The 72089-nt window shown below is 38.3% G+C and overlaps 1 long non-coding RNA gene across 1 annotated transcript; it reads left to right on the top strand.

Annotated features, from left to right (window-relative positions):
• The first annotated feature begins 34460 nt into the window (after positions 1-34460).
• LOC113293635 lies at positions 34461-36010 on the top strand. Its single transcript, XR_003332415.1, has 3 exons — positions 34461-34552; positions 35283-35479; positions 35614-36010. It is a non-coding gene; the product is annotated as an uncharacterized LOC113293635 (long non-coding RNA).
• The last annotated feature ends 36079 nt before the right edge of the window (positions 36011-72089 follow it).

Raw genomic sequence — 72089 nt, 5'->3', positions numbered from 1 at the left:
TCTAGGCTGTTCTTCGGGAATATAAGACCGGATTATCAATTGGTTCATGTTCACCTTGATTACTATCAAAAGACGAAACAAAACCTTTTAGGGTTTATCTGTGGGAGACAGATTAATCCTTCGATAGACTTGTCTGTGTGAGACAGATTTGTTTTTCATTAAGTCTTCGACTTTGGGTCGTAGCAAATCTTAGTTGTGGGTGAGATCAGCAAAGGGAATCAAGTGCGCAGTATCCTGCTGGGATCAGAGGCATAGGGAGTAGAACTGTGCCGTAGATCAGTGGGAGACTGATTGGTGTTCAACTACAGTCCAGTCCAAAGTTAGCTTGGTGTAGGCTAGTGTCTGTAGCGGCTTAATTCAGTGCGTGTTCAATCTGGACTAGGTCCCAGGGTTTTTCTGCTTTTGCGGTTTCTTCGTTAACAAAATTTCTTGTGTCTGTGTTATTTCTGCGCATTATATTGTTTTATCTTTATAAATTGAAATAATACAGGTTGTGTGTTAGATCATCAATTAGAGTAATTCAACCTTTGGTTGTTGATTGTCATTGATTGATCCTCGGATATTGGTCTTTGGTACCATCCGAGTTATTCCTTGTATTTGATTAGAACTCGCACTTCCTGCTTGAGTAAATCAAATCAAGAGAGAGATATAAACTCGTTGATATACTTTTAATCGATTGAGTCTTGTTGATTCTCTTAAAAGTATATTGGAGTTTGTCCATACAGATTGCTAAGTGAAATATTGGGTGGTGTTGTTAGACCCCCGCTTTTTCACTTGCTTAATTCCGTATTCTTCGAGTAACTCTTGTACTTGCTTGTTGACGAAGGGAGTGTCATTATCAGTAATGATGTGCTTAGGCACGCCAAAACGACAAGTGATGTATTCCTTAATAAATGCTGCAATTGTCGCTCTAGTAGTTCCTCTCAGAGGAATGGCTTCAACCCATTCAGTAAAGTACTCTGTTGCGGTTATGATATATTCATGCTGCTTCGATGATGGCGGGTTAATCTTCCCAATGATGTCAAGTCCCCAGCTGTAAAATGGCCACAGACTACTCACCGAGTGCACGGGAGTATAAGGTGCGTGGATGGGGCTTCCATGAATTTGGCACTCGTGACACCTTTGAACAAACGTCGCTGCATCATCTTCCATAGTAAGCCAGTAATATTTCTCGTGTATCTAGAGTAATAGTTTCTTCTTCCCTTGGTGTTCACCTTCATGCATCTCTTTCAACATAATTGGGATTTCCACCTTCGCCATACATCGTAGCAGATCACCTCCAAAGCTTTTACGGTACAAATTTCCTTCATGAAACACAAATCTTTTGGCTCTTTGCTTCATCTTGGTTGTGACCTTCTTATTGGAAGGGAGTACACCGTCGCGGAGGTAATTAATATATGGCTCTCGCCAGTCCCCAGCATGGCCAGTGTTAAAGGCCTCCAATTTATGTGGCGGTGCTTGACAGTTGGGGGAAGACCCTTGGAGTAATCGAGATTGAGTCTCCATATCTGGCCAATAGTAGCCGAGGCGTTGAAGGTGACAATAAAGAGCCACCACCAACGTTTTTCCACAAATTTCTCCATGAACATGGTTAAGTTGTAGCCTTGCTTCTTCGTCTCCCAGACATCTTGATAGGGAGCCATCCGGGTTTCGATGATATAACACTCCGTGAAGCATGAAGAAATTTTGTATGGTTTTCAGACTAACCTTTTTTTGGGAGAGCGATCTGTTAAGCTCTTGGATAATCGGGGTCCTCCAATCGTGGGCTTCAGTATCCTTATACTGCAAAAGCCACGTCAACGCTACAGTCTGTCTGTTCACCACTAAAGTTTCTTCTAAACCTTCGAATTGCAGCTTCGAGGCTAATGTGGCTAGGCAATCGGCGTGTTTGTTGTTGCTTCGACCGACATGAGTTATGGTTGCATCAGCGAAATAATTCAATAACTTTTGTGCCTCAGACCTATATGGCGCCAGTGTTACCTCTTTTAATGCGTAAACTCCATTAATTTGGTTAACCAATAATTTAGAGTCGCCTCTCACTTCCAGGTGTGTAGCGCCTGCTTGTTTGGCCAGTGACAACCCTATGAGAAAAGCCTCATATTCCGCTGAATTATTGGTGCACTGAAAGTCCAGCTTGAAGGAATGCGAAAAGACTTCTCCAGTTGGAGACACCAGAACTACACCCGCTCCTCCCTTATTATTGTTAGGGTGGCGGAGCCATCGAAATAGAGTAGCCACGCTTCTTCTTTGACAAAAGATATTTCCGGAAATTCCCCAGGGAGGTCTTCATGTAGTGCGGTGGTTCCTTCTCCTGGAAAAGCTGCTAGCAAATCCGCGACTGCTTGTCCTTTGATAACCCTTGGGGAAGCACATGTTATATCTAGCTCTGACATTTGGAGGAGCCATTTGGCCGGCCTCCATATCAAGGCCGGTTTTGAAAGCAAAATTTTCACAGGATCATCCTTAGATATCAGCACCACTTTGTTCGACAACAAATAATGCCTAAACTTCTGAATGGAGTAAATTAGGGCTAAGCACGCTTTCTCTTATTTGGGATATCTGAGTTCAGCATCTCTCAAAGATCGACTGAAGTAGTATATAGGATGTTCAATTCCTTCATCATCTTCTTGGGCAAGGAGAGCTCCAAAGGCAGCATCACTGAAAGCAGTGTAGAGGCACAATGGTCTTCCTTGTACAGGAGATCTCATGATGGCTAGGGATGACAATATTTGTTGGATCTTCCGAAACGCCTCTTGTTATGGTGCAGTCCAGACAAAACTTGCTCCCTTCTTCAATAAAGGGGTGAATGAAGCAATAAGCTGGGCTAAACCAGGTATAAAATGCCGAACGTAGTTTACCTAGCCCATGAAGCTCTAGAGTTCTTTCAGAGTTCGTGGAGGCGGCATCGTGAGAATGTCTTGGGTCTTGGACGGATCAACTTTGATTCCCTCAGCAGTTACCTGGAATCCTAGAAATTTTCCTGAGGAGACGCCAAAGGAACACTTTAAAGGGTTCATTTTCAGTTTGTACTCGCAACATCTTTCAAACACTTGTCGCAGAACCTATGTGTGGGATGCTCGGGTTTTTGATTTGACTACTATGTCATCCACGTAATCTTCAACTTGCTTGTGCATCATATCGTGGAAAATTGCAGTCATGGCGCGTTGGTAGGTTGCTCCGGCATTTTCCAAACCGAAAGGCATCACAGTATAATAAAATTTCCGAGAGGAGTTCGAAAAGCTGTCTTACTTGCGTCGTGCTCGTACATCTTTATCTGATTGTAGCCGCGGTACCCGTCCATGAAGGAGAACATGCCATATCCACTGGTGGCGTCGACTAGCATATCAATGTTGGGAAAAGAAAAATCGTCCTTGGGGCAGCATTTGTTCAGATCTCTAAAATCGACACAGCACCTAATTTGACCGCTCTTCTTTTTTACAGGAACCACATTGGCCAACCAAGTAGGATGGTGAATAGGTTTGATGAAACCGGAAGCTAGCAACTTCTGAATCTCAGTATTAATTTGTTCTTCCACGTCGTGTCAGAACTGCCTTGGGGATTGCTTGACTGGTTTGGACCCATGCATTATATGTAGATGATGAGTGACCAGTTTTTCATCCAAGCCAAGCATTTCCTCGTATGTCCATGCAAATACATCTTGATATTCCTTAAGAAGGTCCATAAGTTTTGTGCGCTCATCTGTACATAGAGTCGAGCTCATGGAGACGGGCCGTGGAGATTCTTCAGTTACGATGTTGACAACTTCTAGTTCATCTGTGGTGGAGTTGGTTCCGTCTTGTAATTGTCGTGGTGCGTCCGATACTTCTTCTTGTGGCTTACTGTTTTGGTTGCACTCTATTGGACGGAGAGACTGGGTGGAAATCTCCCCTGCTAATTGCTAACAGCGGCGCCGATATACGGTTTTCCCTTTTTCGTCACGACTTGCAATAAAAGCGTGCTCTCTCTTGGTTGATGAGGGAGAATTAGGGTGTCCTGTCGCCGGAGGTGTTCAACGGGATTGGGTTCTTTTGTTTAGCGACGCAATTCTGTCCTCCTCTTCGATGGAGGTCCATGTGGGGAGCGGAGTGCAGTGAACCTTGCCTGATGAGTCTCGTGAATTCTCCTTCGGCTCAAACAACTCTACACCACAAATTGGTGCATAAGGAGACAATGACGCGGGATGCGGATAACTTCTTTGTTCAGCATGGTCTTCAGGCATTGGTGATACGTTGAAGGGACGATTCGGTTATCATGGAGCCACGGTCTCCCCAGTATCATGTGGTAGTCTGGATCCTTCTCTATCACTTCGAATTTCACCTTCGACTGGACTGGTCCCACTGACAGATTCAGACTGATGTATCCATACGTGCTAGTTCGGTTTCCTTCGAAATCTGTCATCATGGTAGGTTGTCGTACGATTTTACTTGGCCGCACCTTGGCTGTCCTGAGTGTTCTAAGGGTGATAATGTTTGAGGATGCTCCCTATCAATGAGAGCTCTTTTGAATTCTGAATCCTTGATGCGAGCAGTGACATGTAGGGCTCTGTTATGACCTTCTTCTGTCATCATGTCGTCTTCAGTAAATGTAACATTGTTGACTGACATCTCTGATATTCTTGAAGTCTCCGGTTGTGAAGGAGCTAAACGTGCGTCTACGGCTATTTGATTGATTGCAGCAAACGTCTCTGCTCCTTCATCCTTTGAAAGGTGTATAAGTTCACATAAACTTTCTACCAAAGAGGCTGCTTCCTAGTCCACCGGCCTCTGGTTGGTGGTGAAACTGTTGATCTGAGGACTATCATCTGGGGCATCAGTCCACAGCGCTGGAATATCTGGAACACGTGAGCCGCTCTAATCTGACTTTAATCTAACGAGAAAACTGAGTATGTTATTTATCGTTTCCTTCATCAGGTCCATGTTCCTTGTGTGGATATCCTGGACTCGTTCCAACTCGACCAATCTTAGGATTTCTTCATTGGTTGCACCAGTAGGTATAGCATTGGGAGGAGGGATGTCTCCATTCGCCAGACTATGAATGGAACTTGAATTTGTGGAATCAGTTCTAAGACCGACCATCTTTTGAAATTTGGAATTGCAACCGAGAGATTAATCTCCCACTGTGGTCGCCAATTGTTTATGGGTAAAAACTGTTTCTGCTGGCTTTGGTAAATTTGGGTGTGTGGATGAAAAACAAATCTAAACCTAAAACAAATGCATTGTACGGGAGTACTTTAGATTCGAGAGATCAATCTGTACAATCCTGGCCTAAACCAAGAAATGGTCGTTCCAGTCTTGCTTCGGTCACAAAGTGAAGGAGAAGGGTTGGTCTCAGGGAGGGAAGCGAAGAAGGTGTTGAGACCAGAATAGTTAATTCTAAAGGTGTGGCTATTTTATGACTTGTATCAGAATTTGGAACTGGCTTGTGGAATGAAAGCTATCAGTTCTTTGGTGTTTTCATTGATATTGTGTTGTTCTAACCAAAACTTGTTGTTTGGTCGAAAATAGGTAAAACCTATTTATACAAGTCATATTGAACGTACCCTGATCTCGTAGAAAGTGGGAGTGATTGAGTAATGGAGAAGTGGGATTATGTGTAAATTCCAAAGACCACGTTCCCACCATGGAGGAAACTGGTCAGTTTACACCCACTACTTCTTATCGCCACTAACTGCCCTCCTTTCTGAAACTTTCTTATTATGGGCGTGTTGCACGCCGCACGCTGTAAACCGCCAGACCAATACCCTGATGAATATCCCCCAGTTTGTGACATGTTTGATGTCTAGAGTTTTTCATGGAAAACATGTAGAAGGTTGCTACGTGTGGAAAGTCGAAGTCAGGAGACTTGCCACAGGAGAATAGCACGTGATGCTATTTGGCTTGTCTTAGTTGGTCGCCCAAAACCTGCCACAGGCCTGTCAATTATGTGGCGAATTCGGACGGATGAGATCGTAACTCATGAGAAAGGATGGCCATTGATTATGGCCACATTCTGTTAGCGCCTGATGACAGCACATTGGCGTCATTGGCACATGCCAGTGTCATATAGCGGCATGCCAGTGGGATAGTGGCGCCTGGCGTAGCCGTGGCATAGTGGCGCCTGGCGTAGCCATAGCAGCTATTTTGGCATATTGGTGTTAGACCCAAATATGGCTCTGGCAACATTGGCCATGTTGCCATATCAAACTTAAGGCCTTAGAAGAATTACTTGACTTAGTTGGCATGACAACTTTAGCTAAATTAGGGTTTGGCATATCGAAACCCTAATTAGCGTACGACACGGCCGCGGCACGGTGACGCTTTACGCAATCGGTGCCATGGCTACATCAAAGGAACTATGGAAGGCCATAATATGGGAATAACCACAAGGCGCAAGGATGGCCGCGGGTGATTATAGAATGGCGTCATTTTTAGGGTTTGGCGGGTCCCACGTGGCTCGTGGCATGTTGCAGGGCCAAAGTAGCGTAATTGGGCCACGACTGGAAATTAGAGTTTCGACTAATTCCACTAAGGCAGAGCCGTTTAGAATACCCTAATTGGAATATGTTATGGCGTTTGGCCACGAACAAGGAGTCGGTTAGCACGTTGGCGCGCTATTTATGGCATGTTGACACGATTGTCATGCTACTGCGGAAAATTGGAACGTTTCGCATGTTTGGCATGCCAATTAGTGTATTGGCGCGGCATGGCATGTTTGGCATGCCAATTAGCATGTTGACGCGACCTTTGGGAAGCCAATTTGGCATCGTGACCATCTGGTGCAACTTTGCCTCTTTTAATACTGTGGCAGGTTTAAAGCGACCTGATTGGTCGATTAAAAGAGGGGTTCGACCAAGCATGGGCGTGGCCACACTTATGGTGTGCGTGTGGCAGATTTAAAGCGACCTCATTGGTCAAAAAAGAGGGTCCGGCCAAGCATGGGCGTGGCCACACTTCTGGTGTGCGTGTGGCGTATTTAAAGCGATTTGATTGGTCGATAGGAAATAGGGTCGCCAAGTATGGGCCCAACCACAACTCATGTGCGTGTGGCGAGTTTAAGGCGACCTGATTAGTCGACAGGAAATAGGTGTCGGTTGAGCAACATGGGGTGTGGCCACTTCCAAGTGGCGCCGGCTAGCCTATGGCATGGCCACACCTTCCTTTGTTGTTGCTCCTATTCCGCGACTCCTTTTATTCCTTGTTTTCTGATTTTAGGTAGGATTTTGCACCTACTAATCCATGGCGTATTAATTACCTAATCCGCCTAGGAAAAATTTCGACAGGCAAGGTCTAATATACTGCGCAGGGTGCAAAACCCTAATTTTTGCAAATTAGTCAGAGTAATATTTGAATGTTGTGAATTATCACAATATTGATTGAATTATATGTGTTGACACAGAGTCCTTTAAGTTCATTGCTGGAGAGAAGTATGATTTCCGATTAAATACTTTATGCAAGGACCTTAACCTTGATACTTGGAAATTCGTGCTACTCTGCTGCGAGTGAACACAAATTGTCATGCCATATCAACATTAAGGGTTCAGCCGGGGAACATAGCACATAAAGCATTCAAAGAAATTTATATTAACTGAGTAATACAGGCAAGGTGCCAAAATTTACAGAATATCTGGGATTGTTGCTACATGCACCATTCTGGATAAATTTCATGTGAATATATGTTGCTCAATAAATGCGTCAGTGAAGAGGTTGAACACTCCTCACTTTTACATGGCTCCGTTTCTTTGCAGAGTGACGGCATATTAAATGCAAGGTTTTACAATTTTAACACTGAACTAAAAACCACCATCAACATTAAGTCCCCTGCTTAGCACGTAACAGTGGCATTGTTGTTGGGTAAGCATGAGATGGTGACAGATAAGCGATAAAAGGCCAAGCTAAAGTAAGTAAATATTAGCAGTACGCGTACGGGTGCGCATACCAATTCACACTTCCAAACTCCAGCAGAAATTCATGGACGTGAGACTTCCGCCAGTATGCGTACAGGTATGCATACTTGCCCAGACATCCAACAACAGCCAGTACGCGTACGGGTACGCATACTTCGGGTTCTCGGTTTTGGACTTGTACACAAATGTGAGAACACACTATGTTTATATCCAAACAAGGTTACTTGATTCTAAAATCTTTATTTCAATCATTGAAACTTTCTTAGAGGATGACAATAGTCGTTTTCACACACTATTAGCATCAAAGCAATTTTCAAGATATTGAAATAATTATAACGAAACATTCCAAGTCTACACCAAATGATTGTATCACACAAACCATGTAATATGTTACTCGAAAATTTTAACATGATCATATTCTAACATTCGTCGAGAATATAAGATGAACTTGGTCGAAGCGAAAGCTTGCCAACAGATATTTTGAGAAATATGTAAGCGATATAAACTCAGCTCGAAATCTCAAATGTGTATAATAAAAAACTATATCGTAATACGACTTATGTCTCAATATAGGAGATAGAGTAGAAATAGACTATCCAAGTGATAGATGAGTTTCAGTCTCCACATACGTTTTGTTGATGAAGTTCCACAAGCTCCCCTTAGTAGTTCTTCGTCTTCAAATGATGAACGTCATGAAGTCTAATGCTCAACTACACAATCTATGACCTAGTCCGAGACATCTATAAATAGGCTAGAAATCAAGACTTAAAGTTTTGATCACTAACATTGACAAACATGCTTGAGATAGCAACGCATGCGAGTTCGACCGAGCAGTGCTCTAACAATCTCCCCCTTTGTCAATTTTAGTGAAAAAACTATCAATACATATGGATTACAAAATAAATAAAACTTTGTAGCTTCTCATCCAAATGCTTGATCTCCTTGGCATCTTCAACACGACTCGAAATCTTCGTCACTTCCAAGTACTCCATGATTCTAAACGTGTTCAACTCGGCATCATAGTTGTTGAAGATCCGTAGCGATAATAATGATAAAACAAGTGCTCTCGATCATTGTTATACAGTGTCATAGTATTATTACACAACATCAAAGTTCAATTGTATCACAACTTTGACAACAATACTATGGTGATATGTATCACTCCCCCTTAGTCAATACTTCATCTCGACATGAAAACCACTCCCCCTTACATAATGATCCGTAAACCATATGTATTTGTAGTATGAAACGACACATTAATTCTCCCCGCTTTTGTCAATATAAATTGGCAAATGTACGAAAACTAGTGGGATCCTCATGAAATTTTCATAGAGATACTTCATGACCAATAAAGAATAACATACCAACTTATTTAGATACAATCATAAAGCCGAAGCTAAAATCATCAAGGAGGTTATAAAGATACAAGATAACCCCTATAATATTCCACAACCGCACTCCCCACAAAGATTTGGCAATAAAGCACTAGTTCAAAAAGAACTCCCCCCCATAAAATGTCATTCCCGAAATAACAACAAAGGCGACCTTGCTTTTACAAGAAAAGAAGGATTTCTTTGGACATAACCAAATCACATGAAAAACATAGATTTGAATCCAAAAATCTCAATTGAATCAACCACAAAAATGATCAATTCAATTGGCCATCCTCGACATAAGAGAACTTACGGAGCAACACAATATATACACAAAACTGTGGATCGGAGATAGACCAATACTGCGGAATAAACAAAAATGTTATGGACTTAATCCTTGTAAACAAAAATGCATCCTTTCTTCCATCAATATTTGCATAATGACATAAAAGGCTTAACTTTTGTTTGTCAAAAGTTCATTATATCTTTTATCAATACTTTCATATCCCATAATAATTTGCAATATATAAAATCATAAAGATTAAAATTGCAAAAATCATCTTCCAAATAACTTAGAATTTAAATAAATAAATCTAAAAACATTGAAGATGAAAACGTTGGAAATAGCTATGTGTACTCACAATAATGGCTATTCGAAACCCTAGTAATCCTTCTAAAAACACAAGAAATAAATTCTCAAAAGAAGTTTCCTAGACATTGGGACCTCTGAAGAATTCTTTATCGTCCCCGAACTCCTTGTCGTCAACAGCCATAAGTACATAGGGTTCGTGAAGAAAGGAGTCAATTCCAACAAACCTTCTAGGTTGATGATGTCGAACCAGGGCCTTCTGAATTTCAAGAGTTCTCATAACAACCTTTATTTGTTGAATCTCCTTCCTTGTTTCTTTCAACTCTTCAAGAACACCAGAAAACTTTTGAGAATTTGAAGGAACAGCTCTTGGCTTCCTCACATTCCTTCTTTTTATTTTCAAAGTTGGAGGTAACGGAGATTTCTCTTTTTTCTTCATGATTGATTGCTTAACAATCATATTAACATCTTTTCCATCAGAAGACATGATGCTTGGAGTATCCATACGTGTATGGGTTTGTGAAAGGAAATCACAAATTAAGCTCAACAATCAGTCTTAAAACAAAAAGAGTTTCAGAGAAGGAAAAAGGAATGTAGGGTTACGGAACCTTTAACCCCACAGGTTCATGCACGCACAATTCACAACCCTAAAGAGAGTAGTGAAAAAGCGGGGGTACAACAACCACACCCAATATTTCTCTTAGCAATCTGTATGGACAAACTCCAATATACTTTCAAGAGAATCAATAAGACTCAATCTTAATAAAGTATATCAAAGAGTTATATCTCTCTTTCTCGATTCAATTCTTACTCAAGCAAATAAAAATCTGCGAGTCTAATTAAATACAAGAGAAATCACTTGAACGGTACCAAATACCAATGTTCAAGGATCAATCAACAACCAAAGGTCAGATTTCCAATTGATTGATTCAAACGCACAACCTGTGATATTTCAATTATATAACAAAATATAATGCGGAATAGAAATAACACAGACACCAGAATTTTGTTAACGAGGAAACCGCAAATGCAGAAAAACCCCGGGACCTAGTCCAGATTGAACACCACACTGTATTAAGCCGCTACAAACACTAGCATGCTACAAACTAACTTCGGTCTGGACTGTAGTTGAACCGTAATCAAACTCACGCTGATTCAAGGTACAGTTGCGCTCCTTACGTCTCTGATCCCAGCAGGATATTACGCACTCGATTCCCTTAGTTGATCTCACCCACAACTAAGAGTTGCTACGACCCAAAGTCGAAGACTTTAATAAACAAATCTGTATCACACAGAAAAGTCTACAGAATAGATAAATCTGTCTCCCACAGATAAACCTACAAGTTTTTGTTCTGTCTTTTGATAAATCAAGGTGAACAGGAACTAATTGATAACCCGGTCTTATATTCCCGAAGAACAGCCTAGTATTATCAATCACCTCACAATAATCTTAATCGACGCAGTGAAAGAAGATATTGTGGAATCACAAACGATGAGACGAAGATGTTTGTGATTACTTTTCTATCTTGCCTATCGGAGATAAAGATATCAAGCCAATCATTACGATTGTACTAAACACGATCGAATCAGCAAGATCAGATCACACAACTACGAGAAAGTAGTATCAGTCTGGCTTCACAATCCCATTGAAGTCTTTAAGTTGTTAACCTGGTTTAAGAAGAAAACCTAAGGTTAAAGGAGAATCGACTCTAGCTAACTAGTATCACACAGGAGGTGTGGGGTTAGATTTCCCAGTTGCTAGAGTTCTCCTTATATAGTCTTTCAAGTCAGGGTTTGCAATCAATGTTAGCTTGGTAACAAAGCATTCAATATTCACCGTTAGATGAAAACCTGATTAGATTCAAGCTAATATCTTTCAACCGTTAGATCGAAAACTTAGCTTGTTACACACAAATGGAATGTACTATTTTGGGTTTATGTAACCGTACCCAAACATGAACATTTGTTGGTTCAACAGTAGTTAACCAATGGTTAGCCATATGAGCACTTTCATATCAACCATGTTCTTCTTCACCATAACTAGTTCAAATGACTCAAATGAACTAGTTAGAGAGTTGTTCAATTGCAAGGAAATCTTATGTAACTACATAAGACACAATCGAAGCAAAAACGACTTGATTCACTAGAATCGGTTCATGAACAATATAGCCACGGTTTGCATATAGCATTCCTTAGTTAATATGAATAAGTTCACAAACAATCGTTTTTAGATATAACCAACTCAAGTTCGCAAACTTAGTTCGCGGACTTAAGTTTCCGGAAGGAGTTCACAAACTCCAGCAGATATTCTCGGGTCGAGAACTTCCACCAGTTCGCGGAGTGGGTTCGCGGACTGAGTTCGCGGACTTAGCTCACGCCAGTATTCTGGTTCTCTTGATCAACAAAGTTCGCAAACTTCGGTTCAAGAAAAAATGACTTATACATATATTGTTACCACGCAATGCTTATATCCATCATTGGTTATATAATTTAAACTCTCAATCATTGAAACATTTTCAGAGGACGTTATATAGTTGTTATTCAAAACCATTTTTCGTCAGAGCAATTTTCAAAGTGATTAAAACATAACATGACTTTCGTCACTAGGTAAAGATGAACTTGGCCAAAGAAAAAGCTTACCAACACATATTTCGAGAAATATATAGGCAAGATAAACTCGGCTCGAAATAGCAAATGTGTATAATCAAAGTATATATAGCAAAACGACTTTTGTCTCAAAATAGGAGATAGAGTAAATAGACTTTTGAGTGACAGATAAGTTCAAGTCTCCACATACCTTTTAGTCGATGAAGATCCACCAGTTCCTTGAGTAGTCCTTCGTCTTGTATGATGATCTCCATGGAGTTCTTGAGCTCAACTACACTTTCTATCCTAGTCCAAGACTTAGCTATAGTAGACTAAAAATCAAGACTTATAGTTTTGATCACTAACATTGACAAACATGCTTGAGATAGCAATGCATGCGAGTTCGACCGAGTAATGCTCTAACAATCTCCCCCTTGTCAATTTTAGTGACAAAACTATCAATACATATGGAATACAAAAATAAATGAAATAACTTTTGTAGCTCCTATTCCACATGCCTAATCTTCAACATTACTCGAAATCTTCGTCACTTCCAAGTACTCCAATGATCCCAAAGATTGTAAGTTCGGCATCATCGTTGTTGAAAATCCGTAACTATAACAACGAGAAAACAAGAATTCTCAATCATTGTTATACAGTGTCATAGTATCATTATATAGTATCAAAGTTCAATTGCATCACAACTTCGACAACAATACTATGGTGATATGTATCACTCCCCCTTAGTCAATACTCCATCTCACATGGAAACCACTCCCCATTACATAATGATCCGAAAACCATATGTATTTGTAGTGTGAACTACATATTAATTCTCCCCCTTTTTGTCAATAAAATTGGCAAAGGTACGAAAACGGGATCCTAATGAAATCTCCGAAAGAGACATTTCTTGACCAGAAGAAAGCACATATCATCTTATTTAGATGCAATCATATAGCCGAAGATAAATGCATTCATCAAGGAGTTTATAAAGATACAAGATAACCCCTATAATATTCCACAGTTGCACTCCCCATAAAGATTTGGCAATTAAGCACAAGTTCAATTAAGAACTCTCCCCCATAATATGTCATTCCCGAAAGAACAACAAGAGCAACCTTAATTTCAAAAGAAAAGAAGGATTTCTTTGGACATAACAAATCACATACAAGTATGAATTTGAATCCAAAATACTCAATTAAATTAACCACAAGAGAACCCATGATTAATTTAATCGGAAATGCTCAACATAAGTGAACTTATGGAGACTCAAAAGTACACAATTAGATTAATCACAAAAGAACCCATAATTAATCTAATCGGAATACACAACCAAATTAACCACAAAAAGTAATCAATTTAATTGGTCATGCTCGACATAAGAAAACTTACGGAGCAACAAATAAATAACCAAACGAGAATGATTAATTTAGTTGAACATGCTCGACATAAAGTACCTCACGGAGCAATAACTAAGCTAAAAATAACTCAGTCGATTGTGCTCAACATAAGACACTTTATGGAACAACACAGTATGTACATAAAAATTGTGGATCGGAGATCGACCTTATACCGTGGAATAAACAAGGATTCATTTTATTTTCCATCACCATTTTCACAATGACATACAATAGACATAATCCTTGAAAACAAAAGATTTTAACCCATCTTCCATCAATAATTGACATAGTAGGCTTAACTTTTGTAATTGTCAAAAGTTCATTCCTTCTTTTATCAACACATGCATATCGACATATAAAGGACTTAACTTTTGACAAGGTATGGGACAATCACAGTCCACGTAAGCAAACACACATATCCCATAACAGATTGCAATATATGAAACCATAAAGATTAATACTGCAAAAATCATCTTCCAAACAATTTTAGAATTTAAACCTATAAATCTAAAAACATGAAGATGAAATCGTTGGACATAACTATGTGTAATCACAATAATGGCTGTTCCAAACTCTAGTTATTCTTCTTAAACAAACAAGAAAAAAAAGATTTACTAGACAAAATAGAGCTTTCTTAGAGCATCTACAGAGAATTCCTTCTCATTATTGAAGAAACTATTGATTACGGGATCATTCAATTCCTCCAGGTCTTCAGAAATGTCAGTTAACTCACTAAATTCTCTTTTTAGTTCACACAAGGTGTTCTTGTTTAGAGACAACGTTTGTTCATAGTGAGTTATCTTTTCCAAAGAGGAAATGATTTGAGATTTTAAATCATTTCTCTTGTTGATGAAATCTTTCACCATGCCTCTAAAATCATTATCATAATGACAAATAGATAAGAGACAGTTAGGAAGAACCTTCTCCATTGATTGTCGTCTTCGCTTTCTTTACTCTTGAAGAAGAGATTCCTATACAAAGATACACATTAACTGCTTCAACTGCATCTTTTTTTTGTGATCCCTCTAGTCACAGGAGCCATAAGACAGTACCTTTTGAACAAAATTGAGAAAGATAAGTCACAAGAGAAAAAACGGAATTATGAACTCAAAACCCTAAAAGACATTAAATAAATCTTTCAGGATTAGTTATCCGTCTTCCATCTTTATAGGAGAATATTTTCTTAACAAACATAAGAAAAAGATTTACAAAAACAACAACTTGAGCCATCTTTAGTGCAAACCTCATTTTTCCCAAGCTAAAAATGAGGATGCAGACTTCACCTGCATTAGTTGGTGACGGAGTGAGCCATATGCTCACATCTCTTATTTTTTCGTGGCTTATCACTGGTTGTTGTGTAAACAGATTTCTTACCTCGTCTAGACCTGGATTTTTTAAAAGGAGCTTGGTTATACTGCGAGTCTAATTGAACACAAGTGAAATCACTTGAACGGTACCAAAAACCAATGTTCAAGGATCAATCAATTTCAATCAACAACCAAAGGTCGGATTTCCAATTGATTGATTCAAACGCACAACCTGTGATATTTCAATTATATAACAAAATATAATGCAGAATAGGAATAACACAGACACCAGAATTTTGTTAACAAGGAAACCGCAAATGCAGAAAACCACCGGGACCTAGTCCAGATTGAACACCACACTGTATTAAGCCGCTACAGACACTAGCCTACTACAAACTAACTTCGGTCTGGACTGTAGTTGAACCCCAATCAATCTCACACTGATTCAAGGTACAATTACGCTCCTTACATCTCTGATCCCAGCAGGATACTACGCACTTGATTCCCTTAGCTGATCTGACCCACAACTAAGAGTTGCTACGACCCAAAGTCGAAGACTTTAATAAACAAATCTGTATCACACAGAAAAGTATACATAATAGATAAATCCGTCTCCCACAGATAAACCTACAAGTTTTTGTTCCGTCTTTTGATAAATCAAGGTGAACAGGAACTAATTGAGAACTCGGACTTATATTCCTGAAGAACATCCTAGTATTATCAATCACCTCACAATAATCTTAATCGACGCAGCGAAAGAAGATATTGTGGAATCACAAACGATGAGACGAAGATGTTTGTGATTACTTTTCTATCTTGCCTATCGGAGATAAAGATCTCAAGACAATCGTACTCAATACGATAGAATCAGCAAGATCAGATCACACAACTACGAGAAAGTAGTATCGGTTTGGCTTCAAAATCCCAATGAAGTCTTTAAGTCGTTAACCTGGTTTAAGAAAAAAACCTAAGGTTAAAGGAGAATCGACTCTAGCTAACTAGTATCACACAGGAGGTGTGGGGATTAGGTTTCCCAGTTTCTAGAGTTCTACCTTATATAGTCTTTCAAATCAGGGTTTGCAATCAATGTTAGCTTGGTAGCAAAGCATTCAATATTCACCGTTAGATGAAAACCTGATTAGATTCAAGCTAATATCTTTCAGCCGTTAGATAGAAAACTTAGCTTGTTACACACAAATGAAATGTACTATTTTGGGTTTATGTAACCATACCCAAACATGAACATTTGTTGGTTCAACAGTTTTTAACCAATGGTTAGCCATATGAGCACTTTCATATCAACCATGTTCTTCTTCACCATAACTAGTTCAAATGACTCAAATGAACTAGTTAGAGAGTTGTTCAATTGCAAGGAAATCTTATGTAACTACACAAGACACAGTCGAAGCAACAACTATTTGATTCACTCGAATCGGTTCATGAACTATATAGCCACAGTTTGCATTTAGCACTCCTAAGTTAATATGAATAAGTTCACAAACAATCGTTTTTAGATATAACCAACTCAAGTTCGCAAACTTAGTTCGCGGACTTAAGTTCCCGGAAGGAGTTCACAAACTCCAACAGATATTCTCGGGTCGATAACTTCCGCCAGTTCGCGGACTGGGCTCGCGGACTTAGCTCACGCCACTATTCCGGTTCTCTTGATCAACAAAATTCGCAAACTTTGGTTCAAGGAAAAAGTACTTATACATATATGTGTTACCACATAATGCTTATATCCATCATTGGTTATATAATCTAAACTCTCATTTCAATCATTGAAACATTCTCAGAGGACGTTATATAGTTGTTATTCACAAACCATTTTTCGTCAGAGCAATTTTCAAAGTGATTGAAACATAACATGACTTTCGTCACTAGGTAAAGATGAACTTGGCCAAAGCAAAGGCTTACAAACACATATTTCGATAAATAGATAGGAGAGATAAACTCGGCTCGAAATAGCAAATGTGTATAATCAAAGTCTATATAGCAAAACGACTTTTGTCTCAAAATAGGAGATATAGTAAATAGAATTTTGAGTGACAGATAAGTTCAAGTCTCCACATACATTTTAGTCGATAAAGATCCACCAGTTCCTTGAGTAGTCCTTCGTCTTATATGATGATCGCCATGGAGTTCTTGAGCTCAACTACACTTTCTATCCTAGTCCAAGACTTAGCTATAGTAGACTAGAAATCAAGACTTATAGTTTTGATCACTAACATTGACAAACATGGTTGAGATAGCAACGCATGCGAGTTCGACCGAGCAATGCTCTAACAAGTAGAATTGTCGAGAATAACCCTCTTTATTGATTAAACAGGGAAGTCTCTTCCAATATCGATTAGATGTGAAAGAATTCCAAATTTGCAAAACACAGCAAAGCTAAGAAAATAACAATTTTATTTTTTTCTTTTCCTAAATCCTGAGGTGTGCACAATCTTGTCTCTTTTGATCAGGCACATAAGACAAGATGCACCAAAACAACACAATCAAGTTGTGCTTTGGTGAAACATAATTTGTCCACCTTAACCTTTTTGAAAGGAATTCATAGAACCATGTCTATCAAAATATTTTGACCATACTTTTTTTTTCTAGTGGTCTTGTCTTATCTTTGGAAACTAACTTCTTCGAAGAAGATAAAATCTTACATACCTCAACGGTTTTTTGAACAAGTTTGAGCTTGTTTGCTAGTCGATTCTCTCTTCCTTAAAGTTTATTGACATATCTCATCTTGTGTTTGTACTTGAAACACTTTTAAAGTTCATGACCTTTGAGTGAACAGTAAGAGCATGTCAACGGATAAGATGATTCGGACGACCGAGATGTGCAAGCTGCTAGACACACAGTGGAACCTAAAAAATCAGACAGAGAGTTCCCAACATAAAGGTCATTTTTTTCTTCCAGATTGGTTGAGTCTTCTTCTAGAAGGATATCAAGAATGATGTATATATTGCCACAATTATCAAAATCAATATCTTCACAAAGAAGAGCAACACTTGATTTTTTGTCTCCATTGGAATCATATTGATCAGACATTTCATCAAGAGTTGCAGCAAGACCTTTGTTCCCAGTGTATTTTCTACGGTTTGCACACTCATTTGCAAAATGACCAAAACCTCTACACTTAAAGCATTGTGGCATATCCTCGTCATCATCCTCGTCAACATCCCTGTTTTCAGGAGGAATTCGATTGTGAGTTTTAACTGATGATCTGGGTTTGTCTCTAGAGAACCGTTTACTTATCTTCAATAGAAGATCTCTAAACTGTCTTGTGATCAAAGAGACTGACTTGTCAAGATCTTCATCCGATGAATCAGCCTCAGAAAAATCATCCTCAGAGACGCAGACACTTTTACTTTTATCAAGTAATTTAGTGTTCTTTTGTGCTTTAAAGGCAACATCCTTTCCGGTTTTGGATGTATGCTCATGATCAAAGATCTTTAGCTTTCCAACCAACGTATTTCTGGAGAGAGCATCAAGGTTATTTCCCTCAACAATGGAATGCTTCTTAGAATCGTATCTGGATGGCAGCGATATGAGAATTTTCATCACAATGTCCTTTTTAGGAATAGTCTTACTCAATGCAAAGGATGTATGAACAATTTCAGACACTTTGTGATTAAACTCATCAAATGAATCTTCATCTTCCATACAAAGGTTTTCCCAATCGGAATTTAGGATTTGAAGCCTGGCTTCCTTCTCACCGGTATTCTCTTCGAATACGATTTCTAAGATATCCCAATCATCTTTAGACCGAGTGCACGTAGTCACATGGTGCTGAAAATCTGGGGTAATGGAATGTATGATGGCATTCAAACCGTTGGAATTTTTCTTTGCAACAAGTATCTCAGCAGCGTCATATGCACCAATATCCTTCGGAACGGTCGCATCTCCTACTGCCACAATGGGAGCATCATAGCCATTAACTACATAAACCCATTAATGAAAATCACGCGCTTGAAGAAAGGCACACATAACAATTTTCCACCACAAATAATTTGATCCATCGAAGACTGATGGTACGTTTATAGAGATAGCACTTCTGTCCATATCAGATCGCTAGAAACACAGATTTATAAGGTCTTTAATGTGTTTGCCTGCTCTGATACCAACTGAAAATGTGGGGGTCAAACAACCACACCCAACATATGGTTTGGCAATCTGAGAGGACTTGCTCCTATATAGTTTCTAGAGAATCAACTAGACAGTCAGACTCAATCTAGAGAAAAGTATATCAAAGAGTTTATATCTCTAAATCTTAATTCAATATGCAGTCAGCAAATAGAAATCTGCGAGCCCAATTGAATATAAGATAAGTAACTTGAACGGTACCAAAGACCAATATTCAAGGATCAATCAATTTCGATCAACAACCAAAGGTTGGATTTTCCAATTGATCGATTCAACGCACAACCTGTGATATTTCAATTATATAACAAAATATAATGCGGAAAAAAAATAACACAGACACCAGAATTTTGTTAACGAGGAAAACCGCAAATGCAGAAAAACCCCGGGACCTAGTCCAGCTTTGAACACCACACTGTATTAAGTCGCTAAGACACTAGCCTGCTACCAATGAACTTCGGACTGGACCGTAGTTGAATCCTAATCAATCTCATACTGATTCAAGGTACAGTTGCGTTCCTTACGTCTCTCATCCCAGCAGGATACCATGCACTTGATTCCCTTAGCTGATCTCACCCACAACCAAGAGTTGCTACGACCCAAAGTCGAAGACTTGATAAACAAATTTTTCTCACACGGAAAAGCCTATAGAATGAATAAATCTGTTTTCCTCGGAAATACCCAAGAGTTTTTGTTCCGTCTTTTGATAAATCAAGGTGAACATGAACCAATTGATAACCCGGACTTATATTCCCGAAGAACAGACTAGTATTATCAATCACCTCACAATAATCTAAATCATATGATGGCGAAACTAGATATTGTGGAATCACACATGATGAGACGAAGGTGTTTGTAAATATTTTTATCTTGCCTATCGGAGATTAAATATCGAGCAAATCTTAGAGAAGATAGTAGTCAAACGATAGAATCCGGCAAGATCATAACACACAACCACAGAGAAAATAGTTGGGCCTGGCTTCACAATCCCAATGAAGTCTTTGAAGTCGTTAACCTACAGGGTCTCGATAGAAACCTAAGGTTAAAGGATAATCGACTCTAGTTGATGCAACTAGTAACACACAAGAGGTGTGGGGATTAGGTTTCCCAGTTGCTAGAGTTCTCCTTTATATAGTTTTCAAATCCGAGTTTGGAATCCATGTTACCTTGTTAACAAAGCATTCAATATTCGCCGTTAGATGAAAAACCTGATTCAACCAAGCTAATATCTTTCAACCGTGGGTCGAACTTAGCTTGTTACGCACAAATGAAATGTACCCTCATTTAGGTTTATGTAACCGTACCCAAACGTGTACACCATGTTGTCTCAATAATAGTTAATCGAAGTTAGCCATATGATTACTCTCATATCAACCTTATTCATCTTAACCACAACTAGTTCAAATGACTCAAATGAAACTAGTTAAAGAGTTGTTCAATTGCTATATTCTCATAAAAGTATACAAGGACACAATTGAGGCAAACGGTTTGGTTACTCGAATCAACTCATGAAAATTATAGCCACAGTTTGCAAAGATTACATTACTTATTTTTATAAATGTTTAAGTTCATGTACAACCGATTTTAGAAAGTAACCAACTCAAGTATGCAAACGGGTACGCATACTTAAGTAGCCGGAACGAGTTTGGTTATGCCAGCACGCATACGGGTGCGCATACCAAATCACACTTCCATACTCCAGCAGAAATTCATGGGCGTGAGACTTCCGCCAGTATGCGTACGGGTACGCATAATTTCCCAAACATCCAACAACCGCCAGTACGCGTACGGGTACGCATACTTAAGGTTCCCGATTTTGGACTTATACACAAATGTGAGAACACACTATGTTTATATCCAAACAAGGTTACTTGATTTTAAACTCTTTATTTCAATCATTGAAACTTTCTTAGAGGATGACAATAGCCGTTTTCACACATTATTAGCATCAAAGCAATTTTCAAGATATGGAAATAATCATAACGAAACATTCCAAGTCTACACCAAATGATTGTATCACACAAACCATGTAAGATGTTACTCGGCAACTTTCACATGATCATATTCTAACACTCGTCAAGAATATAAGATGAACTTGGTCGAAGCGAAAGCTTGCCAACACATATTTCGAGATCTCAAATGTGTATAATAGAAAACTATATCGTAACACGACCTATGTCTCAATATAGGAGATAGCGTAGAAATAGACTTTGAAAAGACGAGGGTACCCAAATATACCTCAATCTAAAACTTTTCCACCCATAAGTCCTTTATCTGAAAGTGATTGTCTATGGACTGAGTCGAGACAATACAACGACTCGGTTCACACTTCGTGTGATCATCTATGGATACAAGATCGAGACAATACGATAACAAGATAACTTGCGTGATTGACTATGGATACAAGATCGAGACAATACAACAATGAAGTATGATTACTTGATATTAGGTTCGGACTTAACCAAACACTATAGGATTCCTATCAAGTAATTAGGAATTAAAGTTTGTGTATTTTACTTCTAATTATAATAAAAACAATTATAATTGCGGAAATAGAAAAGTAAAAGACACATCAATATTTTGTTAACGAGGAAAACGCAAATGCAGAAAAACCCCGGGACCTTGTCCAGAATTGAATACTATCAGAATTAAGCCGCGATACAAAATCTAAACCAACTTCGTACAGTTCAGACCAAGCAACTAAACCTATAGTTCACCTAGTTCCCTCAGTATCCATGCGCCTCCAACTTACAATAAGTCACACACTTGGAACAATTCCTTTGGTTCGTATTCCAAGCAGTAAAGGAACAACAAATCTGTTTGGTAACAACTCTTTTCAAACAAGTGATATGAGTTTGACAAAAGGCTCTTCTGTTTAACCAATAAAATCCTTTGTCGAGTTCTTAGATCAATCTATTCAACAACTACCAAAGTAATTCTTTAGACTATACAATCAATACTACTAATCAGAAAGAAATGTATTGATGTCGATCTACACAACTAATCAATCCAATCTATCAAAAGATAAACCGATTATAGTTGGATCTCCAGTCGATCAAGTTTTGTGCACACCAAAGATTATAAACTCAAATAAGAAATCTTATTTGTCTTCAAATCTTCTTAGATCTTCAATAAACACCTGAATACAAACAACTTGAATCTCTTGTGATCAATCACACACAGAACGGAGTCTGTTAACGATGGATTATCACAAGACGTCTTTAGATCTACAAACAGTCTAAAGATCCCCGTCGATACTTCGATCTAGTTTGATTGAATCTTATATAGGAATAGAAGATTCTCAAGTATAAACAAACTAGGTGGGATCAAATTTCAACAACCGTTAGTCAATCAAATCAATCGAAAACTAATAATAAACTGCAATTATCTAGTTTCCCACCAACGGTACTCGTAGAGCTTCACAATCCCAAAGAAGTCTTTAAAATGAGCGGTCGTAAGAGATTTCGCCTAATTAGGGTACTTTCCTCCCCGAATAGACGACTCCACCAGTAACAACACAACTAGGTAGTTTTGCTGGCTCTGAGGATTAGTTTGCTCGAAATGCAAACTTCAATATTTATAGACCAAGGAAGTTTGGACGCCGAGGAATTTTCGAAGCCGAATATTCTCAAAGATATGCAATAAATCCAAAATCGGTTTTCATAATTCCTGGAAATGCTCTGTCCAAATATTGACCGAAATCTCAGTAGAAAATATCCAATTAGTAAATGCACGTTACCAGTTTTTGTTTTCTAAAGATATGTATTTAATTGCTGGGAATTAAGAGCATATAAAACTAAAAACTTTATTTAAAAGATTCTCAATTTATTTCGATCTGAGATTCTCCTTTAGTTATTAAGGAATATCTTTGAACAATAATAGATAAGAATTACTGCACATGTTCAAAGTATGTCGACATCTTTTCTTTGTAAATCCTTCTTCATATTTACAATCTTGGAACCGATTTACCACACTTCCAAACGAGTTTAGAATTGGTTCATCTGATTTCCAAGAACTATGTGATTGATCAAAAACATTCAATCACCATTGATGGGTTTAACGGTTCTACCAAACACAAGTTCGGTTCTACCTCCAAGTGGCTACTAGGATCGGTCACACTAGTTTCCATAAAATGGCTAACTAAGTACCAGGATCGGTTACCACTATTTATGGTACTTACTTGTGATCGGTTGCACAAGTTATAGGATCGGTTACACCAATTACTAAAACTTTTTAACCTACTACAAGGATAGTTTGCACATCTTGTGATTAGTCCCACCAATTTCTAGGATCGGTTACCCAATGACTAGGAATGGTCACATCAATTACAAATATCAATCATACCATCTCAGGTGATTACTTAAGATTGGTTTCACTAATAAAAGTCATACCTTTTAGAGCATGGCTCGGTTGAACCCACCAAGCGTTGGTATGTCAAGCTTGGTTGTCATATTTTAGTGAATCAAAACTCATGTTAAGAGTCGCTTGATTATGTACAAGAGACAACTTCGTATAGGTTAGCTTGAAAGTATTAGGATATGAGACATTACAAGTATTGCGAAGTCTTGAAGATGTGAAGAAGCAAGGAGCTACGACGACAACAATCATCCTTCCACTTGAGGTTAGTGATATTTGACTTTAACTGTTTCATTCCCTAATGTATCTTTCAAGTCGTGCATATTGAAAACATAACTGCGAAGCATATTTAAACTCTAGATAGACATAGTATTAAGGAATACAATACGAGGTTTATTGCTTAACCATTAAACTTTGTAGATAAGACATCGTCATAATCATTTGAATGTTATTGTGATTATGTGTGGGTATGAGGTGAGGATTTCATCCTAGGAACAATGTTTACATGTGTTCTAAGGAAGTAAGTTCATAAACTTGTTTGTGAACCGAAAAGAAAATTGCCAGGTGTTATTGGTTTTGTTATTCATTGCATATCTTATGAATAACCAATATGTGTGATTGAGTATAACCGCTCACAATTTGTTTGTGTTCTTGGTGGAACTATTCACAAAGGCCTGACTTATGTATTGGTATGACTTTTATTAGTGAAACCGATCTTAAGTAATCACCTGAGATGGTATGATCGGGTTTGTGTTTTGTCTGACCAAATATGGGAAAGGAGAACCGATCCTAGTAAGAGGTTCAGTACATCACAAAGGGGAACCGATCCTTGTATGGGGTGCGGTAGGGTTTATAGCAGAAAGGGGAACCGATCCTATGGAGATGTGCAACACATATAAGTTAGATACCATATATATGTGGGGAACAGATCCTAGTACCTAGTCAACCGAATTTAGGAAAGCTAGTGTGACTATGCACAGTACTCACATGGAGGTATAACCGAAACTTGTTTTGGTAGAACCGTTAAACCCATGATTGTGATTGAATGATGGTTTGATCAATCACATAGTTCTTGAAAGTCAGATGAACCAATTCTATTTAGAAGTGTGGCAAATCGGTTTCAAGGTTGTAAGTGTGAAAGAGAACTTATAAAGTAAGGATGTCGACATACTTTGAACACGTGCTATGAATGTTTATTTCTTTAATTGTTCAAAGATATTCCTTAACGGCTAAGGGAAGAGAATCCCAGGATCAAAACACATTTTGTAGGGAAATTCCAGAATTAGTAATGTGCATTTACTAATTAGATTTTTCGAGAGATTTTGATCACTATTTTTGGACAGAGCATTTCCAGGAATTATGAAAATCGAATTTGTGCTTTAATGAATATCTTGAGAATATTTTCGGTTTTGGAAATTCCTTGGTGTCCAAACTTCCTTGTCTATAAATACTTGAAGTTTGCCTTTCTAGAAAACTAATCCTTCGTAACAACAGACTTCCTCTTTTGTTGTTGTTACTGGTGTAGCCGCCTATTCGGAGACGAGAGTAACCTAATTAGGCAAAATCTGGCCGCGCAGTTTAAAGTCTTCTTTGGGATTGAGAAGCTCTAGCGTGTACCGTTGGTGGGAAACTAGATAATTGCGGTTTATCTTTTGTTTTCGATTGATTTGATTGACTAACGGTGGTTGAAATCTGATTGCACCTAGTTTGTTTATTCTTGTGAATCTTCTCTTGTAATATAAGATTCACTAAAACTAGTTCAGAGTTTTGACAGGGATCTTTAGACTGTTGTGAGTTCTAAAGACGATCTTGTGATAATCCATTGTTAACAGACTCTGTTCTGTGTGTGATTGATCATAAGAGATTCAAGTGATTGTGTGCAGGTTTTTATTGAAGATTTAATAAGATTTGAAGACAAAGAAGATATTGAAGATCTGACTTGGTTTTTATAATCTTTGGTGTGCACAATACTTGTTTTGGTAAAAGAGGATCCAATTAATAATCGGTTTATCCTTGTGGTAGATTGAATTGATTAATTGAGTATATCGGCATCAACACAATTCTTTGGATTAAGAGTGTTGTTGGCTTAATCTTAAGCGATTACTTCGGTAATTGAACATAAGATAGATCTAAGGACCTGACGACGGAGTTTATGTTAAGATAAACGGAAGAGCCTTTGTCCGACTCATATCACTTGGTTGAATAGAGTTGATACCAAACAGATTTGTTGTTCCTTTATTGTTTGGAATACGAACCAAAGGAATTGTTCCAAGTACGTGACTTATTTATAAGTTGGAGGCGTGGGAATACAGACGGAACTAGGTGAACCATAGGTTTAGTTGCTTGGTCTCAACTATACGAAGTTGGTGTAATTTTGTGTAGCGGCTTAATCCTGAGAGTATTGAATTGTGGACAAGGTCCCGAGGTTTTCTGCGTTTGCGGTTTCCTCGTTAACAAAATCTTGATGTGTCATTTACTTTATATTTCCGCATTATAATTGTCTTATTATAATTAAAGTAAATTACACAAACGTTAATTCCTATTTACTTGATAAGCAATCCTATCGTGTTTGGTTAAGTCCGAACCTTTGTATCAGGTAAACATACATCGTTGTTGTATTGTCTCGATCTCGTATACATAGAGGATCACACGAAGTGTGAACCGATTAGTTGTATTGTCTCGACTCTGTCCATAGACAATCACTTTCAGAGAAAGGACTTATAGGTAGGAAAAGTTTTAGCTTGAGGTATATTTGGGTACCCTCGTCTTTTCAATACCGATACATAAGTCATGCATTGTGAATAGTTTTACCAAGATACATAAACAAGTTATGAGCGGTTATACTAAACACACATATTGGTAATCCAAAGATTTACAATGAATAACAATACCAATAAGCCTAGCGATTTCCCTTTCGATTCACAAAACAAGTTTATGAATGCACTTCCTTTAAACGAATGTAAAACATTGTTTCCTAGGAAGAAATCTTCACCCATACCCATATACATAATCACAATAGCATTCATACGATTATGTCGATGTCTTATATACGAAGTTCAAAAGATAGACGTTATACTTCGTATTATAATTCCTTAATACTATGTCTAACTAGAGTATAATCATTCACAGCTTTGCAGTTATGTTTTCAATATAGCACGACTTGAAAGATACGTTAGGAATGAAATAGTTCGATTCAAAATATTACTAACCATAAGAGGAAGGATGATGTCGTTGTTGTAGCTCTTTACTTCTTCACATTCTTCAAGTCTTCGAGTAATACTTGTATGTCTCATATCCTAATAACTTTCTAGCTAACCTATACAAAGTTGACTCTAGTAAATAATCAAGCGACTCTTTAAATGAGTATTGCTTCACTAAAATATGACAACCAAACTTGACATACCAACGCTTGGTGGGTTCAACCGAGCTATGCTCTAACAGACTTTCCAAGTGATAGATGAGTTTCAGTCTCCACATACCTTTTGTTGATGATGTTCCACAAGCTCCCCTTAGTAGTTCTTCGTCTTCAAATGATGAACGCCGTGAAGTCTAATGCTCAACTACACAATCTATGACTTAGTCCGAGACATCTATAAATAGGCTAGAGATCAAGACTTATAGTTTTGATTACTAACATTGACAAACATGCTTGAGATAACAATGCATGCGAGTTCGACCGAGCGGTGCTCTAACACCAATTAAGAAAAGTTGTAACTTAACATTCTTCTTTAAAACACAATATCCATGAGACTCCACCAAATGATTTCTCTAAAACAAAGATGAAAACATGATGCACAGAGAAACTAAAGTAGTGTTTCTCATTTCATCCAACTAAGTTAGTACGCTAGTTGGTGCTTTCTTTTGCGGCATAATGATATATTTGAAATACGAACATGATAAAGCAAAAGTTTGTATAGGTTGTTCGAAAGAGTATATTGAGAACCGAGTCATTACCTTGAAGCTGTTATCGTGCATGCATTGGTTATCGCCTCTAAAACCTACCAAACCACAACAATGTGGGATGAATAATATCAGTTTATGAAGAAGAATTTAGACTCTTATATATGCGAGTTTTTCTATATATTTTTTCTAGCAGTTTAAGCAACAATCACGTGTGGTAGAAGACTAGAGGAACACTGTAAAATCATGTCACTTAATTTTGCAATTGAATTTCGGAAATATGATAACCTTCGTTTGAACGACTAATGCATTCTCATATTTGTTCAACGGTATCAAAGTAATGGTCGATCCATGGCAACTGATTCTTTTATTGAGAATAAAAAAACATTATATACGTTAATTTTCGTTGACTTTCATTGCACATTAATTGCTATTGAATATCGTTGAACGTCATTACATCTTGATTAGCATTTTGCCTCACCATAAATATGTATTTTACTTAGCCATATATGCCACACATATACGTGGATAAACTAGGAAATTAGACACCTAAATCAAATAAAAACCCAACAAATATTGAATACAAGCCTATGTTGGATAACTACAAATAATTGACAAAATAACTAAATGAAAAGTTGAGCTTAGTTCATAGGCTCGGCTCGTACGTATTAACTAGCTAGACCAAAACCTGATGATATTTGTTTTTTGAAAGGCTTAAATCTCAAATATTATGCTAAACTTTAAAACTCATTTATAAGAAGAAGTTTACTACTTACAAGCCTAAGTATCTAGGCAAGGAAAAAAATAAGTATCCTCTCATCCTAAGACTGACGAGTTTCTAACTCAAGCCGTTGGTATTATCAACCCAACGATTTTACCATTATATCACATGGCATATGCCATGTAGAATATTACAACATATAAATTATGAAATATTACACTAAGGAAAGTTCTTGATGATGGCCATCAGTATGCCATGTAAGTAAAACCCAACGATTATATGGTAAATATTGCAATGTGAGAGAATATCTGGAAAAAAAACAAAAACTTGCAAATTCAAAGTTCAATTGTATCACAACTTTGACAACAATACTATGGTGATATGTATCACTACCCCTTAGTCAATACTTCATCTCAACATGAAAACCACTCCCCCTTACATAATGATCCGTAAACCATATGTATTTGTAGTATGAAACTACACATTAATTCTCCCCCTTTTTGTCAATATAAATTGGCAAAGGCACGAAAACTAGTGGGATCCTCATGAAATTTTCATAGAGATGCTTCATGACCAAAAGAGAATAACATAACAACTTATTTAGATGCAATTATATAGCCGGAGCTAAATGCATTCATCAAGGAGTTTATAAAGATACAAGATAACTCCTACAATATTCCACAGCCGCACTCCCCACAAAGATTTCGCAATTAAGCACAAGTTAAAAAAGAACTCTCCCCCATAAAATGTCATTACCTAAAGAACAAAAAGAGCGACCTTACTTTTACGAGAAAAGAAGGATTTCTTTGTACATTAACAAATCACATGAAACATGAATTTGTATCCAAGAATCTCAATTGAATTAACCACAAGGAAAATGATCAATTCAGTTGGCCATGCTCAACATAAGAGAACTTACGGAGCAACACAGTATATGCACAAAGATGTGGATCATGGAAAGACCAATACTACGGAATAAACAAAGATTCATTCTATTTTTCATCACTATTTGCACAATGACATACAATAGACTTAATCTTTGTAAACAAAAGTCCATCCTTTCTTCCATCAATATTTGCATAACAACATAAAAGGCTTAACTTTTGTAGTCAAAAGTTCATTCTATCTTTTATCAATACTTTCATACCGACATACTAGAGATAACTTTTAAACAAGTATGGCACAGTCAAGGTTCACATACGTAAACAACATATCCCACAACAATTTGCAATATCTAAAACCATAAAAATTAATACTGCAAAAATCATCTTCCAGATCAACTTTAGAATTTTAAATAAATAAATCTAAAAACATTGCAAGATGAAAACGTTGGGAATAGCTATGTGTACTCACAATAATGGCTATTCCAAACCCTAGTTATCCTTCTTAAAACATAAGAATAAATTCTTATAAGAAGTTTCCTAGACAAAATCAAGACAAACTCGTAATGCTCATACAAGATGATTTGTCCTTACAGGGTAAAATCAATCTTTTTCGCACGCATTTACACCAAGAATAGCTACCAAAGCCGTATAAAATATTTTCTTAACAAAGAAGAACATATAAAAATCATTAACGACCATGCACCATAGTTCACATAAGATGATTGTGAACATACAAGAATCCCATAGCAATGCGTACTACTAACCATTCTTGAACTTCCTTATTTGTGATTCACCAACAAAATTATTTTAAAAGCTACAAATGAGCTTAGAAGAGTAGTGCTCCAAGAATCCAAGTGCCCAAGTCCAATAGAAGTGGAACAAGTGCGACGAAACGAAGCAAAACACTCCAAAACAATAGACAGGACAAAACCCAATCTTAACTCATCTAAATTCAAGAATTCTCATCTTCATTTTGAATAGAATTCAAAGAGGAAGATAATGCAAAAATAATGAGGTCATTCCGAGTTCGGACGAAGAAATTGCGGCCAACACAAGTTTACCGAATATCGACGTCTACGGGCAAGTATGCATATGGGTTTGCAAACGAATTTTCATGACCGGGAGCAGTATGCAAACGGGTATGCGTACTAAAATCCCTGGATTTTGATTTTAAATGATGGAATGCATACCTAGTATATGTACCATGAAGTCCAAACATCCCGAACTACTATTTTCAAGCCTAAACCTTTAAGAACCTTAAACACATATCAAGTTAGGTAGAAATGAACGATAAGTAAGGTACATGGATCAAAATAAGTAATCTAAGCAAATAAAAACACAAATCTTGCTCAAGTTTATAAACATACCTTTTTAGAAGAATCCAATCAAATTCTACAGCCTTACCGAACATAATCTATGCGCCCCAATTCTTGTGCTTCCCTCACTGTATACAAAGCAGGGCATTTCTTGGTGAGGATGAACTTCCAACACAATCAAGTTGTGTTGAGGTGAACAATGTCTTGCTCACCATGGCACCAAGAAAGATTTTCTTTCCAACTACTCTTACATCTTATAGTATTGAGAGAAACCCAAGGAACTGTTTTTATAAGTTTTTCAATGAACTTCCAGAGAGCACAAGAAAATTTGTGTTTCTGATTTCTTATTTTACACCTTATAAGAAACGGTTTCTGCAGATAAATTTCAATATCGCATAGGGAAACTCTTTTGATAAAAAGAGACATCTTAATTTCTTCATAAGAAGGGACAATGCTATTATCTTGGTAAGATGTATCAGGAATTGACCAATGAATTGATTCATGCTTAGAGGTGGTACAGTCGGAAGACTTAAACTCTTCTTGTAAACCGTTTAGTTTGCTACAACTAGTTGGATTACACAGAGGAGGAGCAATGCTCTCACTGGTTAGTAAATCAATGTCAACCTCAACATAAATATTATACATTATGACTAGGTTTAGCTTATCAAGATATTCTTGTTCTTTCTGGAGGTATAACTCAACATCAAGAGATAAGCTTTCTAGTTTCTTTTCAAACCCTGAAAACACTTCAAGGGATTTTAAACCTGGTGGAGGTTTAGATAGAATTTCTACTACTGATTTCATCAAATCAGTCATGAAAGAGAATTCAGAAATCCCTGGATCTGTAGGTGCATTTATAGAGATAACACTTATGTCTATAGAGTCAGATTGCTACAAACACAGACTTAGGGGGTCTCAAACGTGTTTGCCTGCTTTGATACCAATTGAAAATGCGGGGGTACAACAACCACACCTAACAATTCGTTTGGAAATCTGAGAGGACTTACACCAATATACTTTAAAGAGAATCAACTAGACAGCCAGACTCAATCTTTAGAAAAGTATATCAAAAATTTTATATCTCTATCTCTCAGTTCAATATGCAATCAGCAAATAAAAATTTGCGAGCCTGATTGAATATCAGAGAAGTAACTTGAACGGTACCAAAGACCAATGTTCAAAGACCAATCAATTTAAATCAACAACCAAAGGTTGGATTTCCCAATTGATCAATTCAACGGACAACCTGTGATATTTCAATTATATAACAAAATATAATGCGGAAAACCGCATTTTATTAACGAGGAAAACCGCAAATGTAGAAAAACCCCGGGACCTAGTCCAGCTTTGAACATCACACTGTATTAAGCCGCTACAGACACTAGCCTACTACCAATGCACTTAGGACTAGACTGTAGTTTAAACCTAATCAATCTCACACAAGTTCAAGGTACAGTTACGTTCCTTACATCTCTGATCCCAGCAGGATACCGTGCACTTGATTCCCTTAGTTGATCTCACCCACAACCAAGAGTTGCTACGACCCAAAGTCAAAGACTTGATAAACAAATCTGTCTCACACAGAAAAGTCTATTGGAATAGATAAATCTGTCTCCCACAGAAATACCTATGATTTTTTCGGTCTTTTGATAAATCAAGGTGAACATGAACCAATTGATAAACCGGTCTTATATTCCCGAAGAACAGCCTAGTATTATCAATCACCTCACAACAATCTAAATCGTATGGAAGCGAAACTAGATATTGTGAAATCACAAACGATGAGGCGAAGGTGTTTGTGATTACTTTTTATCTTGCCTATCAGAGATTAAATCTCGAGCAAATATTAGAGAAGATAGTACTCAGACGATAGAATCGGGCAAGATCAGAACACACAACTACAGAGAAAATAGTTGGGTCTGGCTTCACAATCCCAATGAAGTCTTCAAGTCGTTAACCTACAGGGTCTCGTGAGAAACATAAAGGTTAAAGGAGAATCGACTCTAGCTATGCAACTAGTAACACACAAAAGTGCGGGGATTGGGTTTCCCAGTTGCTAGAGTTCTCCTTTATATAGTTTTCAAATCAGGTTTTGCAATCTAAGTTACCTTGGTAACAAAGCATTCAATATTCACCGTTAGATGAAAAACCTAATTCAACCAAGCTAATATCTTTCAACCGTTAGATCGAACTTAGCTTGTTACACACAAATGAAATATACCCTCATTTAGGTTTATGTAACCGTACCTAAACGTACACCATGTTGGCTCAACAATAATTAACCGAAGTTAGCCATATGAGCACTCTCATATCAACCTTATTCATCTTAACCATAACTAGTTCAAATGACTCAAATGAAACTAGTTAAAGAGTTGTTCAATTGCTACATTCTCATAGAAGTATACAAGAACACAATTGAAGCAAAATCAGTTTGATTCACTTGAATCAATTCATGAACATTATATCCACGGTTTGCAAAGATTGCATTCCTTATTATATAAATGTTTAAGTTCACGTACACAACCGATTTTAGAACTCTAACCTTCAAGTATGCAAACGGATATGCATACTTGAAATACCAGACCAAGGTTGGGTTTCGCCAGTACGCAAACGGGTACGCGCACTTCCAATCCCAGTAGAAATATTCGGACATGAACCTTATGTCGGTACGCGAACAAGTACGCATACTTAGGTTTCCGGATTTCTCAAGCCAACAGGTACGCGTACAGGCACGCATACTATGGTTCCCGGACATGGATCACATATGTGCAAGAGTACACAATATGTCATATCCAATAATGGTTAAGTGTTCTAAACTCTTATTTCAATCATTGTAACTTTCTTAGAGGATGACAATAGCCGTTTTCACACACTATTAGCATCAAAACAATTTTCAAGTTATTGGAATAATCATAACGAAACATTCCAAGTCTACACCAAATGATTGTATCACACAAACCATGTAAGATGTTACTCGAAAATTTTCACATGATCATCTTTTGACTTGCCTCAAGAATATAAGATGAACTTGGTCGAAGCGAAAGCTTACCAACACATATTTCGAGAAATATGTAAGCGAGTTAAACTCAGCTCGAAATCTCAAATGTGTATAATAGAAAACTATATCGTAACACGATTTATGTCTCAATATAGGAGATATAGTAGAAATAGACTTTCCAAGTGATAGATGAGTTTCAGTCTCTACATACCTTTTGTTGATGAAGTTCCACAAGCTCTCCTTAGTAGTTCGTCGTCTTCAAATAATGAACGCCGTGAAGTCTAAGGCTCAACTACACAATCTATGTCCTAGTCCGAGACTTCTATAAGTACACTAGAAATCAAGACTTATAGTTTTGATCACTAACATTGACAAACATGTTTGAGATAGCAACGCATGCGAGTTCGACCGAGCAGTGCTCTAACAACTTCCAAAATTCCCAAACTTTTAAAGGCTGGGAGGAGGAGATTTTAAAAGCTCCAAAAGCATAAGTTGTGGTCCCTCCTGAATTTGATATTTTATTTTCCTTTTTTATCCTTATTTTATTTTATAAAATGACAAGAATTGCCCTTAAATTAACTATGACACAGTTTCCTTTTTGGAGGGGACAAAGAGCGGTCGTGATGGATTCTGGAAACACAACTTGGGGTCAGGATGTTGTAGTCTAGCAGGAGAAGATCCGCACCATCGGTTTCCAAAGGTGTACATTGATCAACCGTCCATTGTACTTTTGCATTAGACACTAAAGGGTCGGAAAACCGCTGCAATTCAGATCGACAGGTACGTGTCACAAACTCCTTATATTTCTCCCTATTTTGCCTACGTGTAGTTCTTAGAAACTTCGTATAACTTCCTCAATTGAGAGATAACTGCAAATCAGTTCCAACAGTTTCCCCCTAATTAGTTTTGTTCTTCCGACTACGAAGAAGAGACGTGTGAGTTTCATTCCCTATTCCTTAAAAATCCTATCTGTTGATTTTAATTTTGTTCTCTCATTGTTTGTTTTGCAGATTTTGTTCTCTCAATTGCGAGAAACTTGGTGACGTTTAAGCGGAAGGCAAATCCACTAAATAGTGGTATTGGCGGTCGATTTTAAAAATTCAGTAAGTATGCTCCATCACTTTCCTTTTAGCCAATTTCATTTCTTTCTTTTGTTTTGATTGCTCAATTTCATCTCTGTTTTAACAACATCACTTTGTTTTGTTTTCATCAGTAAGTTTTTTTTTCGGAATTTGTTTCATTCTTCGTACAACTTTGGGTCTTCTTTTTTTTGTGTACATTAATTAATTTATGTTGCGTATAGTAGTGTTCGGTTTGGTCACCCTCCTGGATCAATTTATTCGTTTTGCTAGATCGATGGATGCGAGGAGATGTTGGCATGTTGCTGGAGTTGGTGTTCCTTTTTCATATTTTGTGTTGAGTTTCATTCCCCAAGAAATCCTTTTTTCTTTATTTGATTTTAATTTTTCTCATGTGTGTTGACATGATTATTTACTTAAAAGGTACGAAGATTTTTAAAAACTTGGTTACTTCGTATGCAAACGTTTTTTTTTTTTAATTGTTTGTTCATTCGATAGCATTTTCAGTGGATAGTATTCTTTCTTGGTTTGTTAAGGTATATTCTCTTGATTTGGATTTTGTATGCCGAAATGACTGCTTGATTTTTAGATAATGAATTTATTTTTGTGTTTGACTTGCAAGTACTGACTGTTGGTAATAATCTTCACCAAAAATTATACAGTTAGCAACTTAGTATACTGATGAGCGATTATTTGTTGACTAACTTGATTTCATTGACATCGAGAAATGATAATATCCATTATCTTTGTTCAGGAAACATTCTCAATACCACTATGCTTGCTCTATCGTTGACTATTGGTGTATCCAGGTCCTGAAGTTGGAGTTTAGTCATGGGGCCTTCGAACACAGATTTTGGTATTTCCATTGACATTTATAGAGTGCACACCGTATTAATTTTGGTTTTACTAGGTTTGTTTCTGAGGTGCGCAGGATTTCAAGATCCAAAAAAGGTAAGAAATGAGTATGCAATTATATCTTGCCATTTACGCCCATATATACATGACAAGCCACTTGCAGTTTTTCACACATCATAATCAAGCTAATTTATTTTTTTCTGTTTGCCGCGGCTGTCGTGGATTCACAGTGGCATTGACGGGATGGATGGATAACGTTGGAAAGGGCTTATCCGTGTTCAAATTTTGAACGTTGCACAAAAATTACTAGCTTTAGATCTTGAGCATTCCGTATTTGAGTTTCACTGGGGAGTGATGAATGGTAACTATGTTTGAGAAATTACTTTATAAAAGAGATATGTATAGAGGATCAGCAATGCTCAGATGAAAGATGGTGTGCAGCTAGACCTGAAATAATGGCAATGAAGAACAAATAAGATGGCCCGAGGAAAAGAGGATTCCAACCTATCACCTAGAGATTTTTCATACTTTTCAACACTTTTTGTTGCTAATTTTCCATTGTTGTCTCCTTTCGTTTCTTTTTGCAATATTATTGTGGTTATTAACGCAATATTATTTCTCATCCATTTGTCGCTTTGTTGTTACCATGTTCCATCTTTGTTGACACTATCTTTGTTGTTACTATTAGAGCAGGTGATGTTTGCACCTAATTAAAATGTGGGCAGGGCTGTGAACTATAAATTGACCAATGTAGTTTTGTCCTTACAAAATGATATAACCAGTTTCATTTGTGTTTATGGATTTTACTCGACTCACACTACTTGACAACTCATGTCATTTATTTATTTTTTTAGCTTTCTTCGTTTTTCCTTTTGATCACAAGGGTCATTCGTTATAAGTCTTTCTAGGATTTCTAAGTGCTGAGCCGCTTATTAAGTGTGGTACCATGATAAGGGGGAAATGACGACGCTTAATAAGTTTTGCTCGGTAGTTTGACAAGGATTCGTATTCCTTTTACTTCGTCCGCAACACGCTCAAAGAAAACCCATTTTTAACATATGTACCAAACTGGATGTTGTGCCGCAGTTATTAGTTAATTGCAAAGCTGGGATTCCCTGAAGCGCCAAGGTGTTTTTTAACTATGGTGTATATGTTCGACAAACTTTGGAGAACTATGATGAGGAGCAACTTTATCAAAAACATCCCATGGCCAAAAAGGAATTTCACGCACGACCAAATGAATCAGATGGATGCACTCATTATCTAGAAAATAATCCACGAGACGAAAGGATTTCGACGTCCGATCTAGAAGGGTTTGGATCTCATGGTGACAGTGTGGCAAATCATTAAGTCCCACGCGCCGAAGGCGCACGAGAGGTTGAGCCCAGGCCGGAGGCTTGGGTGATACCCTAGTAAATTTTTATATCATCAAAAAAAATTATTTCATGTAATTTATTCTTTAAAAATTACTATTTTTCATTTCCAAACAATTTTATATACTATTTCATTGATTTTTTTTCAACTTATATCCATAATAAAAATGACAGCAGACATTAAATGCTTATTTAATTTTAATTTAATTTATTTTTTTTGAAAATAACATGTATAGTAAAAATTGGTTAAGTAAAATAATATTTTTTTAACAATAATAATAATTTGTAAATTTGATATTATATATATATATATATATATATATATATATATATATAATAGTAAAAATTTAATTATTATTATATGCAATAAAACTAAATAAAACTATATTCAGAGACATGTATGTTTTTATCATTTGCTACAACAACAATAGTTGGACCTGATTTTTTACGAAACACAATGTGATCGTTTTTTTAATCAGCTTAAACTTTAATTTATATTTTATGAAACGTACAACTGTTTTTTTTTTACACAGCACAGCAAGGCACGGTAGTAAAGCTCTTTTATAAAACTCACAACAGTACCAAACTAAGCCTTAGACCATCAGTCACAGTTCAGTCCACCTCAGAGTAACTGTTTATTGTAAGTCTTTGTGAATTTTTTTCTATTACCTGCAGATTGTTCAAATATGATTTCGAATGATTATTAAGACCAACCGAACACACTAATTCCAAAATGACTAAAAAATCATGAAAGTATCGAGCACTCTGCACAGTTTCCTTAAACTAGACAATTTCTAAATAGTTGGAATTCTGTATATATACTTAAGCATACGGATCACATGTCGGCATCAAAAATATTTTATATAAACAAACAGAATAACAAGGTTTCCTGCTACATTAACCCAAAGAAAAATAACAACTCAAGACACCTATCGTAGATCGGCACACTTGTGCATGCTCTCTGCAACCAGCACAAGCAAGCACTTAAATCGACATGTTTTTAAGATGGATTTAATGAGAAACTATTTACCATTTATGTGCTTTTATGTTTATAAGTATGTTATCTTTCAAAAATCCAGGAGGAAAAGTTTCATCAAAGAGACGATATAGAGGAAAGGAATTAGAGGTTAATCATGTGGAAAAGAACTAAGAAAACACTTTACGACGTTAAGAAAGTCGACAATTTATATTTTCCAAATAGTGTTTTGAAGAAGAAAATACAAAAAAAATAAAATAGAGAGAAAAGTGATTTCATCCTAGGAAACCAAGTAACAGAACATATATATCGAGAGAGCATTGTAATAGGAGTCTTTTCCCAAATGATGGATCTTAAGAGCAAGTAAAAGAATTTGGGAGATATTATTACAATAATGAACGAAAAATATAAAAAATACAAGAACGTTGGATGTTAACGTTCAAAGAACATCTACGACAAAAATACAGTGTAAACACTATAATGACACAACTCTTCACCAATATTGTCTCTACTTAGCTACTAGGATCATCCGACAGTGTGGCGTTTTCAACGGGTACCGCTGCAGTCATCCAGTATCAACTTCCCAGGGGCTCACCCATCAGCAGTTTCCCGGGAGGTCACCATCAGCAGTTTCCTGGGAGGTCACCCATCCTTGGATTACTCCCATCCGAACACGCTGAACTGAGAGTATTCTACCAACTCTGGGCTAATTATACTGATGAGGTATCGGTATTAGGAAATGACAAATCATTGCCTATATTCCAATCGGCGAACCCTACTTGCCGAATCGGGGTATTACAATAACACCATCTTAAATTGGAGTTGTCCTCAACTCCGTAATATATATATATATATATATATATACAAGCCCAGATCTACGACGTACCTTGCCACGCATAAGACCAATACCTGACGCAACCCGTTTAGCGTACATTCACATGCTCGGTAGGTGACCCTTCATCGGCTCTAATAACATTTCTAATGACCCGACTCTTTACCAATATTGTCCCTACTTAGCCATTGCGGTCATCTAGCAATGTGGCGTTTTCAACGGGTACCACTACAGTCGTCCAACATCTTAACGGGAGGCCACTAATCCCTGAATTGCAAGGTAATATCATACTATGTTTTACGTTAAACTTTATGCTTGTTTTCATGTCGTTTTTTGATCAACATATATTGGTGCTTTCTTATTTTGGTGGAACGTGGTATACAACGCAGCTATAGTAGTATGATTATGTACCTATCTAGGAATTTTAATTCTTTTTTTAATATGGGATTAATGATTTACTCCTTTATAAGGGTTAATTAAATCTTTCATCTGCAATTTTGTTAATGAGTTTCTGCATATTTTTATGTATAATCATATAACTCAATAAGTTTTTTTGTTGTCATATTGTTTTGTTAATATCAATCCTTTTAACACATGTTTATTTATTGAAGGAATATTATTTATTCTTCAAACTCAATTGAATACGAATTGGTGTCATAAACACTTTTAAGTATGTAGTAATCTGCTCTTTTCCTTTAAAAGATTAACCTAATTCTTTCTGTTTCAAATACTATACGAATGTTATTTTTCTTGGAGCATGTACACCAATCTTTGGGTGATACGCAGAAACAATATTACATTATTTTTTCCGATTGCATGTTTACATTATTTTTTTCCTATTGCATGTACTTCAACAAACAATATGTACTCTAGAAAAGAATATAGATTTAAGACTAAAAGGAGAGGTTGAGCCGGGGCCGTAAGACCCGGTGATACCTAGTCAACTTTTTTTTTTTTAAATGGTTAAGATTTGTTTCCTCCGGAAACGAAAAAGCAAAAAAAAAAAATGTTATAGGGCATGTGGCCCATGGATGTGCGGTCCATTAGATGAATAGGTCTTCCCTTTCCTGTATATAAGACAACATTATATGTATGTAATAGTTTGATGCCTCTTTATCAATACCAAGTTCTTCTCCTTCTCTATCTCTTGTTTTAACCTAATTGTACTCCAAAACGTTACCATGCACGAAGCTATACCGCAGAGCTAAAACGGATCCATACAAAAACAAATTTACATGGATAATAAACACAAGTTATTTGAAAAAAGAGAAAAAAATATTGGTGCTCAGATTTACATCAACACACTCATGGAATCATCGTTAAGCTAAGTGTTTCTCTTCCTTTGATTTGATTTAATGGAGAAAAGGGAATCTGTTGATTTGATGTTAAATATATATATATATATATATATATATATGATTTGATGTCTAAAAAAAAAAAAAATGATTTCTTTCCCCCTTTCTATTCCCCGTTGAAACTGTGGTGAAAACTGATTTGAAGTAGCATAGTCAATTGATTTCGTTTCCCATTTGAAACTTGAAACAGTGGTCAAAATTGATTTGAATATGTGGATTGATTAATTATATTTTATAGTTGTTTATGGGTGAAAACTATTCCTGCCGAATTTGGTAATTTGGGGTGTGTGGATGAGGAATGAATCTAAACCCTAAACAAATGCACTACACGGGAGTGCTTTGTGATTCGAGAAATCAATATGTATAATTCTGGCTTAAACCAAGAAATGGCCATTCTAGACTTGTTTCGGTCACAAAGTGAAGGAGATGGAGTTGATCTTAGGGAGGGAAGCGAAGAAGGTGTTGAGATTGTGAAGGTGTTGGCTATGTATGACTTGTATCAGAAAGCTGAACTGGCTTACAGAATGAAAGCTATCAGTTCTGGTGTTGGAATACGATTGTATCAACACTTGGTTTCTGTTGTCTTGTCTTTTTTTGAAAATAAGGAGGAGAACCTATTTATACAAGTCATTGATCATAACCCACGTCTCTCATGGGAAGTGGAGAAAGTGGAGTGATGGAGTAGTGGAGTTGAGTGTGTTAGTGTTACACGATCATTCTTTCCCACTTCTCCAATCATCACTAACCGTCCATGACTTCCTGACATATTCTTGTGATGGCGCTTTGTGCGCTGCACGCTGTAAACCGCCAGACCAATACCCCAGTATGTATCCCCCAGTTTGTGACATGATTGATGTCTCGAGTATGTGGAACGTGGGACCTACAGAAAGTAGCATGTAATGCTAGATTAAATAACTAAGTTATTTAGGAAGTCGATATTTATGAAATATCATGTGAATCCTATGCATGTAATGCATCGAATGTATTTAGCATGAGTGAAGCATCTATGTTTTAAGGCTTAATGGAGTAAGTCACGATTAAGCGTCTTAAAATAGATGCATATCTAGCCATCTTCAAGTGATCGTTTGGGGTCGTACAGGTAAGTCCTGACTTGGCCGATCACTTGGTGTGGTAGAGTGACAGATGGTAACCACCACGACACCTCATTGACCAGTTAACTCCTAACCAGGGTTGTATAACCAAGCAGGTGAAGTTGAACGGACGAGATGATCTTTGAGACACTCATCTGCGACTGTTAGTGGAATTAGGGTTTATGAAGAGGTACTCAAGCATCACTCTTCATCTTGGTCGAATCCAAGCTTGGGACACGATTTTGGCAAGGCCGATTGGGCATGCGTGTAGACGGCATGCCGGTGTACATGTCCATACCTCATTGTCTCGTGAAAGTGTAATCTAAATCGCTCAATTTTTCCGGCAAAGAGGAGCGCCTAGGATTGATTTGCGGCAGAGATTTTGTGCCGCAAAGGCTGCGCGTCATGCCAACTTTGGACACGCGTTTCGAGGCGACCAAGCCTGGTCGGTCTTGGCCGATTAGTCTGGTATGCAGACGACGGGATGATGTACACGCATGTATTTCATTGTCCCATAGAAACGTGATCTAAGCCACTCAATTTGTCCGGCAAAGTTGAGTGGTCGAGATTAGTTTGCAATTGGGAGGTGTGACCACGCCTAGTTTGGGCGTGCGAATCGAGGCGACCAGGCATGATATGCCTTGGCCGATCGGGTGTGGAGATAGATGGGCCCACGGTGATCATGTTGATGCGCACCGGACCTGCCTAGTCTATTCCTGGACCCTTCGTTTGTGCAGGAGAAAATGAACGCTCGTGATGTTCAAACCCTAATTAGGGTTTCACCGGCCGTGCGTCATGCCTTGTTTGGGTGGACGAACTGGAATGATCAACTATAATTGGTTTGTATTGACATGCTTTGGGCCCTTTGAATCTACATCTACACCCTCCATATATGCCTGCGAAGATGGATGGTTGAGACTGCTTCGCGACACATGTAATGTGCCGCAGACCCTAAATTAGGGTTTCACGTCCACGCTGCTTTGGATGGACGATTTGGCAAGCCATGCTACCCTTATGGAGAGGCCGACGATGCGGGGCCCGCATTGGGTCGGTGGTGAATACTCCAACACCTGCTTGAGGGTTATGGATTCGATCTGAGCCATCCAATCATGCTGGTGAAGTTGTATGGTCGTGATCGTTTCTGAGAATGATATGGACAGTCCAGATGCTCAATCGGGCTAGTATAACACTCCGAGAGTTATAGCCTGTACGGGTATTTCGTACATGGTTCATTATTAATGCTTGGAGATTCGTGTTGCTCTGCTGAGAGCAACACTCAGTCGTCATGCCACACCAATGATAAGAGTGGAGCAGTACATGAAATACAAGGCTGGTCATACATTAATATTGTTATAAATTCACAAGGTATATGGGATTGTTACTACATGCTCCATTTGAGGTGAATTAATAAAGTGGAGAAGTATTCATCACTTATCAGTGGATTCATCCTTTGCAGGATGTCAGCGCATAAATTTGGTTTTACAATTTTAGCCCTGAACTAAAATCCACCATCAACATTAAGTCCCTTGCCTAGCGCATAATGGTTGCATTATTGTGGGGTAGGCATGAGATGGTGACAGTTAAAGATAAAACTTATGAGACAAAGTTAGATGTTACCAGGAGAGACGGGTCGTCTTGTCCTTAGAGCATGTCACGTTCAAGAGGCGTCCAGGCGAGCGTTCCCCTAGCATGATGTCGGTCTTGCCTGCTTCGATCGACCTTGCTATGTCTGCTTCGGTCGAGGGGCTATTGCGCCTGCTTGATCGAACATGGGCTTGATGTGCCTAATCGACGGACTAATGCGCCTGCTTCGTTCATGGGAGTACGCCAGGTGTGACGACGACCTTGGTGGGACCAGTTTCCTCCTTCAGATATTTGAGCCAAGAAGGGAATAGAAATTGTATACTCCTCTTCCCATAGACAACCGTGCATGTAACCCTGAACGGATGTGGACCCCACCATGTATATGTTTCGACCAAACGTTACCCTGTTGCACATATTTGATAGGCATGTGGGCCCGCCTACTTCGCTCAACCGTGGTACTGATCATGCGTCTGCTTGATCGAACGTGGGCTTGTTATGCCTGCTTCGGTTAAACGTGGGTCCACTGTGTGCCTGCTTTGTTCGAACGTGGGACCCGATGTAAGTATGCTTGCTTCGAACATGGGCAGATGTGCATGCTTCAATTAAACACGGTTCCACCGTGTACATGCTTCAAACGTCGGCCCTATGCTTCGATTGAAAACCGGCCCTGCTGTGTGCGCCTATTTCATTCGAATACCAGCCTTATGACCTTGATCAACTCCGGCTTCGTGGACTCGACCAACACCGTCCTTGTTTGCTGACGTGGCCCAATACCAGCCTTGTGACCTTGATCGGCCTTGACCAATACCGGCCTGACGTGACCCCAGCCTACTTGCGTGACGTGATATCAGTCTTGCTTGCGTGACGGGATATTAGCCTTGCGATCTCGATCATACCAGCTTCGCGGACTTGGGAAACACCGACCTCGTTTGCTGACGTGGCTCAATACCAGCCTTGCTTGCTTTGCCCGAACGTGGGACCCACCGCGTTCCTGCTTTGCTTGGGGCCGGCTGTTGCCTCACCCAACACCAGACTTGCTCCTTGACCAACACCGGCCTTGCCTTGATGAACTCCGGCCTTGCTGACGGACATTGCTGCCTCGAACGACACCGGCCTTGCTGTCTTGTTTCGTTCGAACACCGGACTTGCCCCGTATACCAGCTTTGTTACTTCTACCAACACCGGCCTTTCTGTTGTGACCAACACCATTCTTGCTGACTAACACCAGTCTTGTTAACCAACATCGGTCTTCCCTTTGCTCGAACGTGGCAGCCAGGCGTGCTTGTTTTTCCCAAACGTGAACCTTGTATGTTCGAACGTGGTGTGGGTCCCGCTGAGAGCGTTGAAGCATCTTCTGGAGCGAGCATGTACTGGAGAGCGTTGAAGCGGCTTCTGCTGGAGAAAGTATTGAAGCAGCTTCTTCAGGAGAGCGGTGAAGTAGATTTCTCTTCAGTTTGATTTGCACTTGCGAATTACATGCTTCTTTATTGACCGTGTTGAAGAAGTCCCTGACTGACGGTGAAGGAACTTCATGCTGAGCTCAGTCCCCAAGCGTGATTTACATGTTTTATCTTGTATGGTCGGTGGGTTTACCATAATAAAAATATCGACATCTCTCCTCCGTGACTCTACTACTTCTCTGTGGGAAAATAAAATATGTAGAAGTTCGTATTACCTCTGTCCGTAGTGGTTGTTGCTATGGTGAAGCTTGAACAACGGTTCTCAACCGCAGCTGCGATCAGAAGAGACTGGGAGGAAGATGGCGCGAACTTGGCGGTCTTAATATAGTGGTAGAGATCGTCTCGTTATTAAAGGGAGAAGCTAATGATGGAACCGATGGCTTCTTGATGTTGCCTCATGGAATGAAGAAGAGGGGGACAGTCCCCTGCCCACGAGTATCCATTGAGCCTTCGACTTGATAGATGTTTCCACGCTGGGTTCATGAGACCATCTTTACGCCTACGTTGCGCCTCACAGACGTCTAGGAATATCACCGGCCTTTGACAATACTTCTGCACTCTTGAGTACATATTCGTATTTGGACATCTTGGAACGATAACGTGCTTGCATCTCTCTAAATTCATCATCCTTGAGATGGGCAGTGCTAAGTGTCATACTCCTTTGCCATTATCATCTTAGGATAGTGTTTTTGAGGAGTATGGAAGTTCCTTCATGCGAATGACTTAACTAATGATGAAGCTCTTGACATGGAGAATTTGTATGTACCTCTTAAGACCCAGGTGCAATCTCCTTTGGTAACGCAGCTACTTCTTCTACGGGAGACGAAATTCTGAAAGCGTCTCTCATTGATGTTGCTGCCGTCGATCCAGACATGGAATATCTTGGACGTTGTTTCATCATTGTGGCGGTCGTGCATGTGCTATTGGAGTTGAAGTTGGCGATCTTGGACGCGCATGATGTTGTATCTCGCTGGTTTTCCTCTTACTGCTTCAGCGGAACTTCTTACAAAGGCTGAAGATTGTATTGCCCGTTGGTGAAATATATGTTTCCACGAACATTGTGAGGCTCTTCATTACTGGAAGGCTTGCTGTTTCCAGCAGAGCAGGTGCTGTCGTAATTGCACCATGCTCATACATCCTTATCTGGTTGTAGCCGCTAAATCCATCCATGGAGGAGAACATGCCGTGTTCAATGGTAGCATCTACCAATATGTCGATGTTAGGTAGAAGAAATTGTCATTGGGGCAGCATTCGTTCAAGTCTCTGGAATCCATGTAACACCTGATCTCGCGCCTGAATTGCCTCGGAGATTGTTTGACCGGCTTGGATCGGAGATTGTATGAATACTTACACAAGGTCGAGCTGATGGAGATAGGCCTAGGAGATTCCTCATCGTCGAGCTCATCAGTTGTGGAGTTGGTACCATCTTGCAGCTGTCGTGGAGCATCCAGCACCTCTTCCTGTGGATCGTTGTTGTTGTAGCATTCCGTTAGGCGGAGAGACTGGGTAATAGTCTCCCCTGCTGATTGCTAACAAAGGCGTCGGTATAAAGTTTTCCCTTTCTGGTGACGGCTTACCACGAAACATGGGTTGTGGATTCACCGGATGAAGAGGAATGCCTTGTCAGCAAAGGTGCATCGTGGGGATTAGCCCTAAATGATGCAAGTCGGTCCTCCTCCTGGATTGACGCCCACGTGGAGAGTGGGATGCAATGGACTTTGTCTGATCCTTCCCGCGGAGCTTCCCTCAGTTCGAACAGTTCTACTCTGCATATTGGTGCGTAAGGAGACAATGATGCAGGAATACAAACGACTTCTTTATCCAGCATAGGCTTCAGGCATTGGTGATACATTGAAGGGACGATCCTGTATGTGTTGGTCTGGTTTCCTTCAAAGTTTGTCATTGTGGTAGGATGTCATACGATCTTGCCTGAGCGAACCTTGGCCATCCTGAGGGTCTTGAGAGTAATCACATTCGAAGACTCTCCCATGTCGATGAGGGCCCTCTTGAACTCTGAATCCTTGATGTGTGCAGTAACGTGTAGGGCCCGGTTGTGACCTTCTTCTGGTTGATTGCAGCAAAACGTCTTTGCCCGTTGATTCTTCGAGAGGTGTAAAAGTTCGCATAAACTTTCCACTAGAGAAACCGCTTCCTGATCCACCGGCCTCCGGCTCATAGTGAGACTATTGACTTGAGGAGGATCGTTGTGAGGATCAGTCCCCAGTATAGGAATCTCCATGACATGACCGTTCATATCTGATGCCGCTTCTTTGATCAGGTCCATGTAGGTCTGCGCCGCTGAAGTACCTTTTCCGGGTGCGTTGAATGCGTTCCTTGTTGGCTTCAGGGGATGTCATGGCTCTTGTGGCAATCGATCATTTAATGTCTTAAGAAAAGTGAGTATCTCTTTATGAGTTGCAGCCATATCCGTTTGAGTCTTAGCAAGGACTTCCTGCCTATCCATGCGATGATATTGGGAGATGGTCCTCCTCTTTCTCCTCCAGCTGCTCGTTATGATGAAAGGGGTGGAAGTTGTTTCTCTGGTGACCGCTGGAGGCGTTACACTTTGAGGAGATGTCGGGATTTTCGGGTGCTCTGGCTCTGGTGATGGGAGGTGTTACACTTACTGGAACATCTCCTGCTCCGCTGGTGCTGGTAGTAGAGGAAGAAATTACACGAGATACATTGATGGTATTGACTAGCTGCACGGTGACACCTGAGATATCAACACCGAGAGTGTTGTCAATGCTAGTCCCGTCAGGATTGGTCGCTGATCCAGACCTAAGATCCACCATTTTCGAAATCATTAAAATTGAATTGGTATTGAAGAAATTGACTTCACAACCGAGAGATTAATCTCCCACTGTGGTCGCCAATTGTTTATGGGTGAAAACTATTCCTGCCGAATTTGGTAATTTGGGGTGTGTGGATGAGGAATGAATCTAAACCCTAAACAAATGCACTGACGGGAGTGCTTTGTGATTCGAGAAATCAATCTGTACAATTCTGGCCTAAACCAAGAAATGGTCGTTCCAGACTTGCTTCGGTCACAAAGTGAAGGAGATGGGGTTGATCTTAGGGAGGGAAGCGAAGAAGGTGTTGAGATTATGAAGGTGTTGGCTATGTATGACTTGTATCAGAAAGCTGAACTGTCTTACAGAATGAAATCTATCAGTTCTGGTGTTGGAGTACGATTGTATCAACACTTGGTTTCTGTTGTCTTGTCTTTTTTTGAAAATAGGGAGGAGAACCTATTTATACGAGTCGTTGAGCCTAACCCACGTCTCTCATGGGAAGTGGAGAAAGTGGAGTGATGGAGTAGTGGAGTTGAGTGTGTTAGTGTTACACGATCAGTCTTGGCCCCTTCTCCCATCATCACTAACCGTCCATGACTTCCTGACACGTTCTTGTGATGGCGTGTTGTGCGCTGCATGTTGTAAACCGCCAGACCAATACCCCAGTATGTATCCCCCAGTTTGTGACATTATTGATGTCTCGAGTATGTGGATCGTGGGACCCACCGAAAGTAGCATGTAATGCTAGATTAAATAACTAAGTTATTTAGGAAGTCGATATTTATGAAATATCGTGTGAATCCTATGCATGTAATGCATCGAATGTATTTAGCATGAGTGAAGCATCGATGTTTTAAGGCTTAATGGAGTAAGTCACGATTAAGCGTCTTAAAATAGATGCATGTCTAGCCATCTTCAAGTGATCTTTTGGGGTTGTACAAGTAAGTCCTGACTTGGCCGATCACTTGGTGTGGTAGAGTGACGGATGGTAATCACCATGACACCTCATTGACCAGTTAACTTCTGAACAGGGTTGTATAACCAAGCAGGTGAAGTTGAACGGACGAGATGATCTTTGAGACACTCATCTGCGACTATTAGTGGAATTAGGGTTTATGAAGAGGTGCGCAAGCATCACTCTTCAGCTTGGTCGAATCCAAGCTTGGGACACGATTTTGGCAAGGCCGATTGGGTATGCGTGTAGACGGCATGCCGGTGTACATGTCCATACCTCATTGTCTCGTGAAAGTGTAATCTAGATCGCTCAATTTGTCCGGCAAAGAGGAGCGGCTAGGATTTATTTGCGACAGAGATTTTGTGCCGCAAATGCCGCGCGTGATGCAAACTTTGGGCGCGTGTTTCGAGGTGACCAAGCCTGGTCGGTCTTGGACGATTAGTATGGTATGCATACGACGGGCTGATGTACACGCATGTATTTCATTGTCCCATAGAAACGTGATCTAAGCCACTCAATTTGTCCGGCAAAGTTGAGTGGTCAAGATTAGTTTGCAATTGGGAGGTGTGACCATACCTAGTTTGGGCGTGCGAATCGAGGCAACCAGGCATGATATGCCTTGGCCGATCGGGTGTGGAGATAAATGGGCCCACGGTGATCATGTTGATGCGCACCGGACCTGCCTAGTCTATTCCTGGACCCTTCGTTCGTGTAGGAGCAAATGGACGCTCGTGATGTTCAAACCCTAATTAGGGTTTCATTTGCCGTGCGTCATGCCTTGTTTGGGCGCACGAACTGGAACGATCAACTATAGTTGGTCCTGACCGATTGGTCATGTGTGTAGGCGGGCCCACGGCGATTGTTTTGACATGCTCTGGGCCCTTTGAATCTACATCTACACCCTCCATCTATGCCTGCGAAGGTGGATGGTTGAGACTGCTTCGCGAACACATGTAATGTGTCGCAGACCCTAAATTAGGGTTTCACGTCCGCACTGCTTTGGATGGACGATTTGGCAAGCCATGCTACCCTTATGGGGAGGCCGACGATGCGGGGCCCGCATTGGGTCGGTGGTGAATACTCTAATACCTGCTTGAAGGTTATGGATTCGATCTGAGCCATCCAATCATGCTGGTGAAGTTGTATGGTCGTGATCGTTTCTGAGAATGATATGGACAGTCCAGATGCTCAATCGGGGTAGTATAACACTCCGAGAGTTATAGCCTGTACGGGTATTTCGTACATGGTTCATTATTAATGCTTGGAGATTCGTGTTGCTCTGCTGAAAGCAACACTCAGTCATCATGCCACACCAATGATAAGAGTGGAGCAGTACAGGAAATACAAGGATGGTCATACATTAATAATGTTATAAATTCACAAGGTATATGGGATTGTTACTACATGCTCCATTTGAGGTGAATTAATAAAGTGGAGAAGTATTCATCACTTATCAGTGGATTCATCCTTTGCAGGATGTCAGCGCATAAATTTGGTTTTACAATTTTAGCCCTGAACTAAAATCCACCATCAACAATAGCATATTCGTATGTGATTGATTACAGTTCATAGCATAATCTAATATGTGTGATTGGTTAGCATAACCTAAAAGAAAAAGATCTACCATGATTTGATTGGGTTATGCATCATACTAATTTGTCTATGTCTTCCTTAACCTGTAAAGGAAATATATGTACCGTGGACGGTGCTAATTTCTATAAGAAAAGAAAAAGCTTATGTTCGCGTACGAGGAGAAGCTGAAAAGTTTCAAGTTCGGTCCTACTCAACCCGGTCCGGTCCAACCGATCCAACCCAACCCAACATGGCCCTGTCCAACCCGATCTGTCATGTTCCAGCTTGGTTTTGGTGTCCTGTTCCAGATTGGTTTTGGGTTGTGTGTGACCAAGGTTGTTCCGGTTCTGTCTATATACGACGGGAACCAGAAATGTGAGGTATGTAATTAATGCGGGAGTTTTACATCGAATTTTTCGTTGGGCTTATTTATTTGTTTTTAAGACATTCCTAGTTTTTTTTTTTTTGTCTTAAGATAAGTCTACATCATAGAAATTGTCAATTTAAATTATAATTGTTGATCTCGATCATTAAGAATTTTGGTCTTAATGTTATTTTGTTCTCTTGAATATGATATTGGATATAGTGGAATGGTGTTTTTTGTTCAATTGGTTGTACCAACTCGATATTGTCTTTTAAAATACTTGGACCATTATTGCGTACTTGATATTGTCTCCCCAAATTTGAATTTTCCGTGGAATGTTATCCACTTGCTCGACTATTAACCTGTTAGCAGTTTCAAAAGAGTAGTTTCAAATATAATCACATGTGTTCCAATTTTTGTGGAAGAACTCACAAAATATGATATGAGTCGGAAAATTTCCATTTCTCTAATTCATCCATGATACTAACGAACCAATATATGTTGAAGTATGACAACAAGAGAACTATTTTTAGTAATATATTCAACCTAAAGTAAGTGGTTGACATGTGTAGTGAGACTCTCTTGGCCTGTTGAGATAAATAAATTTCTCAAATTAAGCTAAATGTAGCAAAATTGAAAATGGAAAGAACCCCGAAGTAATTTGGGTTAGACGTACTGACTCATATAAAGCATGTGAAAAGGGACATATATATCATGAGACAAAGATGTATTTATTTCCGCAGTAACGATGACACCAAAGTACAGGTATCAACTAAATATGAGACGAAGCTAAAATGTAACTCTAGCTCCCATCACAAATGAAAGAGTTGAAAATACACCTGGTCACAGATGTTGGTATATACAATGTAATGTATGTATCATAATAGCAACCAATTTTCACATCAACTTTAATGGTAACAAGAACTTTGCCAGGCCAATTGACTATCTTATTCAGCTGAACTAGATCCAATATCTGCACATATGGAATGAAAACATGAGACAAATTCTCTAAAGTACTTGAGATATATTGGGTGAAACGTAATATATATTCAGTCTAAAGTACTTGAGTTGAATCCCACTTTTATTACGTAATAAGGCCACACCACTTATTAAAACTCTCAAGACCTAAATGTCTAACTCATAGTTGTTTTTCTTCCACTAGCTTAAGGAATTTAAACTAGATGTTGAACTATTTCCTTATAATGTGACTACGAGGATTGGATCATCGAGCGCAACACTGCTCAAAAATTTGTTTTCAAGATAGAACAAAGACGTCACAAAGAGATAATCACACCTTGTTAAATTCCAAAGAAACCCATGCAAATGGATATCATGTGAAACCTGACTGTGATGATAATGTAATTGATTGTATCTTTTATAGTCACTAATGTATTTGGAAGGAAACATACTTTAGAGAGACTAATGAGTCAATTTAGTGAAATATAAATCACTATATTATTAATTTGGATTATTGAATCCATATTGACTCCGACGATGAAATGTTAAGAGCAAATCAAAGAATTTGGGAGATATTATTACAAAAATGAACGAAAAATATAAAAAATACAAGAACGTTGGATGTTAACGTTCAAAGAACATCTACAACAAAAATACAGTGTAAACACTATAATGACACAACTCTTCACCAATATTGTCTCTACTTAGCCACTGGGATCATCCGACAGTGTGGCGTTTTCAACGGGTACCGCTGCAGTCATCCAGTATCAACTTCCCGGGAGCTCACTCATCAGCAGTTTACCGGGAGGTCACCATCAGCAGTTTCTTGGGAGGTCACCCATCCTTGGATTACTCCCATACGAGCACGCTGAACTGAGAGTATTCTACCAACTCTGGAGCTAATTATACAGATGAGGTATCGGTATTAGGAAATGACAAATCATTGCCTATATTCCAATCGGCAAACCTTACTTGCCGAATCGGGTATTACAATAACACCATCTTAAATTGGATTTGTCCTCAACTCTGTAATACATATATATATATACAAGCCTAGATCTACGACGTTCCTTGCCACGCATAAGACAAATACCTGACGCAACCCGTTTACCGTACATTCACATGCTTGGTAGGAGACCCTTCATCGGCTCTGATAACATTTCTAATGACCCGACTCTTTACCAATAATGTCCCTACTTAGCCATTGCGATCATCCAACAATGTGGCGTTTTCAACGGGTACCACTACAGTCGTCCAACATCTTACCGGGAGGCCACTAATCCCTGAATTGCAAGGTAATATCATGCTATGTTTTACGTTAAACTTTATGGTTGTTTTCATGTCGTTTTTTGATCAACACATATTGGTGCTTTCTTATTTTGGTGAAACGTGGTATACAACGCGGCTATAATAGTATGATTATGTACCTATCTAGGAATTTTAATTCTTTTTTTAATATGGAATTAATGATTTACTCCTTCATAAGGATTAATTAAATCTTTCGTCTGCAATTTTGTTAATGATTTTCTGCAAATTTGTATGTATAATCATATAACTCAATAAGTTTTTTTGTTGTCGTATTGTTTTGTTAATATCAATCCTTTTAACACATGTGATTTATTGAAGGAATATTATTTATTCTTCAAACTCAATTGAATACGAATTGGTGTCATAAACACTTTTAAGTATGTAGTAATCTGCTCTTTTCCTTTAAAAGATTAACCTAATTCTTCTCGTTTGAAATACTATACCAATGTTATTTTTCTTGGAGCATGTACACCAATCTTTGAGTGATACGCAGAAATAATATTACATTTTTTTTTCCTATTGGATGTTTACATTATTTATTTCCTATCGCATGTACTTCAACAAACAATATTTACTCTAGAAAAGAATGTAGATTTAAGACTAAAAGAAGAGGTTGAGCTGGGGCCGTAACACCCGGTGTTACCTAGTCAAATTTTTTTTTAAAAATGGTTAAGATTTGTTTCCTCCGGAAACGAAAAAGCAAAAAAAAAAGTTATAGGGCTTGTGGCCAATGGATGTGCGATCCATTAGATGAATAGGTCTTCCATTTCCTGTATATAAGACAACATTATATGTATGTAATAGTTTGATGTCTTTTTATCAATACCAAGTTCTTCTCCTTCTCTATCTCTTGCTTTAACCTAATTGTTACTCCAAAACGTTACCATGCACGAAGCTATACCGCAGAGCTAAAACGGATCCATACAACAAAAAAAATTACATGGATAATAAACACAAGTTATTTGAAAAAAGAGAAAAAATAATGGTGCTCAGATTTACATCAACAGACTCATGGAATCATCGTCAAGCTAAGTGTTTCTCTTCCTTTGATTTGATTTAATGGAGAAAAGGGAATCTGTTGATTGATGTTAAATATATATATATAGATCTGATTTGATGTCTAAAAAAATGGATTTTTTTTTCCCGTTCTATTCCCCGTTGAACTGTGGTGAAAACTGATTTGAAGTAGCATAGTCAACTGATTTCGTTTCCCAGTTGAAACTTGAAACAGTGGTCAAAACTGATTTGAATATGTGGGTTGATTAATTATATTTTATAGCATATTCGTATGTGATTGATTACAGTTCATAGCATAATCTAATATGTGTGACTGGTTAGCATAACCTAAAAGAAAAAGATCTACAATGATTTGATTGGGTTATGCATAATACTAATTTGTTTATGTCTTCCTTAACATGTAAAGGAAATATATGTATCGTGGTCGGTGCTAATTTCTATAAGAAAATAAAAAGCTTATGTTCGCGTACGAGGAGAAGCCGAAAATTTTCTGGTCCGGTCCTACTCAACCCCGGTCCAACCGATCCAACCCAACCCAACATGGTCCGGTCCAACCCGATCTGTCATGTTCCAGCTTGGTTTTGGTGTCCTGTTCCAGCTTGGTTTTGGTCTGTGTGTGACCAAGGCTATTCCGGTTCTGTCTATATACGGCGGGAACCAGAAATGTGAGGTATGTAATTAATGCAGGATTTTTACATCGAATTTTTCGTTGGGATTATTTATTTGTTTTTAAGACATGCCTAGTGTTTTTTGTTTTTTTTTGTTTTTTTTTTTTTGTCTTAAGATAAGTTTACATCATAGAAATTGACAATTTAAATTATAATTGTTGATCTCGATCATTAAGAATTTTGGTCTTAATGCTATTTTGTTCTCTTAAATATGATATCGGATATAGTGGAATGGTGTTTTTTGTTCAATTGGTTGTACCAACTCGATATTGTCTTTTAAAATACTTGGACCATTATTGCGTACTTGATACTGTCTCCCCAAATTTGAATGTTCCGTGGAATGTTATCCACTTTCTCGACTATTAACCTGTTAATAGTTTCAAAAGACTAGTTTCAAATATAATCACATGTGTTCCAATTTTTGTGGAAGAACTCACAAAAGATGATATGAGTCGGAAAATTTCCATTTCTCTAATTATTCCATGATACTAACGAACCAATATATGTTGAAGTATGACAACAAGAGAACTATTTTTAGTAATATATTCAACCTAAAGTAAGTGGTTGACATGTGTAGTGAGACTCTCTTGGCCTGTTGAGATAAATAAATTTCTCAAATTAAGCTAAATGTAGTAAAATTGAAAATGGAAAGAACCCCGAAGTAATGAGGGTTAGACGTACTGACTCATATAAAGCATGTGAAAAGGGACATATATATCGTGAGACAAAGATGTATTTATTTCCCCAGTAGTGATGACACCAAAGTAAAGGTATCAACTGAATATGAGACGAAGCTAAAATGTAACTCTAGCTCCCATCACAAATGAAAGAGTTGGAAATACACCTGGTCACAGATGTTGGTATACACAATGTAATGTATGTATCATAATAGCAACCAATTTTCACATCAACTTTAATGGCAACAAGAACTTTGCCGGGCCAATTGACTATCTTATTCAGCTGAACTAGATCCAATATCTGCACCTATGGAATGAAAACATGAGATATAAATTCTCTAAAGTACTTGAGATATATTGGGTGAAACGGAATATATAGTCAGTCTAAATTACTTGAGTTGAATCCCACTTTTATTACGTAATAAGGCTACACCACTTATTAAAACTCTCAAGACCCAAATGTCTAACTCATAGTTGTTTTTCTTCCACTAGATTAAGTAATTTAAACTAGTTGTTGAACTATGATCGCTGTCGTAGGCGTCAAAAATAAATTACACTTTCTCACTACTCAAAATATATAATATAGCAAGGGCAAGAAAGGATCGTCCCACAGAGAGGTCTAGGTTGTCGTTCGTGTCGATTTCTTATATAAACAAAGGGGGGATTTTTCTGATTTTATGTAAAGGAAATTAAACTAAGAGCAAACAATGCAAAGCAAGCACACAAATATGTGAAGATATTGGTTAAGGATTTCATCTTCAATCATAAACATGTTTTCAACATAATAACTACATTTGATATTTTAATCTCAACTTTTACCAAAGGCCCTAGAATACCTTGATCGCAAGTATATCCCGCAAATCTCCTCTTGTCATCAATAAACACATTAAGAGATGCGAAGACGAATTCTATCTTAGAGAACAACCTAACGTGTAAAAGCACTAATCAAGTTTAATTCCCTAGATGCGTTAAGTTCTATGAAATCAGGCCAATCAAAGCAGTCGAACGTGTAAAAGCACTAATCCGATTTAACAAAGGTTATGACTCACTTGTGACTAGTAGGATAAATCACTACAAGCACTACCCACAATTATGCTACTTGCAATCAGAAATTTATCACTTTTGCGTATAATAAACTCTAATCTAGCAATGGAGATGAAAGTAAACTCAATTGATTCGCGACTCGACTAAACAAGCATTCAACTCATATGACAATACTAATGGTGAATCATAAATGATAAAGCATGGAGACAAAACTAATTTATTGAATAAGAAACATGCTTTGTAAAATCAAATTAATCCATAACTAATGATAAAATTAAGTATTCATGTTAATGGGGTTCATAACAAGAAGAAAGATAAGAGTTTTCATGTCTAAAACCCTAGAACAAATGTAGAAGATAAAAGATTAGATATCAGTCCCCCTAATGGAGATCTCTAGGTTTTGAGAAAGACTTTTCTATTTATATGTTTATCTCATTCCAAAAGGATACTTCCAATATTAGGTCTTCTCAAAACCCATCTCCAATTAGTCTACCAAGCCCATGTGTGGATAATACCCGTGTGAAAATCTCTGTCCAAAAGTGTTCGCCGGAATTGCTGACGTCATCGCCAGAATCTGGTCGGAATACTGCTGCCGGTTACTAGAAAAGTCCATTACCGGTCGATGGTCAAACACGGTCATCGGTCAAAGTCGACTGGTCAAGCCAGTGAGTTAAGCCAGCCAGGTCAGGTTGACTCAGAGAGCTATTCAGCTAAGTCAGGCCAAGGCCTAATCTTAATGTTCACCATCATGGAGCAGCATTCTGCAATTGCAGCCGTTCTCACTGCCTCAGGCCATCTCTGCACTTCAATTTCACATTCATTCATATCCATTACTGACATTACCACCAAGACCATTATCAACTAGCACCAGCGCCCGTAACTCTTCAGAACCGATGTCTTGTTCATATCGAACTCAATCATATCTGCCATTAACCACTACCTCCAGCTCAAAACCAACAACCCATAAACTCTTCAATCTCCAACTACACTCCCAAAATACAATCACTGTCGAACCAGCCACAGGCTTAACCTTGCTCAAGCTCTCACATAGCAGCTACTCCATTTCCTGCAACCAACTCTCATTGATGACAGCAACACCACTTCTAAATCCACAATCCTGTAATGCTCTTGAAATTCCAGCTGCGACTTCAGTTCCTTCGTGGCTTGTGCAGTACCAAAATAATGCATGACTATACTAGCTCAAGGAAACAACACCTATATCATCATGCCTGCACCACCCATTTCTGCAACTTCAATCACCTGTTTCACTCTTTTGCAGTAACGCACACTCAGCCAACAAATCATCACAAGACCATTTGCATTCTTTTGCGCACAGACAAGCATCACTTCCTTGTACCATTTGGCATTCAACCCAAGGCTCAATTCCTCCTCCGCAACAGACTTCTTCTCAGGTCCTCATCAGTACAAATCCACAGCTCAAACTTGGACTGCATTCAATTAAGATCACCAGTGCAGCACCCAACTGAGCTATAAGATCTAGCATTTCCACTTCAGGCAGCAACATGCCATTGTCTCACCACCTTCTTTCTCCCATTAAATCACCACCTGCAACTCCATCCAACCTTTGAATTTCAACAGCATAACTTCTGTATATTAACTCAACTACCAGTTGTAGTAAAAATCCAGTCTTCTCGATCTGTGACAATGGCAGTGACACCCACAACTGCAGTTTCTGAGATAAACCCATCTCTCAATTCTCAATCTGAACCTCAAATAGCCATCATAATCTTGAATGTCAGCAACCACAAAACCCATTTTCTGCAGCTTCAAAATCTTGTTTTAACTCCATCCATTGAACCCATTTTAATCCATTTATCAATTTACAAAACCCTTGAAATTCAACATTAAATCGAACCCAGACTCCATTTATGAGATCAACAACAACTTCACCTCTTCAATCGCATACTGCTACCAATCTCAGACTCTGATCGAACCTTTTCCTTATATCGAGTGCCACAGACAGTAACAGTATCACCTTCATCTTCTCTGATTCTGTTGCCTCCATCCGCCACTGCATCTCCTTCAATTCCTTCATCACAACTAAAGGAACTGAATTATAACCAAAGAACCATCTCTAATCACAACAACAGCTTCATATTTCTTCATTACAGACTCAAATCGAACCCTAATTTCTTCACTATTATTTCAATCACCAGAGTCAAACTTATCTTCATATTCACAGCAACATCATCTCTCGCTGCCAGATTCAACCTTGAATCAAACCCTAATTCCTCCTTCTCTGATTTCTATCAATTTCATTTCACTCGATTTGATTTATCATCAGATTTCTTCCTCTCGGTTCCAGTAGCAGCAGCCGCTGCTTTTTAATTTCTCAACTTCTGTTTCAGGTGAATGAGATGAATGAGAGACAACTCTTGAGTTTAGGGTCGTGTAATGATTTGGGGCAGGATATAGACACCCCAGTCACCTTGATAAGGGTTACCCAGATAGCATCCCCTTAACCACAACTAGCCTATCTTCAGTACTCCTCCAGAGAGTTGCCTCTTGACTTTGGCTTGACTTCAGATAGTGTTTGTCCATGAAATGACAATTTGCCTTTTACGCATATTTGTTCTTCTTTTGCTCCGAATGACTCCATTGCACCTAAATACTCAAAATAAAACATAAGATACATAATTCACACGAAAATTCGTAAAGAAAGCATAAATACTAGATATAAAATTAGGTGTTTTAGACACCTATCAAATTCCCCCACACTTAGACTTTGCTAGTCCTCGAGCAAATCAAACAAAAGTAATTCTAAATCATACATACAACTCCGTCTCGTCGAGGATACGGTTACTCTTAGCATGAATAACAGGCCTTTAAACCTCTAGGTGTCCCTAGTGGACGAGTTTTAGTCTCGTGAAGGTTTACAAGGAGTATACATACAAAACCTATTTTTCCAACTTACTAGTTCTCCGAAATGATATCATCCAATGCGCTAAGAATACATAAAGTGATCGGTTGTCAGCCGTGCAAATATAATTCACTTTCTCAATCAACTAGATATAAATATAATACGTGATAAGAAAGAGTTCGTTCCCACAGAGAGGCTTTTGTAGTTATAAAATTTCAGTTTCTTAGTAACCAGGGGGGGGGGGATTTTTGTTTTTATCTAAGCAATAAAAGTAATTGAAAGAAAAGTAAATAATTGGAATAATCAAAAGGGAAAAGATATTGGTCACGGGATAGTATCATTCACAAACATGTATTTTCATCAATGACTAGAATTGGAATTTTAATCTCCCATCTATTAGAAGTCTTAGGATACCTTGATCGCAAGAGTATCCCGTTTATTTCCCAATTTTATCACAAACAACATTAAAAGATGCTATTGTGAAATCTACCTAAAGTGTAAAAGCACAATTAAATTTAACTCCCTAAGAGAAATAAGTTCTATGAAATAAGACTAATCAATGCAAACAAACGTGTAAAAGCACTAATTCGTTTTAACAAAGGTTATGATTCATATGCAATTAAAGAGATGTATCACTACAAGTAATAATGGCACTATGCTACTTAGAATCAGGGATAAACAACTATTTCGTATTAGAAACCCTAATCTAGCAATAGAGATGAAGATTAATCTAATTGATTCCGGACTCAACCAAACTAGCATTCAAATCATAAAACAATATCAACCATGAATCATAAATAATAAAGTATTGAGACAAAACTAATTCATTGAATCAAATAACATGTTGGAAATTGATGATATTTTTCAATTGAGTTGTAGTAAAAAGATTCGTTCACTCAGACTTGTTGAGAATTTGTTTTAAGACTTAATAAAGAAAATAAGGAAAAATATATATACAAAATTTGTCACAGGATGAAGAGAGACCGGGACTCGGGATTCCACTACTTTTCATATTGTTATGGTTCAGTCATTAACTCTAGACAATATAGCTCAAACAAAAGAAGTTGTGACTCTAGTTCTTTGCCAAAAATAGATTTCGAAAAATATTATTTGTAAGTTAAAAGCATGACGCATCTAAAGTATTTAGAACTAAGCATGCGGCATCTAACAAAATAACAAATAATTAATAGAAATCATAAAGCAATTAAATCAATGCAAAAAGTCAATAAAATAATTAATTCATTTACCACAATCCTGAAAAGTTGCTTCCTCTGTTGTCCCAGTGATGGGGTCTAGCTCCGCATGGTGAAAACACACTCAAAAGAATTTTTCATTGCTCAAAAAGGTGTTTACAAGGAGAAAATGGAGAAATAATTCAAAATCGGATTTGTAACAATTATATTTGTTACAAACCAGAGAACTACGACCCTCGGCTGTGGGTCGTATCGTTGTAGCATATAAGAATGTCCTGCGACTGTCGTATACACTGTAGCATAAACGACTGCTTCTTGTAGTCTTATTTTCTTTGTATGTTCTTCAATGGAAGCAGCAGAGACAATCTCTGCAACTCCCGATTCTCTGTTGTATTCTCACCCCTAACTCTCCATTCTCCCTCTATTACTCCACCACACCCTTATATACTCCTTCATGCACCGAAATCAAGCGCCATAACTCCATATATTCTTTCATTACTCGATAGTATTCTTCACTGCCGGTCACGGATTTTCTTCCCTGATTTATCAACCCACGCATTATTCATTAGCTGTCATGCTACAAACACGTTCCAAAAGTCACCGAAACCCCATTTTCCACACGCAAACCTCCAATTACAGCACACACTTCCCGGAAATAAACCCGAGAAGATATATCCTCCCTGTTTTTCTCAAGTATGATTCTCCAACCCAATTTCTTCGAATTTGATGCAATTAGCTCTCTTGTTTAGCTGCAACAAGCCCAGTCCAACTGATTGTAGCGTTTTAATCTCACTAGAATTCGTCCAAAACCAAAACAAAAATATCGGGTTAATAAAACACGCAACTCCCTGGATTATTCCATTTGACGATCCAACCAATTTTAACCCGAACCATTGATCATACTATTCCTTCCAAACTTAATCAAGTCGTCCCATGCAATTTCAGCCATTGAGTCTGCTTAAATCTCTTCCGAAACACGAACCCTAATTCTGTTCTTCACCTTGACAAAACTTCCCGCCAAAACTGGAATTTGAATGAAGAAGATGACCTCCCCCTAACATAGATGGGGGGGTGAATAGCAGCTGGCACCATGGGGTGCAAATAGTAAAGAATGTGCCCCTTAGTGATTGAGGTGCCCCTTAGTGATTGAGGTGCCCCTTATCCAAAAGTGAGAATCCAAATAACACGTTCCTCCCGGTGCTTTAGACAACTTTTCGAGCCGATTTTTCCAAAAATACCTAAAAATACAAAAAAAAAACATAATATTAGTGCAAAAATCGAGTGCCAACAATATATAGTATTGAGATCAAATTAGACACAAAAATATGTCTATCAAATACCCCCAAACTTATTATTTGCTAGTCCTCGAGCAAATTTATTCTAGAAAAGAAAAATCCTAACTCACTAGGTGGCCCTAGTGACCGAGTTAATCTCGGGAGGGTTTACCAGAGGTGTACCCACAAAACCTTTACTCCTACTTGGTCACAAGTATCCAAAGAGCTATGAGGACATACATATTCTCAACCTATCTCCAAGTAACTAGAATGCTAGAGAAATTAAAGGTGCCAGCTCTAAAGCTGACTAAAGAAAAGGGGAGACACATCCGCAACACTGTTAGATAAAGAGATATCCGCTACACAGCTAGATAAACATTGTAAGATGCGTCCGCTGATTTACAGCTGGATAAAATTAGGAGAGAGATAAAGATGAGAGGGACATCTTCTACACAGCTGGACTAATTACGTGTGATGATTTAAACCAGTGCTAGAAAGATCTTGTGCCAGATTGAAAGAAGACTAACAAAGCAACCAAATGTATCTTTCTTCGACTCTCTCATAGTGCTCAGTAGAAACAACGTCTTCTTCGGTCTTCAACTGTTGATGATAAACTATCGAACCTCATAGAACCTTGACAATTAACTCTTCTCTTTGATTTCTTGCTTGACTTATAAATTTCTACTTCCCTTTGGCCTTATTGAACAAAACGTAACGATGATTTTTTTTTTTCAACACAAAAATAACAAGACAAAAATTTAAATGGCCATGATAGAAGGACTTTAGAACTTGGATCTTCGTAACTTGTGATGTCTTGGTATCATGAACTTGAACAACTTATATCATTTGCTCTTATAACTTTTTTTTTCTATTGTTGCTTCTAAACCTTAAACGTCTTCAACTTTCTTCATAAAGTTTGATGTCGCTCTGCTTGTTGATGATGATAAATTTCTACTGAGAGAGTGTCGTAATCCAGTAACTAAGACTACATTGTGAGGTTGCTTTGTCTTTCTGGCATTTCCTTCTGACCTACTTGATTAGGTCCATCACGGTTACCCTCTAAAAGGAACAAGTTCTCTCCTGAATTTCAAGGATCTCAATGTCTTTTTCTCTAATGTCTCAATAGATTGTTATCCCTAGCATTCCAATTTCTATCTTTTCGGTGAGAAATAGTATGTAAACTTAGCTAACCGGATACCATGTGACGCTAGAAGTTTCAAAAATGCGACTAAAATACCCCCAAACTTAAATCTAACATTGTCCTCAATGTTCTAAAGATAAAATTAAAAGCATGAACAAGGAGAAACTGTTACCACTTGAAGCAAAAGAGATAAGGAAACATATTACAGTGTCGCAAGAATATTGGGTTACCTCCCAAGAAGTGCTAAGTTAAAGTCTTCAGCCAGACATTGGAAGAATTAGTCACCTCATAGAATCATATAGAAGTATCCGGAATAAATGTGGGTCATCTGGATCAAAAAGTATTACCCACAAGAAGAGAAAACTGCAACATACCAAAAAGATACCGAACATACCCTTGTTTAAGACGACTACATCTAGTTGTGGCTCAGGTTCAGGTTCTATAACTGGGTCTAGATAACATGTTTTCATCGGTTGGATTTTCTCAAAGGCATTCTGAATATCAGGCTGAAGAGTCTGGAAATACTCAAGTAAGAACTTAGAAGCACATAACAACAACCTGAATAATTGGGGATCCTCTAAGTCAATTAGATTTGACTCACACAACTGACCACAATGAAAGAGGTGGTCTTCCTTAAGAAAATGTGTCGACCCTAATATCCTAAAGTGATTAGGTTTAGTCTCAAAACTTAATAACCGACACATCTTAAAATCAAAATTTCCCACAATTGGAAGAAAAGTTTTTGGTGGGAAAACAAAGTCAATCTTGGTATCATAGCCTGGGTTAACCACATCAACCAGAGGATGGGTTTCTAACAACTGAGCTTCTTTCTGGACATCATTAGGTAAGGGAAAACGTGTATGAAGATAATCTTGTAAGATGGTTGAGGCACAAATGTCAAGTCCTACAAGAGGGTACTTAAGAGTTAAAGCACACGGAGAATGATAATCACCCCCAAACTTAGAGTTTTCAGTGTCTCTAGAAAGACTAGTCACAACTTCCCTAATTTCTAGGTCATCAGATTCCTGGAAATAGTCAATAAAATCTTCTAAGTTGGGCTCATCCTCACTCATTTCTACGAGTTTGTCATCTTCTAAGACTAGTGTTTCTAAATCGCTAGATTCTAAAACAGTATTCTCAGGGTAAACTCTTTCCTCTAAACCATCATCACAATCATATAAAGGATTATCAGAGAAAGTTTCATATAAAGGCTCATCAACTAAGGTTTTAATCATAGTTACCTCCTCCGATTCACTGATAGGCACATCAAATAATGGATTATCCAACATATTGCAGGCTAAAGGATCATGAACTACATCGTCTAAAACGGTGGTATCTCTAGTCAAATCCTCATCCTTTTGAATAGGTGAATAATTATTAAAATTATTTGGATTTGTACTAGAAATAACACGATCATTATAAAGCTCAACCGGAGTAACAAATTCCTAATCACTATGCCTACATATTTCATGTTCTTCATCAATACTATCCTCATCATAATCATCACTATAATAACATGAAAATGATCGAACCTTGTCAAAACAAGTAGTGTTACCAATTCTAACCTCGTCATCTTGATTATGTGAATAAAAACTATCCTTATTTTCGAGAATGGTATTGGGAAAACTACACTGGAAATTGAGACTATCCTGAGCAAGTTTTTCCACAATCCTATTTGTATTCTCAGTAAATTGCTTGAGGGTCTGTTCTAGAGATACCTTAGTTGACCGCTCTACGGACTCTTCTGGGAGAAGAATATTATAAGTATCTTTCATAAATAACTTCCGTGATGACTCATTGAAACTCTTGAGAGACTCTTCTAGAGAAATAGAAGGATTGTTTTGCTCGTATGACCTGTGGGTATGTGGATAGTAATTGGGCTCAAAATGGTATGGACCATAACCTTCAAACGTTTCGCGTTCCCAATCACTATTCACACTATGGTCATAAAAAGGATAATGTCTAAGCTGCTCAGTCGGATACTCATTGTATTGGCTATTATAATACCAGTTCGACATCCTAACTGCAAGAGAATTCTAAACAAACACAAAGAAGGCTGACTCGACCACAACAATCCTATTTTATCTAGCAAACAAAAAACATGATGGCTCCACTTAGATTGTTTCTAGACCAGCTTCTAATCCTTCGAAAGGGAATTCGTTACAATTTGAGCAAACCCCTCTGGAATCAATCCGAGTCAAAGTAAGTTGAATAGAGGTGAGGGAAGCTGCGTGGAGCTTTGATACCCAAGGCCTCATCGCATTACAAGGCGGCACAGTCACGCATTTAACTCACATAAACCATCATGAACTTCGAAGTATGCTTAAAAGAGTAACCAATATTTTTCGAATGACTTTCCTATTAAGCTCGTTACCCTATCGGTCTCGTTCTAGTCAAAATTTTAGGGTTTAGGTTCGCGTAGGTTACGTGTTCCTAAGGCGGGAAAGAAGGAAACGGTGACGAAATCCGAGTCCTTATCTTGATTTGTCCAGGCCTTGCCCTTTACTAGAAAATTAAATCCGATTTCAGGTCCTCAACATATAAGCATACAAAATCATCCAGTAAACCCGCTGACAGGGGATTCGCGGGTGTTTAGAATTCTTACCTCCCATTCCAGACGGGGGATGAACCGTTGAAGTCGACTCGGGACACGACTCCTATGTCATGTACGAACCCGAGGGGCCGAGACGATATCGTAATCGTCGTCCTTCTCTGCAAAAAGTTTATTTAAAAGTACCCTTTCGTAGGGTTTTAGAAAAAATAATAATAAATAAAAATGTCTAATGTCCAAAAATAAAAATGTCCAAAAATAAAACTTTACAAAAACAAAAAAAAAACTTAACTACAGTTTCTAAAAAAAATAGAATATCTATATACAAAAAATTTCTTCTTTACTCCTTTTGGATTCCTCCTTCTTTTTTTCTTTGGCTTCGCTTTTGTTTTCAGCACTTTCTCCCCTTTTCTTTAGCTCAGTTCCAAATCTGAAAGCAAACAAGAAATACCAAAAGGCGTAAAAAGGAACAAATAAAAAATAAAAAAAAACCTAAAAACAAATTGATAAACAAATCCACGTCGGCGGCACCAAAAATTGATGATATTTTTCAATTGAGTTGTAGTAAAAAGATTCGTTCACTCAGACTTGTTGAGAATTTTTTTTAAGACTTAATAAAGAAAATAAGGAAAAATATATATACAAAATTTGTCACAGGATGAAGAGAGACCGGGACTCGGGATTCCATTACTTTTCATATTGTTATGGTTCAGTCATTAACTCTAGACAATATAGCTCAAACAAAATAAGTTGTGACTCTAGTTCTTTGCCAAAAATAGATTTCGTAAAATATTATTTGTAAGTTAAAAGCATGACGCATCTAAAGTATTTAGAACTAAGCATGCGGCATCTAAGAAAATAACAAATAATTAATAGAAATCATAAAGCAATTAAATCAATGCAAAAAGTCAATAAAAAAAATAATTCATTTAACACAATCATGAAAAGTTGCTTCCTCCGTTGTCCCAGTGATGGGGTCTAGCTCCGCATGGTGAAAACACACTCAAATGAATTTTTCATTGCTCAAAAAGGTGTTTACAAGGAGAAAATGGAGAAATAATTCAAAATCGGATTTGTAACAATTATATTTGTTACAAACCAGAGAACTACGACCCTCGGTTGTGGGTTGTATCGTTGTAGCATATAAGACTGTCGTATACACTGTAGCATAAACGACTGATTCTTGTAGTCTTATGTTCTTTGTATGTTCTTCAATGGCAGCAACAGAGACAATCTCTGCAACTCCCGATTCTCTGTTGTATTCTCACCCCTAACTCTCCATTCTCCCTCTATTACTCCACCACACCCTTATATACTCCTTCATGCACCGAAATCAAGCGTCATAACTCTATATATTCTTTCACTACTCGATAGTATTCTTCACTGCCGGTCACGGATTTTCTTCCCTGATTTATCAACCCACGCATTATTCCTTAGCTGTCATGCTACAAACACGTTCCAAAAGTCACCGAAACCACAGTTTCCACACGCAAACCTCCAATTACAGCACACACTTCCCGGAAATATACCCGAGAAGATATATCCTCCCTGTTTTTCTCAAGTATGATTCTCCAACCCGATTTCTTCGAATTTGATGCAATTAGATGTCTTGTTTAGCTGCAATAGGCCCAGTCCAACTGATTGTAGCGTTTTAATCTCACTAGAATTCGTCCAAAACCAAAACAGCAATATCGGGTTAATAAAACACGCAACTCCCTGGATTATTCCATCTGACGCTCCAACAAATTTTAACCTGAACCATTGATCATACTATGCCTTCCAAACTTAATCAAGTCATCCCATGCAATTTCAGCCATTGAGTCTGCTTAAATCTCTTCCGAAACACGAACCCTAATTCTATTCTTCACTTTGACAAAACTTCCCGCCAAAACTGGAATTTGAATGAAGAAGATGACCTCCCCCTAACAGAGATGGGGGTGTGAATAGCAGTTGGCGCCATGAGATGCAAATAGTAAAGAATGTTCCCCTTAGTAATTGAGGTGCCCCTTAGTAATTGAGGTGCCCCTTAGTAATTGAGGTGCCCCTTATCCAAAAGTGAGAATCTGAATAACACGTTTCTCCCGGTGCTTTAGACAACTTTTCGAGCCGATTTTTCCAAAAATACCTAAAAATACATAAAAACACAATATTAGTACAAAAATCGAGTGCCAACAATATATAGTATTGAGATCAAATCAGATACAAAAATGTGTCTATCAGAAATCAACTTTTATCCCATAACCAATAATTGAGTTTAGTTACTCATAATAATGGAGTTCATCATAATCATAATCATAAAATAATTGAAGAAGATGAAAAATAAAACGAAAGCAAACCCTAGTTGTAGCTATCTCCAAAGCTCCAAGAATAATACGTGATATCAAAAGTCGTAGAAAACTTTTCTTTTTGTAGCTTTTCTCCCTTCCAAAATTAGGTCAAGTCTTCAAAAGCCCAAAGTCAAATAGCAAGATGTCCACCAAGGCCATATGTGAGAAAAACCCATGTAGAAAATATGTCCAAAATCGTCGTCGGAAATTGGCCGGAAAAGTCGCCGGAAAACAACTCAGGTGACCGGCAAAGTCCGTCCGGTCACCAGACAACGGGTCAAATCGGTCGGGTCAACTGAGTCGGATTGGGGTCAACTTGGTCAAAGTCAGACCGAGTCAGCATATTACTCAGCTGGATGGGCTGAGTGGCTTTGTCTAGGCCATTGCACTGGCCTGAACTGCTGATGCACAATGATTGCGCATCACTTCCAGCTTCAGTTTTCTTCTCAGTTCAACCACCACTTCTGTGCTGCTCAAACACCCATTGTAGTCCTTTCATTATCAACACCACCTGAAACACCATGTTTTCTACCAACTTCAGATACAACTTCAGCTAATCAGCATATCCATTCTTACACAACCCATCCATCCTAAATTCCATGTTCATCCTTGCAATCTTCCTTGGATTCCCTGTAATAATAACAAACTACCACCTGCAGTCTTGCATACATAACCAGCATCCCCCCAAAGCCATTTCAGCTGCTCATCTGCCCAGCTCATACCTATTCTGCACTTACCAGAACAGCAATGCTCAGCTGCAACCTGAACTGACTGCCACAGCTGCAACCACCACCAGTTCATACCCACTTGAAACTGCATCACCTGCAATGCTGCTTCTTTGTTGTTAACATCACCACTGCAGCTGCAACTCCACCGGAGCATACCCACCTTGTCTTCAGATTCATCAACAACACCAACTCCTCCCTGTAATTCAACCAACATCCATATAACTCGCCAGTCTCAAAAGCCTTTACTGGAACCACTGCTATACAACTTCAATCTCTATTCCCTGTAACAAACTGCAGCTTAGCCAATTGCAGTTGCAACATGCCTGCAATTCTCATACACACATTACCAACACCTACAGCTTCAGTTCTGCAGTTTATCTAGCTGCAAACTCCACTAACACATTGTTCTTTCACATTACTGCTCAACCATCTCGCACTGCACTTCCAAATTGTCGAGGCATTCTCTGCAATCTAACTTAACCCTGCCAATGAAACACAACCACAACTTATGGCATCAGACTCAAAAACCCTTGTAATCTTCTCAAAGCTCTAAATCTTTACCAGCAACTCTTTCTGAACCTTTAAATGAACATAACCCATCTTCAATTTCAACACCAATGCTTTAATTCTTCACCAACAACTAACCCCCACTCAAGAATCACCAGCAGCAGCTCCTCTCCATGTCTCTGTTGAACTTGAGAACTCATCAAACCAGCTACCAAATTCAAACCAACTCAAAACCTTATCTCTTCTATGTTCTTTGGATTCAACATCAAACCCATTAATTCTTCGACAGCGTCACCAACACATCTCTCGATCCATTCTACTTCAGAAATTCTACAGAATCACCACGAGATCTAACCATCATCAACACTTTAAAACTCAATTTAACTCCAGCCCCATCTTAGCAACATTATCACCTTTCTGCTTATCTTCGTCTCTCAATTTCAGATATTCTTCTCTATCTCTCGGACAAAATAACAGCAGCAGTTCCTCTCAATTTCAGATTCATAAAGAAATGAATGAGAGACTTTCGATTCTAGGGTTGGAAAAGCTGGGTTGGATAATTACGCCCCAGGGCTGGGTAAGAACCAAAACTGTTATCGACACCCTGCAGATTAATACAGGCTACCAAAATGGCAGTCCTTATTTCTGAAACATGAACAAGGTTGCCCCTTAACCCTGACTGGGCTCCAGATAGTGTTCGCCCATGAAATAACATTTTTGTCCTTCTTTGGCTCATAACCTTAGCTTGGTCCAGCTGCCACACGCATGTGAATTGACTGTTCTGCCCTTATGCTCCAAAAGAGTGCTTTCTTCCTTCTTTTACTTCCAATGACTCCATTGCACCTAATGAACTCAAAAGTAACAATAAGATACGTATTTCACAAGAAGAATAGCAAATAAAGCATAAACATTGATATAAAATTAGGTGTTTTACAACACCTATAAAATTCCCCCACACTTAAACTTTGCTAGTCCTCGAGCAAATCAAACAAAATTTATTCTTAGAGTATGCATACAACTCTCATGAGGGTTTAATAGAGATATACCCACAAAACATGCTTTTCCAACTTACTAGTTCTCTGTAATGATAGCATCCAATGCGCTAAGAAGACATAGAGATTCTGCACACTAGTCATAAGAAGTTAGACACATAAATGAACGCAATCTCATCCTTAAAAGTTGAGAGAGAAATAACCATCCCTTCTCGAAATAAATTCGGGTTCGGAGTGATCAAAAGCCTCGACTCTGCCTCACAAGAAAGGGTTTTCTGAAGTTGCTCTCAATAATAAACAGTTGTTCATGGGTCACACATGTGTCGAGGTAGGAATGAAGAGAGAATCCTGCAACACGTCGAATAGTAGGAAGGCAAAAACCCTCCGAATTGTTTTGAAAACCCACATCTTTTATTCATTTTGAAAACCCTTTTTCTGACGATCTCTAAGAAAGGAAATCAACCAATTAACGAAGGTGGAAATATGCTTACTTACCTCGTTATCCGTTTGATTTGCAGCTAGCACCACTCTCACAACATCCATAGAAACGTCTTCGGTCTTCAATCGGTGTCTTCATCTTCGTCTTCGGTCTTCAACTCTTGATGACAACTCTTGAAATTCGTAGAATCTTGACAATGATGATTCTTTCCTTTAATTACTTGTTGCTTGAAACTTCATTACGGATATTTCTTATTCCATTGGCTTTATTGAATAAATACAAAACCAAATACGAACTAAACAAACCAAAATATGATACAATGAATTTTTTTTTTTGAGACAAGAGAAAATAATACAACTAGAAAATAAGGATAAAAATAAAAAATGCAAGTACAAAGGCCATGGTGTATGTACTTTACCGCTCGATTCTTCACAACTTGTATGTCTCGATATCATAAACTTCTTGACTCTCATCTTGATAATATTCGCTCTTGTACTATAGTCTTCAACTTGTAAAAATTCTGCTCCTTGCTTTGTTGCTATACTCAAATCTGAAATCTGTTCATTTCTGTATTGTTGCTTGCAAACCTTAAACGTCTTCAACTTTCATTCGAATTTGTGATGCTCCTCTTATTGATGATGGTGGTGTTTCTATGGACCTGTTGGTGTAGAGAGAGATAAAGTGGATGGTGCTAACTGCGAACAAGATCACAAGTGGTATGTAAGTTAGCAATTCGATGTCACCATTCATGATTGATAAAATAGCACTCAAGAGATCAAAATAGTGCTTCTATTGGTGGGAGGTTGGGTAGCTCACCATTCTACCCGGAGTTAACGTACGGTGACACACACTCTAAAAGCACATATTATAAATGAAGGTCGGTGCCTCACATGATGTAACATGGGTAGTCTCCACTATAGGGGATCACAAATCTAATACTGAATTCAATCTGCACCTCATTTGTCACTGGGATGGTTAAATCCAACTTTAACTCTCATACAAGTAAGAAACCCGATCATGTTCTCTGTCATCTCTAAGTTCAGTGACTCTTATGAGAACCTCGATGTAATCTTAGCGACATGAATACTATGTGACTCTAAACTAACCATAAGTTGAAGGTTTCTTATTCACTATTTCACAAAAAAGTTGAAAATTTTGAAAATTTTACAATGCAAATGCTTAACCACTCCCCCACACTTAAACTTACATTGTCCTCAATGTAAATTGAATCGTCCAAAGAAAGTCAATGTGGGAAATTCTAACGTAATGATGACAACAAAACATAAAAAGTAAATGCAAGAAAATAAAAAGCTAAAAATGAAAACAAGAAATAAATACAAGACAAGAGATACTCATCCTATGGGTTTCCTCCCATTTAGCGCTTGGTTTAAAGTCGTCAGCCCGACTATCTCCTTGCTTTCTATGCCTCCTCCAGAGGGAGTGCATCCACAAAGTTAGCTCCTTCCACCACTTCGGAAGTGAAATTCTCATAATATGGTTTCAACCGGTGCCCATTAACTTTAAGTTCCTTTCCTGTAGATATGCTACGAATTTCCACTGCACCATGAGAAAACACATTAGTAACAATAAAAGGTCCAATCCAACGTGACCTTAATTTACCCGGAAATAAATGCAAGCGAGAATTAAACAAAAGCACTTTCTTCCGAATGCAAAATTGTTTCTTAGAAATCATATTATCATGAAAAGCCTTCGTTTTCTTCTTATAAATGCGTGAGCTTTCAAATGCATCATTTCGAAGCTCCTCTAGATCTTGGAGTTGTAACTTCCTTTGCTTTCCAGCCCCATCCATCTCCATATTGCATTGCTTAATAGCCCAAAACGCCTTATGCTCAATTTCAACGGGTAAATGACAAGGTTTACCATACACAAGGCTAAAGGGAGACATCACGATAGGTGTCTTCTATGCGGTTCTATAAGCCCACAAAGCATCATTAAGTCGCATGCTCCAATCTTTCCTTGTCGGGTTCACTGTCTTCTCTAGAATGGATTTCACCTCCCGGTTAGAAACCTCGGCTTGTCCATTTGTTTGGGGATGATAAGGTGTTGCAATCTTGTGCGACACATTGTGCTTCTTCAACAAGATTGTAAAATCCTGTTTTTGAAGTGAGAACCCCCATCGCTAATTATGTCCCTTGGAATTCCAAACCTTGCAAAGATATTAGCTTGCACAAAATCTGAAACCACTTTAGAATCATTAGTCGGGGTGGCCTTAGCTTCCACCCATTACGAGACATAATCAACAGCAAGTAAGATATAAAAATTCCCATGAGAGTTGACAAAAGGACCCATAAAATCAATACCCCATACATTGAAAACTTCAATAAATTGAATAAAAGTTTGTGGCATTTGATTTCGGGCACCTAGATTGCATGTTCTTTGGCACCTATCACAAGTTGTACAAAATATATATGTATCTTTAAACAAGGTTGGCCAATAGAAACCGCTTTCAAGTACCTTGTGAGCGGTTCTCTTACTCCCAAAATGTCCTCCGCAAGCATATGAATGACAAAAAGACAAGATAGAATTAAACTCGGATTCGGGAACGCACCTTCGTAATACTTGGTCACTACCTTGTTTCCATAAGTATGGATCATCCCATATGTATTGGTTCCCTAACCTCTTAA

The sequence above is a fragment of the Papaver somniferum genome, chromosome 7 (genome assembly GCF_003573695.1).
Source record: "Papaver somniferum cultivar HN1 chromosome 7, ASM357369v1, whole genome shotgun sequence".
Taxonomy (NCBI): domain Eukaryota; kingdom Viridiplantae; phylum Streptophyta; class Magnoliopsida; order Ranunculales; family Papaveraceae; genus Papaver; species Papaver somniferum.
The sequence above is the reverse complement of the archived record's forward strand: the minus strand, read 5'-3'. Positions and strand labels throughout refer to the sequence as shown.